The following is a 72,089-nucleotide window of genomic DNA, read 5'->3' as shown; positions in this document are numbered from 1 at the left end:
TGGTTTTGGATGATGGATGATCAGAGATGGTGGTGAACAGCTGTCTTGAAGGGCTGGAGGGAAAAATTATATTGAATGGAATGTCAGAGTTGGTTCCACAGGCAGGAAAAAAATAAAAGAACAATAAATGAGTGGAGGTGAGCAGTGATCCTGGATTTTGGGAGTTTCACCAGAAGAGGGTTGATGATGGACTGTGTGTACCCTGCAGAAACCTGGGGGGGGGGAGGGGGAGGGGCAAAACACAGAAAGAACAGAGGGTGCAAGAACAGAGAGGAGGCGGTAGAAGACAGACGACTGCCTTGTCCACAATGGGAACGTGAAAGATTCTAATAATCTTGAAGACCTTTGTTTCCATGGTGTTAAACTGAGCAAGATGCGAGGCAGGGGCATCAACCCAGAGAGGAGAGCGGTACTCCATAAAGTTGCAGATTAAGAAAGATCTTGAATGTGGAGAGGAGTTCAGGTGTGCCAAGAAAGGACATTGCATGACAAAGGATGCCCAATTGGCAGATGGCTTTGGAGGCAAACTTAGAAATGCAGTTTGTCAAAGAAAGATCGCATCTGATAGTGAGAGAGAGACAGAGACAGAGAGAGAGAGACAGAGAGACAGAGACAGAGAGAGACAGAGACAGACACACAGATAGACAGAGACAGAGGTCAGGATTGAAAGACTTATTCGAAGTGTTTGACCAGTTTGTGATTCTGTCAAGGTCTGAAAGAGGGGGGAGGACTGTAACTGAGCAGGAGCTTGTTCAACTTATTTGTTTTCTGTTATGTTGGCACATTGTTGCTCAAATGGTTTCTGATTTTCTTGCTCACATCTTTTCTGACGTCGTTGTCTCACTAATCTTGAAGAGCGTCACTTTCAGTTACTTACCACACGTTTTTGTTCTCGCCATTATACCAATCGTCTATTGCATTGCTCTTCACTTCCAGAGTTCCTTTGCACAAGTTGTTCTGTTAATTGTGTTGAGCATTGGTCCTCCCCATCAGATATCATTTGTGCACATTGTTGTTCTTCCTGCATCAATTTCCTTAACCGCTTGTTTTCTGTTCTATGAGCACAATGTTGCTCAAATCCTTTCTGACGTTGCTCCCATTTTTTCTGACATCGTTCTCTCTCTTTTACTAATCTTGAAGAACGTTGCTCTTCACTTTCATAGTTCCTTCCCACACGTCGTTGTTGTTCTCGCCGTTTTTGCCAATCGTCTGTTGCGTTTCTCTTCACTTTCAGTGTTCCTTTGCACACGATGTTGTTCTGTTAATTGCGTTGAGCATTGGTCCTCTCCTTGTGTCGAGCATTGGTCCACATTGTTACATCTTTTCTGACGTCTTTCCTGATCTTTTACCAATGTTGAAGAGTGTTTCTCTTCCATTCCAGAGTTCCTTCGCATTCGAAGTTGTTCTCGCCGTTTTGCCAATCGTGCATTTCGTTGCTCTTCACTTTCAGACTTTGCCGACATAGTTGGGCTCTTGAACTCCTAACCTGCGATTAGAAATGCAGACATTATTGTCTTTTCACTAATTATTTAAAGTGCGTACATATACAATAAACAATATCATAGTGTAAAAAAAAACAACTGTGGGTTTCCCACAAAAAATTAAAACAATTAGTCAGGTAATCATAGTGAGGAGAAAGTCCAGATTTGAGGTATGCGAACTAATACTTACTGAGGTACTTCAGCTGAGGTATGCTAATTTGACAGGTGTTTGTGGCCTTCGGTCGAGCCTGCAGATAGCGAGGCTTCATCCACGAGGCTTCGCACTGCAAGTTTGTCATTAAGATGTGGATGCACGCACAGTACGGTCCAGTCGCTCAACTCCACACTCTCAATTGAATAAGAGTGAAAAAGTGGGTGATTAAGCAACTCCATCCTCCCAAAGGTGAGAGGGCAAATAACAACAAACCTTGTACATCAGAGGAGAATGTACAGATAAGAATGAGAGAAGGAATAAGAGGCCGCGTCTAAACTCACGTTAACCCGAAGGAACTTGGTGCCCTATAAGATGGCCGATGGTGTACGTGTGAGTAGTTTACCCACCCTGTGGGTGGTGAGGGGAGTTTGTGCCTTATTTTCTGAAAGAAGTATAACGTGTATATTGCAATAAAACTCTATCGACGCTTGTGCGGTGTGAATCTTGGCATCAATATGTGGCAAGACCTCAGATTAAGACTTAGAACACGACTGGCAAAAATACATTTTAACAGCCACTTTGACAGTTGTGACGGCCCAACTCTGCTAATCAAGAAAATTCCCGATAGAAAGATGCATACCCTCTTTGTTATGCTAATCGGTGCAATACATGCTTTTCAAACTTAACACTGACACATGTAAAACTAGAACGGCACTCGGTAGAGCGCATACCTCCACCAGGCTGAACAGTTTCCCTTTTGTATCCCACTGAGAGGCCAGATCTGGCTCCGAACCTTAACCAAAATCGAATTGGCTTGTTCTTCTGACCTACCCAACTCATCCACCTAATTTTATCACAACTCGTCCACAGCGTTTTGAAGTATCCTGTTCACAGAGAGACAGACAGACAGACAGACAGACATGGCAGGGGTGAAAACATAACCTCCGTCCACCTATGGTGGCGGATGAAACGCTTCGTTAACATCACGGCAGGATAGCTAAGAGGTACGCAAACACACTCCAAGCTGTCTAGCTTAGGTTCGAATCCCGACCCAGCTATAAACTGTCAACCCGGTGTTTCACAGGCAGGGTGATTCATCATTGCATGTGGCGTTAAACTGGCCGTCATATCTGCCGGAATCCCCACCCTCTCTTCCCAACTCTCTCCTCTCCTCTCCCCTCATGTATCTGGATAGTGGTTATGGGTTATGCATGGATGGTGGCTATCTCCACACATAACCGAACGGTGGTTATCTCCATACGTGTCTCGACGGTGGTCATGTCTGGACGGACGGATGGACCCTCCCCTCACAAAAATTGTGTATGCATTTCCAAGAATATGCAGCAGCACTTTGCCCAATGAAGATGGGCCGAGAAGTGCCCGCTAGTATAATTAAACATGCAATATTTAAAACACATCAACAAAGATCAAAGACATATACATAAGAATCACTTGTAATCACTTCCTTTCTACTGTTGAACTATAAAGTCCAGTTTCCTTCGACTGTTTTTAAAGCCCATTGTTCTTGCATTCTGCAAACAGCTAAATAACCCAAGAAAAATCAAGAATTTGCGATTCGAATGAGCTCTTTAGATGTAATTTTAAAGATATAGTAATTAGCACCCCAACGAAGGTCAGACTTGACAAAATCACAAGCTGGTCAAAAACTTGCAACATGTCTTTCAATCCAGACAAATCTCTATCTATATCTCTATCTCTCTGTCTCTCTCTCTCCGAAAGGTTTATATTGATATGAAATGTTGAATGTATATTTTTATGTATATTTTATACATGATGTATTGTATGTACATTTTTAAATTGTCGCACAATTCAGTGGAAGCTGCAAAGTGATAATTAAGGTGGACTGAACTGAACTGAAGGACCGACTGGCAAACTCTCCAGATATACTTTCTTAACAATCCTTTTTCAGAGGAAGTTCAGTCACTAAGATGTGGATGCACGCACAGTACAGTCCAGTAGCTCAACTCCACTCTCTCAATTGAATAAGAGTGAAAAAGTGGGCGTTGAGTCATTTTAGGTCATTGTCGTGTGGACAAATGAAGTAATGGCTGCACAATTTCAATCCAGAAGGGATGGCACATCTTTGAAGGATTGGGTGATCCTTTTCTTTTGTCAGTGTGCAAGTAATTTTGTGGTCATCTCCTATTCCCAAAAAACTTGAATGCTTCCTCCAGCATCCCCAGACTCAAATGCTTCCTCTCATATTCTTTGTCTAAAGGCTTCATTCAATGTTCTTGCAATTTTTCATCACTTCTGAATCTAACATAAGCTCTGCGATGATTCCCAAAAATGGCAAATTTTGACTCATCAGTGAAGAGGATTTTTGTCCAATTTTCCATAGCAAAATCTAGACGTTAAGGTTTTTTTTTGTATACATTGTCGAGTAGGATGAAATGTAGGAGTAGGTGTGTGGAGGGAGCTTTGGAGAAAGGTGAGGGGGAAGCTCGTGAAGTTTGCTTTGAGGGAGGAAGAGGTGGCCAACTTAAGAGGGAGAAGAGTAGGGGGGTTCCAGACGGTCCTTTCGGAGAGACATAGTGAGAGAGATTTGTCAGGATGAAAGACATGTTCCAAGTGTTTGACTGACCAGCTTGTAATTTTATCAAGGTCTGCAGAGAGTGAAGAGGCTGCTGCTTGCCAATCTGAGGGATGAGAGATGTTACAGCAGAGGGTGGTCATCAGCAAAGAGATAAAGAGGATTTTCCAGAGAGTTGGAGAAATCATTGATGAAAACCAGAAAAAGCACAGGGCTCAGAACGCTGCCTTGAAGAACTCCAGCCAAGACAGGAAGAGAAGATGAGAGAGAACCATTAAGAGCCACGCGTTCACTTCGACAGGAGAGGAAGTCCATGAGCCACGAGTGGAGATTGCCTTTTTTTTTTTTTTTGTATACCTTGGTCGAGGCTCGTATGAGAGCAAACACACAAATCACAGCAAGGAGGCACGAGACAAGAGGGGCGGGAGTGGAAGGGACAAAACAGTGGGGAACAGACACATTAGGTGAACTGTGGAAGGGAGAGGGATGGGGATGGGACGGGGAACATGACGAAGAGAAGATGGACATTTCAGGGACTTTCAGGAAGGAAAGCAGGAGAAATGAAGGAAGTGGGCTTGGGTGGATTATCGGGGGTAGAAAAGATCGAGGATTTGGATGGGGGAAGATAAGAGGTGGTGGTGAACAGCTATTTTGAAAGCCTGGAGTGAAGAATGAGAAAGAATAGAGTGAGGAAGTTTATTCCAAAGGCAGGAAAAAAGAGGAATGAAAGAGTGAAGATGAGCAGTGATTCGTGATTTTGGTAGTTTTACCAGAAGGGGGTTGTTGGCGGACCTTGAGCGCCCTGTGGAAATGTGGTGGGGACAAATCGCAGAGAGAGCAGTGGGGGCAAGGCTGGAGAGGAGTCGGTAGAAGACAGAAAGACCACCGACCAACCTGCGGTGATTGAGTGAGAGGCCCAAAGACTCAGCTTCATTGCGGGAGATGCCGATGATCTTAAATGCCCTGGTTTCGACAGCGTGAAGCCGAGAAAGGTGGGAGGCAGGAGCACCAGCCCAGAGGGGAGAGCAGTACTCCATCAGGCTACGGACAAAAGCTTTGTAAGTGGTCAGGAGCTCAAGAGGGCCGAGGAAGGACTTAGCACGACGGAGGATTCCCAGTCGGCGACTGGCTTTTGAGGCGAGGTTGGAAATGTGACTTTCCCAGGAAAGGTCATGGCAGATAGTGAGACCTAGAAGCTTGAAAGAAAAGACTTCTTCCAGAGGATTGTTGAGAAAGTGGATGGGGGGGTTTTGTAAACGGTCCTTTCGAAGAGACATAGTGAGAGTGTGAGATTTGTCTGGATTGAAAGACATGTTCCACGTGTTGGACCAGTTTGTGATTTTATCCAGATCTGCAGTGAGTGAAGAAGCTGCTGCTTGCCGGTCTGAGGGATGACAGATGGTACGGCAGAGGGTGGAGTCGTCGGCAAAGAGAAATAGAGGATTTTCCAGAGAGTCCGAGAGATCATTGATGAAAACCAGAAAAAGAACAGGGCCCAGAACGCTACCTTGAGGAATACCATCAGAAGGAATGCCTTGGATACCATCAGAAGCGAGTTTGGTGAGCAGGGCAGGGTGCCACACCATATCAAAAGCTCACGATATGTCTAGGGAGATGGCTCTGATCTCATGCCTGGCATTGAGGACCTCATCCATTGTTGGGAAAGCAGAAACAGCGTGTCCAGGGTAGAGGGACCGAGTCTGAATCCAAATTTATGATCTGAAATCAAGCCATTGGAGAAGAAGAAGGTTGGAGCAATGATGGATTCCATGACCTTGCTAATTGGGAGAAGGCTGTTTGGTCTGTAGTTGCAGGGATCTGTTTTTGCACCTTTTTTATGCAGGGCAGTGATGTTTGCTGATTTCCAAACAGAAGGCAGATGACCTTGAGCAAATGAGGGTGACTATAACAGAGAGAGGGTGAGCAAGAGCAGCAGAGCAGGTTTTTAGGACACGTGGACTGATGTTGTCTGGTACGGTTGCATAATCAGAGTCGAGGTTTAACAGCAAGCTCACCACATTGTTGGGAGAAAAGGACACAGAGTCCAGGCACAGGTGGGTGCGACTGGGTAAGGTGGGTACAGAAAGCACTGGGTTTGAGACACAAGATTTTTAAGCAAACACAGAGTTTAGGCATTCAGCCTTTTCACAGGCAGTCTCAGCTATGCAGACATTTGAGGTAAGGGAGGGGATGGAGAGGGAAGATACACCAGAAACAGACACTACCAGGAAGAAAGTTTCTGTTAAGCAGATTATGTCTGCTTTGTCAGTCGCAACCTATGTGGAGAGATGTCAGGTTAGAGCGAAGGCCCCGGATGTTTGAGGTCCGCACCGTTAAGTAAAAAAGGGGAGGATGCTTTGGGTGCAGAAGATGGGAGGGGAGGGGAGGATATGACGAGGGAGGAGAGGGGAGGCAGGGAGAGTTGTTGACAGTGTGTAGGAGATTGCAGAAGAGTGAGAGGAGAATGAGGACGATGGCAAAAAGCTAGGTGCTGATTGGATGAGGCACAGCAGTGTGACCACTCCTTGGCATTATTCACAAGATCTTGACTATTCGTTGTTCACCTTGGCGTCTTGGTTTTCCATTATCATCACTTTTCCGAAACCTTGTGAATTCTTGGCTTTTTTAATTGGCTCACCTTGGCATTTATGGAAATGAGGAGTGGTCACCATGAGGCACAGTGGGGAGTAATAAGAGAGGAGAGCAGAGGGAAGTAAAAGATTGGAGGAGGTGGAGGAATGAGTTTGAAGAGAGAGGGTGGGGGGAGACAGCTTTGTGGATGTAAGGGGAGCGAATGAGAGGGGGGAGTAAGTGGGGAGATTTTTAGGGGAGGGGTGAGGGGTGCACTTGAGGGAGAAAGGTGTGTGGAGGGGAGGGGAGCTTTGGAGAAAGGTGAGGGGGAAGCGAGTGAAGCTTGCTTTGAGGGGGGAAGAGGTGGCCAACTTGAGAGGGAGAGGAGACGATGGGAGAAGGCACGGCCATGGGGAGGAGGGAGAGGTTGGGGAAAAGGGAAGGATGAGACTGGTAGTAGTATGGTGAAGATGGGAGAGGGTGGGGGGAGGAATAAGATTTTGGGGATGGCAAGAGGGTGAGGGGTGATGAGAGGAAAGAAAAAGCACGAGGTTGATGTTGGAAGAGTGTACCGATTAAGAGAGTGAGACATCAGAGGTTGGAACGGAGCCAACAGATGTTTGAAAACCACACAGTTTAGGACACCAGAGGAGGAGCTGTTAGGATAGCAGAGGACGGTGGAGAGGTGCCAAGAGAGGTATGATGGGAAGTGTAAGGAGGGGGTATAACAGGGGAGGAGTTTGGAGGAGGTAGATTTGAGGAGGTGGAGTGAATTGGCACTGAAGATGGACAAAGAGAACAATTGATGGAATAGAAACATGCGTTGCAAACTGGGGTTCTTGATATTTTCAAGTCAGCGATACGTTTCAAGACGTTAGGGGACAGGTGGAATAAAGGCGAGTTAAGAGAATGGAGAAAGGAAACGTTGCAACAGTTGGACTTTTTAGATACAGGATCTATGAAAGGTCGATTTGAACTTGGGCTCTTGAAGAACAATCATGGTGTATTATGATAGAACAGCGAAAACCACATGGGAGAAAGAGGGAGTTGAAACATCTTAAAACACCGTTATTTTTTTTGAAAGGTTAGTTAAAAGAGGGGTAGAGAAAAGGAAGAGGTTGAAGACAAGATCGTGAATAACTTTATTTTGTTTCCTCAGTCATGATTTTAATACAGCAACCATCCCAAAAAGGCCTCCACGAGCAAGTCTCCTTTGAACCGCAGTTTTCCTAATCGGTGTACATCTTTCTTCATTGATCTTAGCTTGTATTTGCCCTGCTGTTACAGTTCTACAGGGTGGCCATAAAGTCTGGAAACATAGGCGAATATACATTATAAATGGTCTATTACATTACAATGCTTGATATGTTCAATGTGTTGTCCCTCATGAGACCTTCACCGCTCCTTGTTATTTGGTAGGGGAGATCCAGTGCGGATCGTCTTGTGACCAGTATCGCATGTTTTGCTTGTTCACCTCCCCGTTCCACGACCAAACAACAAGGAGCGTTGAAGGTTTCATGAGGGACAAACCATTGAACATGTCATATAATGTCATTGAACCTTTCAAGTATTGTAATTTAATGTCAATAAACCATTTATAATGTATGCTCACCTATGTTTCCAGACTTTATGGCCACCCTGTATTTTGAAGACTTGTTAATTTCGTGCAATAATCTTCAGATGTCATGGTTACCTTTGGTCTCCCTGACCTTTTACTTGATGAAAAGCTTCCAGTGTCTTTGTATCTTTTCAGTGTTCTCTGAACAGCTCCTTTGGAGACTTCTACTTTCGCAGCAATCTGGCGCTGAGACATCCCCTCTTGACTGAGAGCAACTATTTGCCCACGAAGACCTTCACCAAGTTCACTAGACATGTTTTTTTTTTATTATTTTTAAGGCTATAACAGGAATGCCTTGATCAATCCGAATACTTTTTTTGTAAACTTCATTCTTGATTTTTCATATTATATCTGAAATGTAAAAGAAATGAATGAATTAGCATTGATTCAATAATACAATATGATAAAAACATGAACAAGGTCAAATTTATCTTTAAAATCAGTAATTATGGTGTCTGAATGAAAATTAACTGATATTTTGCATCAGAAAAAAGAGGACATATCAGTAAAATTTATTGACCCTTCATTTATAGCCTTCAAAATTGTGAACTACTTTGGCATCAACTTCAGTGCACTCAAGCTTTTGTACTCCACTGTGCAAGCACGGACGCACGCAGACATGCACATACTCAGGTACAAAAGTATGGGGCATTGCAAGTTGTTCATTCTCAATATTAGTCCGTGGGCGGGGTCACGGTCCACCTCCAAGTTGTTCATTCTGAATATTAGTCCGTGGGCTATCATGGGTCACGGTCCACCTCAAAGTTGTTCATTGTCAATATTAGTCTGTGAGCAATTATGGATCATTATAACTAGAAAGAGCGGTAGACCTCTAAGTTGTTCATTCTCGATATTAGTCCATGGGATACAAGGGGTCACGGTACACCTCCTACCTAAGACCCCATAACGCTACTTATTTGGTATCACAATGTTCATTTGGACCTCCACATATAGGAAAATGATGTCAACATTAATGAGTATACAATAGGAAAGAATATGATATTCCCTTAATTGTGGTATCAAATACAGTATGTGAAAATCATTCACATGTTGTCCACAACGGTCAACTTTAAACCGATCGTTCACTTCCACATTCATTAAAAAATCTCTGACTCTTTCACATGGACAAGTCTCATCTTGGATTACCAGCAAATCATTTTGTTGCAAACTGGATGACATTTTATGTCATTTTGATGTGTGAAAATTGTTGTTTTTTAAAGAATATTGTTTAAAGTGTATACATTTCCTTAATATCGTCATTCACTCAATATGTCATGTATGTTTTTTTCAGCTTGTAACATTTGCAGTGCCACAGCTAAAATTGAGACATGTTTGTTTACATGGTGAGAGTGAAATCATGTACAACTAGAAAGAGCAATGAAAGATTAGAGACCTTCGTCAGGGCTTGTTTTGTGTGCTGCTTTGTTTGTGTGGTTTGCAGACGATGCAGCGACGATGTAATAGTCCAGCGGCTAAGGCCAAAAAAATGAAGTGAATCGTTCACTTCGTGGGAAAAGCATAATTTTTAGCACTAGAAACCTACACTCCCTTTAGGGAGCATTGGCAAGTCGTCTCCCCTCCCCGTCCCTCCATCTGGGGGGGGGGGGGGAGGTGTAGGGGCTACTTTGGTACAACCAATACGTATGCAAAACTTGGAGATTGAGCTAAAATCATAAATAGTCTCCCCTGCAAAATAGTTGGCTCAGTGGTTAGGGTGGCGGCTTGTGATCCAAGGGTCCTGAGTTCAAGCCCCGTTGGCCGCTGAATTAATACACCAGGGCAGACGTATGGGTATAGAAGTCATTTCTGGGGAGAATCAGTGTAAGCCTTTCTCCACTCGAGAGTTTGTGGTTGGTTCTCCCAGGCGCATATGAGGTACTGTTCGTGGAAAGATGACAACCACGTTTGGGAGCTCGAGTCTTCACATTCCACTTACCTGATGCATTCTCAGTGCTCTGTTCCGTTGTTTTCCCCAGACGCAGCGTGATTCACCATAAAGCTGCGCTCGGACCAGCAGACCTCTCAAAGCAACTCCACTCGAACTTCTCTATCCCCTCCACAGAACCCGACTCCACCAGGGATTTTTAATCACCCTCACTTCTGCCACCACTCACATCAGCTTTTCGTGATCCAGCCACACCGATTTGCCAGTGCTCTTTGATCCAGTCATCGTGATTGGTTCCAGAGATGCGATGGACGGGACGGGACGGCTGGTATGACCCGGACAGCGCAGCGATAAGGACACTCTCAGCCCTGGCGGTGGTAATGCTCACAGCGCTGACGGTCTGACTTTGCTGTGTTAAACATGGTCGATGTATGCTATTATATTGAGGTATTACTGAATGGATTTGTGTGGTTTGTGGCATATTTTGTGGAGTGAATGTGGTACGTGGTGGGAATCTGTAAAGGGTTCGAGAAGTGTGTGCGACTCGAGTTTGAGAATGAGGTTAGAGTACAGAGTTGTAAAATGAGGAAGAAAACAATGGGGATAGTTAAAACGACATTCACAACACATCTTTCCCTTCCATCAGGATGAGGGAGAGGGGAAAGTTAGCTAAACAAAATTGCTACAGATAACTCTACGAAGGAACGCTTACAGTGCCTTCAGAACATATTCACACCCCTTGACATTTTCATTTTGTTGTTACAGCCTGAATTTAAAATTGATTAAATAAAAAAAAAACATTTTTGGCACCAATCTCCACAATATAGCCCATAATAACAGTGAAAAAAATGTTTTTTTTTTTTTTACAAATTAAAAAATATATATTGAAAATAAATTACAGAAATATCTACTTACCTTCACCACCCAAGGTGAAGGAAGTTATGTTTTCACCCCTTTCTGTCTGTTTGTCTGTGTTTGTGTTCAGGATATTTCAAAAAGTTGTGGACGGATCTGGATGTTACTTGGTGGACACGTTGAGTGTGTGACAAGGGAGAATTGATTTAATTTTGGTGAAGATCCGGATCTGGATCTGATAAATGTTTGTGATTCTTCACCATTGCGAGATTGGGCCAAAAACAATACATAGCCTGATATTTCAAAAAAATTTGATTGGGCCCGATATGTTCTCGTGGATCAGGCATTACGTGGCGAAGGTATGCGCTCCACTGAGTGCCCTTCTAGTTTCCAAAAGTATTCAGCTCCCCGAGTTAATACTTCATAGAAGTGCCTTTGGCAGCGATTACAGCTTCGAGTCATCTTGGGTATGGCTGTATCAGCTTTGCACATCTGGATTTGGGGATTTTCTCCCATTCCTTACAGATTTGCTCAAGCTCTGTCAGGTTGGATGGGGAGCATCAGTGAACAGCAATCTTCAAGTCTCTCCACAGATTCTCAATGGGATTCAAGTCTGGCCTTTGCCTGGGCCACTTAAAGAATTTCACGTTCTTCTTCTGAAGCCATTCCAGTGTTGCTTTGGCTGTGTGCTTGGTGTCATTGTCCTGTTGGAATGTAAATCATTGCCACAGTCTGAGGTTTCCTGCACTCTGAAGCAGGTTCTCCTCATTGATTTGCCTGTATTTGGCTCCATTCATTCTTCCCTCTATTCGTCCAGGTCTCACAGTGCTTGCCACTAAAAAGCATCCCCATAGCATAATGCTCCCACAACAATGCTTCACGGTAGGGATGGTGTTAGATGGGTGATGAACTATGCTCAGTTTCCGCCAGATGTCGTGCTTTGCACTCAGGCCAAAGAGTTTATTTTTCATCTAATCAGACACATAATCTTTTGCCTCATGCTCTCAGTCTTTCATGTGCCTTTTTGAAAACTCCAATCATGCTGTCATGTGCCATTTTCTCAGGAGAGGCTTCCGTCTGGCCACTCTCCCATAAAGCCGAGTTCAATCAGAGAGGTCTTCACCATTGAGATATTGGGAATCATTGGATTCATGGTCACATCCCTCACCAAGGTCCTTCATGCCTGGTTGCTCAGTTTGGTCAGATGACCAGCTCAAGGAAGAGTCTGGGTAGTTCCATATTCTTTCCATTTCCTGATGATGAAGTTCACTGGACTCTTGGAAACTTTTAACACTCGAGAAATTTTCATACCCTTCCCCAGATCTACGTCTCCTCACAATTCTATCTCAGAGTTCTACGGACAGTTCATTGGACTTCATGGTGGAGTTTCTGATGGGACGTGCACTGTCAACTGTGGGACCTTCTCCAGAAAGGTGCGTTTATAAATCATGTCCAATCAATTTAATTGGCCACAGGTGGACTCCAATCAAGTTGTAGAGACATCTCAAGGATGATCAAAGGAAAGTGGATGCAACTGACTTCAATTTGGAGGTCATAGCAAAAGGGTTGACTATTTTGACTCACAACATTTCAACTTTTAATTTTTTATTAATTTGGAAAAAAATTCTAAAAATATATATTAAAAAACTAACTTTGACATGATGGGGGTATTAAGTGTAGACAAGTGACAAAGAGCGGCCTGGTGTTGACTTAACAGTTAAGGTGGCTGGCTTAAGATCCTAGAGTCTTGAACTCAAGCCCCTGTTGTGCTGTTGAATTACCACCAGGTAGGGTTGACTCAGCCTGTCATCCTTCAGAGGTCGGCAAAATGAACACCAGCGTGCTGGTAACAGGAGGCATTGCATCAGCGGCACAGCCACACCCCTAGAAAACGATGCAGCTAGGCAGTCACAGGCTGCATACAAATAAATAAACAAGTGACCAAAAAATAACCTCAATATAATCCATTTTAAATTCAGGCTGTAACACAACAAAATGTGAAAAATGACAATATTCTTTCTGTGCGATGGACTCTGGACTCCCTTGGCTCTTGCTTGTCTGATTAGCCTTTGCAGCCAACCTCTCAGCTTTATTGGTGTGTTAAATGGTCCTTACCATTTTTTGGGGAGAAAAATAATTATAATTTTGAACTTACAAAGAACGAAATAAAATTTCTCTTGGTGACACGGATGGCCGCTTAGTGTCCGCACAATCGGAGAAACGTAAAATTGTCAAGGATAGCACCGTGATCAATATAGTAATCACTGCTGTCAAAGACGGAAGAATACGAGCCACGAGGTAATAAGAGCATGTGATAAAGATTCCGCTTCACCTTGATCAGTGGTTTTCAAACTTTTTTAGTGGCGACCCAATTTCAGAACCTCTCTACATCGCGCGACCCAAAAGATTCAAAACCCAATTCATAATAAACAAGACAAGATTTCATATGACACAAGAACATTTACTGTTTACTTTATTTACCATAGTCATGTTTTCATAGACGAGTAAACGGAGAATAGCCGAGAGTATCCAAATAGTACAGTTGAATGCTTCAGAAGTTTAGTCCGAATGACATTTAGATATATCAGTGAGAAGGATGAGCCTGTTTTTCAGAAACCAACTTCTCTATTCGTGAAGAAGGAGATGACAATGCCAGGATCATATCATGCTCCATTTCTGGGCGATTTCTGTACTTTGTTTTAATCACCACCATGGTGGAGAACGACTGCTCACAAAAGTATGATGAAGGATATGGCATGAGAACCTTAATGGCACGCCGTGACAGGGTCGGGTATGACAGCAGCATTTTGCACCAGAATGTCGACAACGAATTCGTCCGCGCAAGAGCCTGCGCTCCTGAATCCTGCTGGAGCTGTACAAGCTCTTCCTGTGCAGGATCATCTTCATCAGCAATCGAGTCCAGTGGAGCCGTGAAAGGCTCTCGGACCACAGAAAAGGACTGCACATCCAGCTCGGGGAAATAGTGCTCGAACTGTTCAATGGGCGACCGAAGGTGACGTGCTATCTCCCCAGAAAGAATGTCGAGCTCGGTATCATCATACTGGCAGGTCGTTAGATGATCCACCAGACGGAGGAAAAGGCTGAAGTGCTTAACAGCTGTTTTGTCTGCCAGTAATTTTAGAGTCACCAGAAATCCGCTCATTTTGTCATGAAAAATAATAAGGTTGGCATCTTTGCCTTGGAGGGAGCGGTTGAGGACATTGAGACGTTCAAAGATGTCAACGAGATAGCAGTTCTGACAGCCAAGAGTCCGACTCAAGCAACGCTACCCATGCCGTTTTCCCTTGTGTGCGTAGGAACTCCTTCAGTTCATCTTTGAGCTCGTAAACGCACAGAAGAAGGTTTCCTCGAGATAACCATCTGACTTGAGTGTAGAATAGTAAATTCTTTTGGTCGGAGTCCATCTCCTGGCAGAATAACCTGAATATCCTAGTGTTGAGGGCGCTCGATTTGATGTGATTCACTATTTTTACGACTTCTGAGAAAACGCTCTGCAAGGTTTCTGGCAAAGTATAAGAGGCGAGCGCTTCTCGCTGAATCATGCAGTGTACCATGGAGGTCTAAGGAGCCACCTCAAGCAATTTAGCCTTGAATCCAGAATGCACTCCTAACATTGCTGGCACGCCGTCTGTTGTGGAACCGAGCAACTTTCCGAAGTCCAGATCATGGTCACGATAAAACTGCTCTACTTTCCCAAAAATGTCCTCGCCTTTGGTGGTGGACTCCAATGGTTTGATGAGCAGAGGCTCATCCACAAAGTTATCAGGCTTGATGAAGCGGACCCAGATGATGAGTTGCACGTACGATGCGATATCAGTGGACTCGTCCAACTGTATGGCGTGCCACGGCGATTCCTTGATCTTCTGTACGACCTGAGCCGTTACGTCCAGACTCATATCTTCAATTCTGCGTTGGATGCTGTTGTCAGAGAGGGGTATAACTGCAAGTTTATTCGCTGCTTCCTCCAAAACCATCAGAGATACCATGTCCTTTGCACATGGCAGCACGAGTTCTTCCGCAATGGAGTGATATGAGGCCTTTTAGTCTTGGCAACATGGCGCGACACTCGATACGAGCCTCTAATGCCCGAGAATCGGTCTGATGGCATGTACCCTCTCTGTCAAGACGCATATTCTTGAGTGCAAGAAGTTTCTTCTCAAAGAACACTCTCTCCTTATCCTGATAAGGTGCATGTTTTGTAGTCAAATGCCTCTGCAACTTATTTTGTTTCATAGACTCCGTAGAAAGCACTTCGAAACAAATCACACACTGAGGCCTCTGTGCCCCACTTTTATCCACCAGGTAGTAAAATCCAAGGTCCAGAAATTTATCCTGGTAAGAACGTTCGAGATTTGCTGGTAGTCGGTGCTGCCATCACAAATAAGGTTTTGAGTCGTACGTGGAGACGTGAATAGACGTTAATGATAGAGTCAGAGTCTGAGTCTGAGAGGCCGTGGATCAAACCACTAATTTCCCGCCAAAATGAACCGCCCTTCAGCGAGCCCGTGCATTGGCTGGATCCCATTCCAAGCGTCATGTTGTGCCGGTTCCCATACTTTGAACGAACCGTTTATATTACATCCCGTAAAAGCGAACACCGATCGAAAATGGACAATTTTTTTTCGCTGCAAGCGGACGCCCGCGACCCCACAAAATTTGCTCGGCGACCCCACTTGGGGTTGCGCCCCCGGGTTTGAAAAACCAAGACCGAGATGGACAGTCGTTCACCGACACGGATCGATACGATAACAAGACACGAAGACGCTGGGAAAAATGGTCACACCCAATTGACCAGTACCGCGACCAATCGACGAGTGAATAAAGGCGACAAAGCAACAGCCACACAACCTCTATTTATTAATAATAAGATTTATACATTTTAACCAATATTCTCTTTTTTAACATATTTTTGCACGTAAAAATGGAATAACATGTCATACAATTTATAGCAAAATTATTTATCAGTAATCCAAGATGAGACTTGCCCAAGTGAAAGAGTTGGAGATTTTTCGATGAATGTGGAAGTGAGCGATCTGTTTAAAGTTCATCGTTATGGACAACATGAATGATTTTCATCAACTGCATTTGATACCACAATACAGTGAATCGAATATTCTTTCCTGTTGTGTACTCATTGAGAAAAAAACAACACTGTTGTAAAGTACGCTTGATAATGACTTGACTGTCCATATCCTTCTAAAGTGAAACTCAAAGAAACCGTTCAAAAGCGACACGTGGCTACATGGAGGGGAGGGGAGAGGGTGCACGGTAACCCCGGGTAGCCCATGGACGAGATTTGATCACGAGATGGGGGTGCAATGCACAAAGACCCATGGTAGCCCATAGACTGGAGTTGAGCACGAGAAAGGGGTGCACGATTACCCTTGGTGGTTGTCCATGGAATTGATTTAATGCACGATGACCTCTAGTAGCCCAGGGACTGGATTCGATTACGAGGAGGATTGGGGTGGAGGGGAGGTGCATGATAACCCATGGATTGGATGATTGGGGTGGGGGGGGTACGGTGCACAATGACCCCTTGTAGCCCATGGACTGGATTTAACCACGAAAGGGTGGAGGGGGTGCACAATAACCCCCTGTAGCCCATGGACTGGATTTAACCACGAAAGGGTGGAGGGAGGGGTGCACGATAACCCCTTGTAGCCCATGGACTGGATTTAATCACAAGATGAGGGATGTACATGACTCCTGGTAGCCCTTGGAATGGATTTAATCACGAGTGAAGGTGGTTGCATGGTAAAACCTGGTAACCCACGGACTGGATTTAACCACAAAAGGGTAGTGTGTGTGTATGTGGGGGGGGGGGGTGCCTGATGACCTGTGGTAGCCCACTGATTAACTGATTTAATGATGACATGGGGGGGGGGTGCGGTGCGCGACAACCCCTTGTCGCCCATGGACTGGATTTAACGAGAGGGTGGGGCGGGTGTGCGAGAACCCACGGTAGCCCATGGACTGGACTTACTCGCTTTATAAGAAGCTCGTCCAGAGAGAGCAGTGTTTACCCTTCCTCATGTTGTACCCCTCACACATTTGTGCCTCACTCGTCTGTACGACGGTACTGCTCGCACTTGCACTACGCCGGCCGTCACTGAGGGGCACACGAGGCCCGGCGTTAGTCAGTGTCACATTCACCCGCGCAGTGAGTCTTCGTTCAAATACGATTGGAACAGAATTTTCCTTCAGTAATGTTCGTGTTGTACGATCATTGCAGAAGTTAACATTAACTTGGGTTGCTGGTCAAAACGGTCTTCACCGCAAATGACAGCTTGGTCCGCCGGTCCTTTAAAGTCTGCACGAGTCTGTCTGACTTGCGGAACCCGTTCAGCTGCTCAACATTGGTCTCGAAGAAATTAATTAATTTTTAACAAAAAGGCTTAAACCATCTGCATTTGGATTTGAACAGCTCGTGGAAATACACCGTTTCGCAATGGTTACCTTTAAACGCTGTTAAGCACTTCCAAATTGAACCGGATACGATGACAAGGGGACTTCCAGTCGCACACCCTCACCTCGCTGACGTCACAAAGTCAAAGGTCAGGCACAATGCATCAGTCTGTTCACCAGTTTAAACACACTCACACACACGTAACATTATACCACACTCAATGACGTCATGGTTGGAGCGTCCGCTCTGAATCTTGGAGGTCAGTGGTTCGAACCCCGATTGAGTCGGTCATACCTTAAGACTTTTAAAGTGGTACGTGTCGGTTCATTGCTCGATTGTAGGGATTTAAAATAATAATAATAAAAAAGTATAGAGCACAGACAAACAACTATAGGTTGGTAATGATCGCAGGCTTTGATGGGCCTAATAGCCTCTGTTATCGAAATTTCTTGTAAGTCCTTAGTTATTTGAAAACTTGGTTTACACAGTTCTTCAGCTGAAATGTAGTCAGTCAAAATATAAATATAAATATAATTTCAATTTTTAGAAATTATATTATTTTTATGATTTGTTTTCGGATGTTCCATGGAAAAGACAAGGGTAGGTGGGGGGGGGGAATAAATATAAATCCCGGACCAGGAGGATCTAAGAAAACATTGAAGATGGAAGACCATTCAAATGCAGGATGCCCATGTTCACTGTATCATCTGATGTGAAAAACAATAAAGAAGGATTAAAACATGTTTTTACAATATAGTCTGGCATGTTTTTCTATAGAAACCTGTTGGATCATCAAACAAATGGAAACAATGCTGAGAAAATTACTGTCCAAGTGGTCGATGTGTGCGTGCACACCAGTGCATAGTGCTGGATATAATTTTAAAAAGGTGTCGACGAGGAGTCAACACGCTCAATCAGAGCAATAACAAGCTCTTACTTTTGAGTGGGCATCTGATCGTACCATCTCGCCATCCCCATGAGCACATCAAAGGCTGATTTCTGGTCCGTTGAAGGCTGAATATCAGCATCTCGTAGGGAAACTTTGACGTACTTGGCACCGAAATCTTTCAATACGAACAGCGGTGTACAACTTTCGACGGAAACAAAATTGGCTCGATCGAGAGTAGCCTGCAAATCATCCCTGCTGCTACACTGAATTAATGCAATCGTTCGGCCAGAATATTCGTCGTCAATATGTTGCGTGATTAAATCACCAATAGTCACTCGAATTTATACCGCTGACATACTTCTTAACAATCACTTTCGCCCCAGAAACCACAGTCAATCTGAACCACGTTGGCCACTGCTCAGACGCCATGACCGAAGACTACTGCGCAGCAGTTTGGTTAAAGGTGACTCGGCATCTTGGTGCGCGCGCGCGAAATTATATTTTGAAAATAAATGCCGACGTTTACATTTCGGGTTTTGAAACTTTTGCACCTTCAGCAGAAAATTTATAAATATAAAAGGCTAAAAATGTGTTTTTATATTTATATTTCATTTCGGCAAATTTACCGTCGGCGGATCCATAAACAAAGTTATAAAATAACTAAGGCCTAAGGGATCCGTTATTTTCATTACAAGCACAGTACCCACGCTCTGGGTGAGTCGAGTTTGCACATTACTTGCTCAAATAAAATATAGTCTGTGTTTTTCATGAAGACTGTAGAAGTTTGTGGTGGGGATCTAAAAGGTTCTAGATGGTCTTCGATTCGAAAGGGTCTAAAAAGCATCTAAGGTGATGATCTAAAGTGTGTAAATGGTCATGGGTCAAAGCAGTCGAACATGTCTGCAACGTGCGAGAGGTCTCATAGGGTGAAAGACAGTGATCTTCATGATTGGTTGAAGGGGGTGGAGGGCAGTTTTGACGAGAAGCCATCAGTGTGAGAGCTGCCACACTGCATGGAGGACTTCATAATGACTGCGATTAGGCCCCACCCCACATACTCTTCTTCGCTGTGGTAAACTGGGCTGCAAGCATCATTGTTTGTGTGCTGCCATCCACTCATGAAGTTATGTTACCTTTATGCTTCCCATTGGAACACTGATTTGAAACCATTGTGTCAATTTGATAGCATTTATGGCAGATTATGATGGGGTGTTTTCACATTTGTGTATTATCGACCGCCGCACTTTCGGTAACCATGGGTCACCAATGGCTTATGGGACGTGCAATGAAGAACAGTGGTGTAAGTGTAAGGGGTCTAAAGTGTGTTAAGGTCTAAGGGGTCTAAAGGGAGTCAAGGGACCTGAAGGGTGTCTCAAGTTTGAAAGGATCTTAAAAGGTAAAAGGCATCTGATGGATCTTATGGGTCTGAGGGCTATAAAGGTACTAAATGGCCTAAAGGTATCTTAAAGATATTTAGGTTATTTAGGGGTTAAATAGAGAACACTTAATCACGGACAAATAGTGGATCTGAATGAGGAGACTTGCGGATTCGAACCCCAGGCCCCTGAGACATTAGCTTCAAACAACCTCGAGATGTTTTCCTCCACCACTTTCAGCCAGTCAAAAATGTGAAAAGTGTTTTATCAGATAGGATTTACTGGTAATTCCCCAAGTAAAAAAGGAAACCGCACACACTCGTCCATCCGGACAGGATCCGGAGAGTTTCATTCTGACTGGAGATGACCCACAACCTCCTCCGAGTGGGATTGCTTAGAAATTGATAAAGATGGAGTGATGGAGTTCTCTTGGTTGTTCTATGGTCCGAAGCTGTTTACTTCCATTTATTACACCATTATCAAATACAACCCATCGATTCGCCGACGGGGGTGTGAAGGGAAGGGGGGGTTGGGGGGGAGGAAGAGAGAGGGGGAGAGAGAGAGGAGGCAGAGAGCAGGGAGGGAAGGGGGGGGGAGGACGGAGGGGAAACGAGGAGCGAGTGAAGAAAGGAAACGAGGAGTGAGTGAAGAAGGGGAGCGAGGAAGGGGAGAAGAGCAAGGAAGGGGGAGGTGGGAGAGCGACGCCTGACCACACATTAGCTGGAGGGAGGGGTGCGATAGAGAGAGAGACACAGAGAGAGAGAGAGAGAGAGAGAGAGAGAGAGAGAGAGAGAGAGAGAGAGAGAGAGAGAGAGAGAGAGAGAGAGAGAGAGAGAGAGAGAGACAGAGGTGTGGGAGGAGAGTGCTGCATTTTATTGGGAGGGGTGAGCGAGGAGGAGACAGAGTGAGTGGGGGGGGGGGAGGAAAAAAAAAAGAGAGAGAGGGAGAGAGAAAAAGGTGAGGGCATTTGCAAAGAGTGATATGTGACACCTAATGACTGACACACAAAAAAATGTCAGAACAGCTGGACACACAACAACACAACAGAGTTTGTAAAGTAAACCTCTGGCACATCTGCAAAAACTTTGATATTCCAGTTCCAGAGAATTTGTGGGAAAATGAACCAAAAGCAATCACTGAAAACATGGAAGTGCCGCTGACGTACGACGTAATGATCCCATCGAGCGTGAACATCGAAAACAAAGCATTGTGACAAGACATCATAATGAGGTAACCAAAAAATAAAAATTACCCCCGTGTGGGGGTGACGGTCATCTCTATAATACCACAAGTTCTCAATGTTCAGTTCAGGTAACCGCGAAACAGTCCAAACTAACCGTTTAGATTGAAATAGTTTACAGAGATACATTAGGATAATACAACTGATGACATAATTAATAAATATGTATTGTTCATTTAGTACCCGGATTAACACATCAGAATCACCAGTAAGTGCAATACGTGGTTTTCCAGTCCGTCCACTCTCTGGGGACATTTCACTTCCAGTTGTAGAAAAAAAAAACGAAAAAAATAGGATTAGCTCTCGGAGATTATGATAATCCTGCAGATTATTGTTCACTGATTATAATGCAACTTTCAGAATGAAAATTGGTCAAGTATTTATAGAGATATGGAGGTTTGAAAAATCGTTAGAGCTAGCAAATTAATTAATTATTAATTCCACAGAAGTTTCATGACACTGCACAAAGTAACATGTCAGGAATGAAAAAAACATTTTGTGTGCCAGATTCATTAATTATGGAATGTACTCATTGATATATTAATCAGAAAGCCCGAAGCATGTAGCATAATTTATCACTTATCCCCTCATCCGGGATCCGTGGCCTCGCCCCACAGCCTGCAGCCCTATGTCCGCCGGTGATTATGTTAGATATCGGCACGATCGAGAGGAGCCTGCGAATTATCCCTGCTGATGCACTGAATTGATGCAATCGTTCGGCCAGAATATTCGTTGTCAAGATGTTGCGTGATTAAATCACCAATACAGGCACTCGAATTTATACCGCCGACATACTTCTTAACAATCACCTTCGCCCCAGAAACCACAGTCAATCTGAACCACGCTGGCCACTGCTCAGATGCCATGACCGGACTACTACGCAGTTTGGTTAAAGATGACTCGGCATTTTGGCGCACGCGCACGAAATTATATTTTGAAAATAAATGCCGACGTTTACATTTCGGGTTTTGAAACTTTTGCACCTTCGGCGGAAAATGTATAAATATAAAAGGCTAAAAATGTGTTTTATATTTACATTTCATTTCTCCTTCCTTCCTTCTTTGCGAATCGCATCGGCGTTTTTGGCCATCTTCCAGATCACGTGGCGATCAAACGGGAAGGAAATTCAAAAATCTGTCCAGTTAGATACAAGATAATATTTTTTACTATCATAATCAAAAAACAGTTGCCGAATATCTTGTAGAATGGCAGACCAGATAGGTTTTGAAAATGGCGATTTTTATAACTTACGTGACCTCGTCCCTGACCTTGAACCCGAACAAAAGTTATATCGTTGTGCAACACTCATTGACCTCCACCCACATACTAGGTTTCATCAAGATCGGAAAAAAAATTGTTGACGGACGTACGGACGGACATTTGGTCCGGCTTTATTAGGTCATCTCGGTAGAGATGACCTAAAAAAAGAGAAGAAGGCATTACTAATTGAGGTGTTAATGCCGGTGATTTTGCACTAATGATGCAGAAATCAAGAAAATGACCAAATTCAAGATCTCAAGAACGAGGTGAAAAGATCCTGGAAGCTCAAGAATGCCAAAGTAGGATCTCTGGGAATTATGACAAAGAACCACGCATAGATATTAAACACTATCCCTGGGAATATTATTACAAACGAACTACAGTTGGAAGCTGTCCAGGGTTCAGTAACGATCCTGAAGAGAGCCATCAGCACAAAATTTTGAGAACAGAAAACTTCACAGCTTGGTCCATGAATCGTGACCCCCTTACTGAAATGAAGGTGGATCCTTTGAGCCCACCCTGGGAGGACTCCATTCCACATTCTGAAACCCACATATGTAGATACCAATCAACGACACACACGCACACAGCTAGTAGGTCTCCATTTCACCTCCTGAAACCCACCCACATGTGGAGATAGCAGGCCACAGAAACTGTGCACGCAAGCACGTGCACACACCCTTTTATTAGAAAAGATGTGTGAAGCAGAAAGCTTCAAGTTAAGCAGACAGTTCAGCAATTGGTTCACTCTGTCCTGTCTGTCCACAAACGTCGGCTTATGATCGAGGAACAAATTAATTTCAATTGAATATTACGCTTTGAACACGAATCGGAAAACAAAGCTATAGTTTAGCAGGACTTTGGCTCTGAATTCGTCCCGAGCACACATGCGCAGACAGTAGATAATTTTTATCTTCGACATGTCCCAGATCTACAAGATCTACAACTGGCAAGAATAACCAATGTAATGTGTTAAATAAGGTGGTGTAAAAGACTGTCTCAAGAGCAATAAATTGACGAAAAAATTTTTCTCTACAACCTTTAAAATCTTTTACCTTTTTTTATTTATTTCAATTTCCAGGTGGGGAAAATTTATTTATTTATAAACTTGAACACTAGAACAAAAATACATGAGAGAGGGTGGAACACTAACGTTTTTGGCACTTTCAAAAACTTCCATTTAGCAGTAATTAGACAAAATATTATGGCATTTTACATCATCTCGACCAATTAAATTTACTGCTCGCAGACCCCGCACATGTCCTCGCTTCTCAAGACTGCTCGGTTCTTTGTTCTTTGTTCAAGTGTTCTTTGAACTCTACTTACGAAGTTTAAAGTTTACAATAAACCTTCCCCCCCCCCCAAAAAAGTATCCTTTCTGCCTTTTCAACACTATCCTATTCCCCCTAGTTTCAAAAACAAGGAATTTTAAAATGAAAAAAAATTAACCGAAAAACCTTTTCCACTTGGATATGATCTTATTTTCTGCCTTCCAACTATACTTTGTGGATCTCTCTCCTTTTTCTCAATATCATTACCGGACCCTGGAACGACTGAGCAAGAACTGCCATCAAATAAGAGAAAGTCCAAAGAGACAAGAAAGGTGTCATCGACTATACATGGATGATTTTAAAACTCCGCACTGAACAATGTAAAATTGACAAAACAACTGAAATTGGTGAAAGGTTATACCGATGACATTCAAATAGAATTTGGATGAGATAAGTGTGCCAAGTGCACATTCCCACAGGGCAAATCAGCAAAAACTGGACACCATAAAAATTAACACAAACACAGCTAGAAGGGCACTCGGTAGAGCACATACCTCCGCCCTGTAATGCCTGATCCAAGAGAACATATCTGGCCCAATGCATTTTTGAGATATCGTGCTGTATATCGTTTTTGACCCTATCTCTTAATGGTGAAGAATTACGGAAAAAATTCAAGCAGTCGGATCCGGATTCGGATCTTCACCAAAATCGAATCAGTTAGTCATGGTCACACGCCCAAACTGTCCACAAAATTTCATCAGAATCCGTCAACAACTTTTTGAGATATCCTGCACACAAACAGACAGACAGAAAAACAAATGAAATTGATCGTTGAGCAAGGAATTGCCAGAATAACTTTGTCATATCTCCATGATCTCTGAAAAAACAAAAACCTGGAAATCAATTTGGTTCTTATAAGTCGATAGTGCTACTGCTTATCGAGTTATAGCACTTCGTTTGGTCATGATCATAACTTGGAAGTCAATCGGACTTGAAATGGCGTTTTTAATCGCAATTTTAAAATTTTGACCCGACCCCGCTGACATTCTACCCCCGATCGCTAAGAAGGGTGTTGGTGTGACACCCCCAATGAGACATATGGTTGGATGCAGAATTGGAAGATGCACATTTTGGATTTGGTTTGAAGTCGATACGACCATTTTAACGGACGTTATTGCGAAAATAAGAATTTCGGTTTTTCGGTGACCTTGACCTTTGACCTAGATTCACCAAAACGACAAGTGTCTAAGTTGGCCCATGGCCGACGTCTGTACCCAGTTTGGTCATGATCGCTGAAACGGTGTGGCTGCTACAGGGTGAACAAACACGCAAGCAAACAGACAGACACACAGAATGACACACACAACCGACCAACATAATTGCTGAAATCCGAAGGATTCCGGAAATTAACAAACAAGATGACGTCGTGCAGAGTCCAAAACTTGCAAAATCCTTAAAACAAATTTGACCTCAAAAATAATTGGTGGGTGAATTCAAAGACCAAATATGCAGCTCCTCTTCAAATTTCAAGTGAATCAGGTAAAAATTGACAATTTTATAAATTCAGTCTATGTTGACCTTTTGACTGATGTGGACCTCCAAAATAATTGTTGGTTGAATTCAATGACCTTAAATATAAATCCTCTTCAAATTTCAAGTAAATCAGATGAAAATTGAGGATTTTAGAAATACTACCTTCGTTGTTGACCATTAGCCTATGTTGACCTTTTGGTCGATGTCGCCCTCCAAAATAATTGGTGGTTGAATTCAGTGGCCAAATATGCAACTCCTCTTCAAATTTCAAGTCAAGCAGCTGAAAATTGAGGAATTTAGAAATCCCACCGAAGTTGTTGACCTTTGGTCTAAGTTGGCCTTTTGACCTTGAAAACAATAGGCTTCTTCCTTATGACAAACTCTACCATGTGGTGAAGTTTCATGAGGATCGGTTGAAAATTGTGACCTGTAGGCGACAAAAACAAAATCGACTGACCAATATACTTTTAAAATCTTCGATTTTGCAAGTAACAAACGGACAGAAAGGGGTGAAAACATAACCTCCTTCACCTTCGGTGGCAGAGGTAACAATTAATACAGGAAACAGACAACAAAGCATCCATCATACAAATACCTTGGAGTAGAAGAGAGCCACCAAATAGGTCACAAACACATGCACAAAACAATTACCAAAGAATACCTGTGTTTAATGAGAAACATACCTATCCCCAAGAAACAAAAATCAAAGCCATAAACCAACTAGCAGGAAGAATTCCTGTACAGCTGTGGAATAATAAACTGGCCACAATCGGAAATCAATAAACGAGATAACCAAACAATGAAACTCCTCATTATTCATAAAATGTTCTACAAGAATCAATGCATCCTGAGAATGTACGTGCCGAGATGAGGAAGAGATAGCGGCCTGATGGAGCTCGACCAAGTGCACAGAATGACAACTGTCGGATTGGCTGAGTACGTTAAAAGTTTGACAGACTACCGAATGCTATTTTTATGCAAACATGAAGACAACAAACCAGAAAAGGTATCCCTAACCCACACAGCAAAAAAATTTCCAAAGACAGGTGTGATCAGATGATGTCACACATGAAACTAAAGCAGCAACAAATACAGCCATAATGACTGCAAAAAAGACAAAGTAAAAATTTAGGGAGATACGTTGAGACCAGGGAAAACTCAATTCCACCATCTGAAACCCTATCTATATGTTACTAAAACTCTTATCATGTATGTATGTATGTATCCGAAAGTCAAAACGGTACAAGATAGCGCACACATTTTAGGGCCACCTTACTCACCATTCTCCTGCGGTGTGCAGTATCAAGTTTCGTTCAAATCGGCAACAAAGAAAATTATTAAAAAAATCAATTCCTGATTCAGTCAAGTACTCATCGGGAAAATTTGATCAATGCAAACAACCTCAGCGGTATAGTTCGCTGGAGCTATCCTTTTATTTTCTTGAAGATTTTTTTTTTTTTTCATCAACCGCCGTCACAACGGGTTCACGGGTCGTCTTGTATGGAGAAAAAAAAAGACCAACGACTGTGCATGAGTGCATGCGCAGGTGGTGGTACACACAAACAGCAGGGAGGACACACACGGGGCAGCACACACAGACAGACGGGGGTGGGGGGTCGGCACACACAGACAGACAGGGGTGGGGGGCGGCACAAACAAAAAGACGGGGGGAGGGGGCGGCACACAGACGGACAGTGGGAGGGGAACGGCACACACACAGACGGGGGTGGTGCGGCACAGACCGGGGGCGGCGCGGCACAGACGGGGGGGATGACGCGGCACAAACGGGGGGGGGGGGGAGGTGGCGCGGCACAGACGGGGGGAGGAGGCGCGGCACAGACGGGGGGGGGAGGTGGCGCGGCACAGGCGGGGGGAGGAGGTGCGGCACAGGCGGGGGGAGGAGGTGCGGCACAGACGGGGGGGAGGTGGCGCGGAACAGATAGGGGCGTGGCACAGACGGGGGGGGGGGCGGCACACTGACAGGGGATACTAATTACTATGGGGCACACTGCAGGGATTTTAAATGGAAATTGATGGGAGAGTGGATTCCGATAGGTTTGTGGAGATGAGACAAACCAATTACACTATGAAGCAAAACATGTCCAACATTCACAAAATGCTTAATAACTACTTTTATGTAGTGGAATTTTATTCCTTGTGGAATGGACTGGAGGTGGAAGTCACATATAAAACAGAGGAGGAGAGACAGAGAGACAGAGAGACAGAGAGACAGAGAGACAGAGAGACAGAGAGACACAGAGACACAGAGACACAGAGACAGAGAGACAGAGAGACAGAGAGACAGAGAGACAGAGAGACAGAGAGACAGAGAGACAGAGAGACAGAGAGACACAGAGACACAGAGACACAGAGACACTTCACTCAACCATGTCATGTATATTAATTTTCATTTTCCACCTCGTTTCCTTTCGTGGTTTGGAAGACCCCGTGAGGTCAGAACGATCTCACTCAATGAAGCTTGGATGAAACAGGAAGCGATTCACCTGTGCCAAGTCAGGTCGAAGCTCTCACCTGTTCAGGACACGCCGTCGTGGCTGGAATCGGATCCGGATCCTCCTCGGTCGGACCGTTGCCTCCAACGAAGTGCTTACTGCACAGAAACGTGGATCTCGTGATCTTGTCTCGGTGGAAGGTGTCTCGGGGTCGGCCACAGGCTCGAATCCATCGATCGCATTTCTCGGGCTGCGAAATGGGCTTCGGAAACAGTAGGAACCAAACTCCCTGCATATGCGGCCTGTCGGCATACCTGGTATCGCTATTACAAGTCCCGTAGCAGCAGTGTTTTGTATAAACCATCGGACGATCTGAATCAACACCTATTGACAAAAAAAAAATCCTGTGATTTATTGGCGGTAAAGGTAAACCACATGAGGCCCAACGTTCTGTTGTACGACTTCCGGTCCCGCCTGCGCACTTGGACGGACCGGAAACAGCCGAGGGGGGTTGTCATGGTTACAGCGCCGGTCTGAGTCTGCGAGTTCCAACCTCAGCCCCACGTTTCACCAAGGACTTTAAAACCGGAACGTGCTCAATTGGAAGACTCTGCACTCTATGGAAAGAAGAGCAAATGTCTCCTGTCCTCACTTGACGCTCAGCATTTAAAAAAAAAAAAAAAAGGATAGAGCACAGACAAAGAACCATAGGTTGGTGATAATAGCGCAGGCTTTGTCGAGCCGAATGGTTTCCTCCTGCGTGGAAGTTCCTGATATTAAGGGGACTCGTATGATTGTTACAAACGGCTCTGTGACTGGCTCCTCGTCATGACGTCACATCACCGCCATCACATCCCTGGATGGCGTGCAGTCGCTATTGCTGTCGATCGAGTACAATTGACGGAGTAATTACTAGTATTGGTGTCCGCAACCAACCTTGACCATGTCGAATGTTGGCCAAGGTTCTCCCTATTCGTTTCTTCCCTCAACTTTCTCACCTTTAAATTCATTTTCTCCGCAACCCTTTAAATTCATTTTCTCTTTCAATGTAGGAGCGCCTCCCCATGGAGGATCTTTGAACAAAGTGAGAAAACGAGGAAGGAGAGGGAGTAGTGTTAGACCTCCTTTTAAGTAACGATCCCAATATGGTGGAGGAGGTGGAGGAAGTGGGGGAGCATTTTGGATCAAGTGACCAGAACATTGTGTGTGCAAAGACTTTAAGGGTTAGAGTTCAGGATAGTAGGGTAAGGCTGTTAGATTTCAGGAAGGCAAACTTTGAGGTTACCAGGAGAGAGTTTGGTAATGTAGATTGGGAGACTAACAACAGGACAATCATAATCAGAACAAGCTCAAATGAGCTAAGATCCTCGTCCTCTTAATGATGACGTCATAAAAACGAATATGACGTCATTGTGATGTATCAAGTTTGCGATAAATTATCTGTGCTAAGCCCGGCTTGATTCCTGCAAACAAAATTCAAACAGCTTACCTAATTTCGGAGATAATGGTATAGCCGATATTATGATGTCAACTTTTTTTCTTGGAAGAATTTCCAAAATCAGAGATGGTTACTGCCTGCGCGTGGGCTTTCTGCATATACATGGCAAGTTTCAAGAAGATCCGATGAAAACTCTGGGTTGTGAAACAAAAAAATATCAAAAAATAGGAATGACGTCATAAAAATTGATATGACATCATAGTGATGCATCATATGTGCGGTAATTCATCTCTGCTAATACCCTGTTCAATTTCCGCAAACAGAATTCAAAAAGCTTGCCGAGTTCGAGATAATTTTTTCAGGCGATTTCCATGAGCGGAGATATTTTGACGTCATAACTTTTTTTTCTACGAGGAATTTTCATAATTGGAGATGGTTACTGTCTGCGCAGGGTATTTTTACATGTATACATCAAGTTTCGATGAAAACTGTAGACTATGAAGCAAAAAAAAAATCCACAAGAACAACAACGTGAGTAAGACTTAGAGATCCTCCAAGAGGATCTAAAAAATGGGAAACCTTCAAGGAGCAAATGTGTAGAGTGCAGAGTAAGTACATTCCAATGAGGTGTAAAACTAGAAGTAGAAAGAGACCAGGGTGGTTGAGAAGTGAGGAAAGGAACACTATTAAGGAGAAGCAGAAGGCATTTATTAAGTATCATGGAGTACCGGTCGTACTCCATGTTGGGATGATGCGGGGAAAAAAAAATGGCCACACATTGAGATATGCACAAAATGATAACCTTATGTTATAAACGACTACAAAGTGGTCATAAACATTTTTTTTTTAAACATAAAAAAAAAACATTCCTTATATTAGTGAGCGTTTACGGAACTACCAGGATTTAAAAAGACACCAGAATGCATCACCGAAGTACCACATCGAAAGATCACTAAAACGCCAATTTGTACTTCTTCTACCCCGATCAAAACAATGTAAAACTGTAGCCCAACCTCCCTCAATAACTGGTGAAGCCATGATGGTGATTCCAAGGCAAAGAAGTTACTTTGTCTCTGAGTAGTGCATGCAACCCAAAAAAGAGAAATATGTGGTGGACTCAAGCAAACCAAGACAGGGTCATCATGGGGCGGGGATGGACAGAACCATTCTAAAAGCGATACATATCCAACACATCCCCCAAATCAACTGAAATAAGTATTGTTACGGTTGTGGGGGGTAGATGGAAGAATTTAATAGGGCATTTAGCAATTAATAGAGTAGTTTGGTCTGTTAGGACCTGTTTGGTCTGGTCTGTTATGATGTTGAGGTCGTGGAGAGATTCACTTTCCTTGGCAGTGATATTCATGTCTCTGCTGGCTGCGAGTCAGAGGTCAATAGACGTCTGGGTCGGACCTGGGGAGTCAAGGATTCACTGGATCATGGGGTGTGGCACTGCCGGTACCTGTGCGGGAGGACGAAGGTCCGAGTCTTCAGGTCCTTGGTGCTTCCAGTCTTGCTCTATGGATGATAGACTTGGACTCTGACCAAGGATCTGAGACAGACTTAATTCCTTTGGTACCAGGTCTCTTTGGAGAATCCTTGTCTCTCGCTGGTTGGACTTTGTATTCAACGAGCGGTTGCTGAGAAAGACTCAAATGAGATTTGTTACCTGCATAGTCCGTGAGCGTCAGCTGCGGCTGTATGGACATGTGGCTCGTTTTCCTGATGCTGATCCTGCTCACCAGATTCTCTCAGCGAGGGAGTCTCCTGAGTGGTGGAGGCCAATGGGGCAACCACCACCTCGTGGTTGCAGCAGGTTGATTGGCATCTCAAGGAGATGGGGATGGGCCTGGCATCTGCCTGGGGGATGGCCAGACGGAGGCCCCTGGAGTACCGGCGGAAAGTGGATGCAGCGACGCGCTGCTCTGGCACATGCTCCCATACCTGACCTGGTCTTGGTCTGTGGCAAGCTGTTGTTATCACCTCTGGGCTGTTACTCCCTGCCTCACACCTTTCTCGGCTTCAGGCTGTGGAAACCAAGGCTTTTAGGATCATTGGTATCTCTCGTGAGAAGGCCGAGTCTTTGGGCCTCTCACTCTCACCGCAGACAGGTCAGTGGTCCTTGTCTCCTCTCCAGCCTTTCTCCTCCCTGCTCTGTGTGTGATCTATCTGTCCCCCCTCCCACCCCCATTTTCCTAGGGCACTCAAGGTCCGCCGTCAAACCCCTTTTTGTGAAACTGCCAAAAATCAAGAATCACCACTCACCTTCACTCTTTCATTCCTCTTTTTTTCCCACCTTTGGAACAAACTCCCATACCATCTTCAATCCCACTCTTCCGTCCAGGTCTTCAGAACAGCTGTTTACCACCACCTCTTAGCTTCCCCTATCTAAAACCATGATCTTTTCTACCACTATGAATCCACCCCAAACCCACCTCCTTAAAATTCCCTGCTTTCCTTCCTGAAAGTCCGTGTGGTGTCCATCTTGTATACCCCGCGTTCCATGCCCCATCCCTCTCCCTTCCACATATTTCCTAATGTCTCTGTTCCCCACTGTTTTGTGCTTCCCTCTCCTGTTCCCCTTGTTATATGTTATCTGCATGAGCTCTTATGTAAGCCTTGACAATTTGTACAAAAAAAAAGGGTTGAACAAGGATGAAAGCAACTACTGTAACAGCCCCAATTATTCCCATTTTCTTGTGGGGATACAATGGGGGGATGTTTACGGCCGAGGTCTTTTACGAATATGTTGGCCAGGCCTGACATTCAACTGGAGCCAATTTTGGGTAGGCATTTAGAATTTGTCCAGGGTATTGGTAGGAATGGGTTGCAGGGTGTTTCACTTCTCAGGAACTCACTGACTTCACAATATAACCTCGTGAATCTGAAATGACAACCAACCAGTGCTGGTAAATGGTTCCTCCGGCTTAAAATGTCTAACCTAGGGATGGCGCATACATTGAGGCCTCGCCCTGCCTATGAAACACCAGCATGGTAGTTTATAGCTGGGTTGGGATTCTAACCCAGGCTAGACAGCTCAGACCCAAATGTGCTTACCTCTAAGCTACCTACCACTCCAAGCAACAATAACCAAGTGGCAGGTGCAGTGGTGTTGATTGCAATGAAACCAAATCGTAAATCTGAATACCTGTTTAACCTTGTATCGAGGACACCTTTCTTTCCAATACGGCACTTTCAAAATAACGCATGAATGCTAAACAAGGCCTTTTGCGTATACACTGTGTGTTTTTGTATGCATAGCCAAGGCTCGTGGAAGAGCTACAACAGAACGGATCAGGATGAAACATAACAAAAGGAAGAAGAAAGAGCAATCAGACTTGCCAGAACTTGTTTTGTGTGGTGTATTGTGTGTGGCAAATAAATGGAAGGATGTACTAAATGAATGGTCCTTGATTGCAAATGAAAGGTCTAAATGGTCTAGTTGTAAATGTGTAAGGGTCAAAGGTTTGAAACGTAAAGGTTAAATTGTCTAACGGTCGATAGGTCTGAAAAGGTCAAAGGGGGTCTACCAGTTATCAGAAGGTCTGAACGGTGCGAAAGTCTAAAGGGTAGAAAGGAGTCTAAGGGTCTTCAGGGTTCTAAAATAATCTCACGTCTTCAGGGTTTGAAGGGTCTTATAGGGTGTTCAGCTTCTAATGGATCTTTGGGATCTTAAAGGGTGTTAGTGTGGGTGCTAAAGGGTCTGAAGCAGGGGCTCCCAAACCCAGTGTCGCAACCCGAACTTGGGTAGCGAGGGCTTTCTCATGGGTCGCACATGACGATGCAACGCTTGATCTTACAGCGATATACCGTATTCCAATGTTGGAAGCTTGCCAACTTCTTACAAATCCAAGTTTTTTGAGGTGGCTTTTCACGTCGAAAACGTTTTTTTCTTCTCCAACAATTTTTAAGGTCGGTACAATCATCATTTGGGTCGTGAGGCGAATTAGATTTCAAATTTGGTTAAGCCACATTTTAATAGCTCCATCAATATAATTATTTGGAATGCTTTGGTTATCTCAGGAGTACGAAAGGTACTAGAAAATGTCGAAGTGTCTGAAAAACGGATGGACAACCTCAGCAGCGAAGCTACAGGATTTACCATGCCGGCTCGATGTTGTGCCGGGAGTAGTTTTAATTGGTGGTTAACTTCTTCAGGGCTGGCAGGATAGCCAAGAGGTACGCACACTTGCCTCTAAGCTGCTTAGCCCAGTTATAAACTGTCATCCCAGTGTTTCACAGGCAGGGTGGTTCATAAACGTGTGCCGTCCCTTGGATGGCCGTTAAACTGAGCATCCTGTCTGCCGACATAAATGAGTAGACGTTAACATCCCATGTGTCTTTCGAGAAAAGTATGGGAATTATTGTCCGCATCCTGAAAAAAAATTCCAAGTTTTTGCCCTGACTTCCTGTATTGGAGTGGTGACCCACCCATCATTGTAACCAGAGCCACAGAAACCGCTTCAGTAGCACCGACATTCTGTATAGAGCATGGTTCATGAGTTGATCTGTTTAATTCCCATGAAGTACTGTGTTAAATAACGAAAGAAGTGAAGTCCAAGTCTCAAGCACATTCGGTAAATAACAATTTGCAGCGTTTTTCACAAATATAGATTTTTAAAAAGGACAAACTGAGCTGTGACAAACACTGAGCCTGCACAAAGCTGCAACAAGGTGCCAGAAAGACATTTGTTGGAAGAACATAGAGCTGCTGAAAGAGATGTGGGGAATTATGGTGTTCTTCGAACAATCTTCAAATAAATGGAAGTTTCCTTTGTAGGTTCCCATGGATTAAACACCGGTATCCGATTTGCCAATCATCGATAGTGGATGATGGTGGACGGCGGAAGCAGGCATGGTCAGGGTTATGAACATCAATGGCAACCAAAAGTCCATCTGGCTGTATTATCGGTTTAACAGCATAAAAGATGCTCATGGACAACCAAACTCCTTATAGTATTTTAGTAGTGATATTTTGCCGTAAAACAGACTGCAAGAGGCTTTGTACAAAACAAGTGAGGTATGTGATCGTTTGGTTCCTCTAATGCCGAATGTTACTCACCTTCACATTCTTTACAGTGGTAATAATAGGTTTGACGTGCAATAAAGCACACATCTATCGAGGGGCTTCAAAGATCCAGCCGTTCTTATCCCCAGGTACCAGCCAGTCCCCCAGTACTGAGCAGCGTGCTCATGTACTCTGGTGCAAGTATTGGTGGAGTTAATCAAAATAACACATGTAGTGCAAAACTTTAAATCAGAGCACAGCAAAAATAAAAATAAAATAAAAAGTCTCTTGAAAAGGAAGTCATGGAGTGGTTTGGCCATCTTGCTTTGACCATCACAAATCTGGCAGTTTCGAACCCATTATTTTCAGAACATTAAAGGACAGTCACTTTGATATTGTGCCAATACTTTAATCTTTAGTTGGAGGCAAACACAGAAAGAAGTCTTCTCATCTATGCTTGGCAAACACGTGATGCCATGCCCCAGTCCTGGATTCATACCTTTTAAATTGTACTTCAATGCATGCTACACGACTATTCTAGGCACATTTACAGACAAGAATCAGTAACAAAAGCATGCTTCTCACCTTGACACTAAATTCCAATACCTTGCAAGTTACAACACTCAAAGCCTCAAAAACACTCCTCATTGCAAAGTTTAAAGGTACTGGAATTGAGTGCCATTAAAATTTAAAATGCAGCAGAAGCAACATCAATGATTCCTGTTTGACTCATTTTGCTCAACCTTTATAGACTGGAAAACCAACTTGTATCAAACCAGGATGGGGCCAGGGCAAAATGACAACCAAAGGGCCACCTGCATACACATTGTGTGCATAAATGTCTGACCTTTTGCCTCCATTATTGTGCACAATTTGTGGAAGTCTTCCAATGGAACGGACACGATGTACCCACTAGCATCGAGCAGAAGCAGGACAGCATTGCCTCCATGATCTCCGCAGGAAGAGTGTGCCGATCACAACCAGATTAAAGCGTCGTCGGCGTATGGGTAATGAACACCTAGAAGTGTAAAGGCCTTTTGTCCCTTCAGCCAAGCCAATGAAACAGTGTTTGATTTGTAAAGGTCATTTCATGGAAATTCAGGTGATGCCTCAAATTCTGAGGAAATTAACGTTAAAAAAAATAAATGTCAATCTGTGGCCAGAACATTTATGAGCAAAAAATGAGGTTTAAAATTAAAAAAAAAGTTTTTTTCTGAAATTATTAGCAAGAACAGCAAAGATTACAAAGCAGTCTATCATATAGATAAAAAAAAAGAATGTCCAAGACATCATATGTACAAAGTAATTAGCACCAACATACAAAAAAAAAGAATATTCCCAAAAGATTCAAACAAATGAATTGCAAGCGCCTTGGAGCTCCGACTTCATCGCAGACCTATGGTGCCTGCTGGATCCATCTTGGTTTGAAAGTCAAAGTACATAAGCTATAAGTGCATCCAACCCAAACTCCTTCTTAGTATTGAAGATTTGATCATCATCATCTCTCTGGTGACACCTTTTGACACACCTCAGGTCAGCAAATGACCATTCGGATGGGCTTTGAACTCAAAGAATCAAAACCTTGAGGATTAACTCGACTACACCTATTATCCGGATGGTCATAGAATCAGGCAACCGGAATTCCAAATGACTTCAAGCGTCATTAATACCTCCGCCCCCTCTGCCCCCCAACACCGTTCCTCCTTTTAAACGAGTCTCACAAACAAGAACAGCACATCATCCAGCAAACTATCAGATTAGGAATAATAAATTAAACCAGGTATGCCTGGAGGTCAAAAACTTAGCAAAAGAGCACTTTCTTACCTTCTTCAAACTTGACCATTTCATTAATTGAATTGCGAGAGAAAGGTTGGATATTAGCAAATAGGATAACACTGCACCGACAGCAATGAGAATGTGTTTCGTCAATCTCTAATAAGTGCGTCATTGAAGGACCAGCATACCGCACCTCACACTTTCAAAATAATTCCTTATCCACTTTGAACATACATTTATAACCTTCAAACAACATAGTTCACAATTTAACCAGATTCATGGTACATCGACGGTGCAACACTATTAAAATCCATGGCCAACCTTTCACCGATACACAAATTAATTTAAAGGCCGAGTAACAGGTACAATGAAAATAATAATCTCAAACTGCAACATTAAACCTTCCTTCACCGAAGCAAGTAATTAAAGAACAAAACAAACAAACAAACATTCACAAAACAATTCCCCAAAACTCGATAATTGTCCCATTTCTTCAAGCAGATGGACCATCACAGAAAGCAGCTCCTTTGTTCATTTTGCACACGTCCTTCCATAAATCATATCCAAGCCCCTTCGACCAAAATCAGCTGTGCGGATGGACAGCAGAAAAGTCCAGGGCGTGTTTAAGGAATTGTATAAAACCATTTTCGATATCATAAAACAAAGCAAACAGGTTCTTACCCAGATGGAATGGTAAAGGAGTGCTTCGTTGGGAATGACTGGAATCCTTTTGAGGTCTCAGGCCAGGTTGGGAACAACCACAATCCTTAAAGCTTCCAATCAATAACAACCCTTCATGTCACACTTGTGCTATAGTGGGAGAGGTTTATTCCTAAATATCAGCAGAAAACAGCTAACTTGGGCTGCATGGAATCCAAGGATAATAGGAAAACACTCCATTGTTTCTTATCAATAGTATAACTTACAATAACCACCTCGATCTCAACCTTCCCTCAAGCACTCAACCACAATGACCCTATCCAAAAGACTGCACCAGAAACAAACAATTCAGCAAAGTGCCTTAATATGTGAGTCACAAAATTATTCTTAAATAACCAAAGGAGGGGAAAAGGCCAACTTCTATGGGATCAAATCATAACTGAAATCCCTTGGAATCTCGACATGGCGGCCGTTCATTGCGCTTGGCAGCGAGACCGATACAGCGGCCACCGACGGTGCCCTTTAGCTTGTGAAACCAACCGGAGAAGACCATTTCAGGGCATTTCAGGAAGAGGAATCTCAGATCCGACAAATCGTTTCAGGCGCTCCAGGTACTGGCCGTACAGCTCAACGTCGTTGTGCCCCGCGCCTTCGACCCAAAGGGGCTCGACTGGCCGCTGGCAGCGCTCGTACATGGCGAGGCCGTGTGAGAAGTCGATGACCTCATCTTCAGTGCCATGAATCACCAGGACAGGCGCACGGACACGCGCTATTTTATCAATACTGTGGGTAGGATGTGGAAACAAATAAGATTAGGAAGAGGCAGACTTTCTCTAAAGTACAAAAAATTGCATAAGTAATGACTGTCACAAACATGTGTTTCACATGAGGGCAAGGGATGAGGTGAGGTCAGGTCAGGTCAGGTTATGGGGGCATGCGCCAGAGCAGCGCGTCGCTGCATTTACTTTCCACTGGTACTCCAGGGGCCTTCATCTGGCCATTCCCGAGGCAGATGCCTGGCCCATCCCCATCTCTGAGATGCCGATTAACCTGCTGCAACCACGAGGCACATGGTCGGCTCATTGGCCTCCTCCACTCACAAGGCTCCCTCGCTGAGAGAATCTGGTGTGCAGGATCAACATCATGAAAACAAGCCACATGTCCATGGAGCCACCGTTGATGCTCACAGACTACACAAGTAACAAATCTCATCTGAGTCTCAGCAACTGCTCGTTGGACACACGGTACGACCAGCAATAGCCAAATATTCTCCGAAGAGACGTGGTACAGAAGGAGTCACGTCTGTGTCTCAGATCCCTGGTCAGAGTCCAAGTCTCACATCCGTAAAGCAAGACTGGAAGCACCAAGGACCTGAAGACTCGGACTTCTGTCATCCTGCACAGGTACCGACAGCCACACACCCCATGATCCAGTGAATCCATGACTCCCCAGGCCCGACCCAGACGTCTATTGACCTCTGGCTCACAGCCAGCAGAGAGACTAATATCACTGCTAAGGTAAGTGAATCTCTCCGTGACCTCGGCATCCTCACCACAAACAGGTACAGACAGGATAGCAGCATCCAATATGTCATTGAAAGCCTGGATCTTGGTTTTGACTCAAGAAACCCGTAATTCCAGCAGCTCCGACTCCTCATTCAGCACCTCGAGAGCCCCCAAAAGGATATGCAGAGTCTCCACAAAAACGACTGCATCGTCTGCGAATTCAAGGTCAGAGATCTTGACATTCCCAAACAATGCACCGCAGCTTGATCTCTCTGACATCATCCCCAGAATCCAATCCATACAAGTGCCGAAAAGTGTGGGGGCCAGTACACACCCACGCCTATCAGGCCACGCCTGACAAACTCCAGCAACAACTGGATACAAGCCAGAGATGGAACCACCACATCTCACAGCACTCTCAGTAACAGAGTATAGTTCAGAAATCAGATTGATCCGTTTTGGTAGCACCTCACAAAGATGGAGAATCCTCCAGAGAGCAACCAAATTCACTGAATCGAACACTTTGCAGAGATCAACATAGGATGCAAGCAGCCCCTACCGAAACTATAGTCTGCGTTCGGTGAGGACCAGAAGGGCAAGGATACGGTCAATCATTGCCTTCTTTGGTGTAAAGCCCGACTGCTCTGTGCGTTGGTGCTGAAGCAGATGGTGGCGAATTCAATCAAGAATTATCCGAGCAATGAGCTTGCCCAGCAATGAAAGCAGCCTCACCCCTTGGTAGTTGTCGCAGTCCTAACGACCACCCTTCCCTTTCCAGAGAGGGACAACAAGGCCCCTCTTTCAGTCAGTTCAGATGATGCCTGTGTTCCAAACAGAGCTCAGAACTGCATGCAATGACATGAGTACAGCATTTCCACCAGCCTTGAGAAGTGCTGCATGGACGCCACAGATCCTCCGAGCTTCACCCCATTTCAACCGGTTTACCACAGCCTGTTTCTCTACAAACGAAGGTGGATCACAGTTGATTGGAAGGTCAGCAATAGGAATAGTAACACTTCTGACATCCAACTCAATAGTTGGTGGGTCAGCCGATCAACCTGCTGCAACTACGAGGCACATGGTCGGCCCGTTGGCCTCCTTCACTCACAAGGCTCCCTCGCTAAGAGAATCTGGTGAGCAGGATCAGCGTCAGGAAAACGAGCTGCTGAAAGTAACCAGCCCAGCAGGCCTCCACTACGGACTCCTCTATCAAGAGCCCACCACCCTCCACTCGAACTGCAGTACACCGAAGGATGGGCTTGGAGGAACACAATGCACGAATTCCGCTGGAAGCAAGACGAGCATCACTTAATCACAGGTGATGCTCTAGCCCCTCATAGATTCCTCACACATAGGCCGCCTTCAGCACATGTACAGTTTTACACCTCAACTCTGCCATCAAGCATGGCCCTGCAACTCTGGTCAATGGTATCCAGTGTACCTTGCGAGAGAAAAAAAAAAATATTCTTCACCCTTCGGTGAGTTCCAACACATCCACCAGCAACATCAAGGATGGTGATCTTGAAGGCACTCCACAACTCTTCAGTATTCCTCAAAGCACCCAGACCCCCCCCCAAATCCCCACTCAGCTTGTTCGCAAACTCCTCAGCTACCCTCTCATCCTTGAGCTTGTCAACATCCAGCCAAGGCTGGGATGGTACAATTATCCTGGATTTAAGCTGCAACTTCAGAGTTGCTACAACAAGCCTGGTCCTTATTGAGGAAACTGAGCACTCCGGGAGACCCTGCAGTTCTGGATCATCCTCCAGCGACCATCAACGAGAACATGGTCAATCTCCTTTGCCACATCATCAGCATTGAAATACCAAGTCCAGCGATGAGCCTGAGGGCGCTGAAATCATGAACCAGACACCCTAAGTCCATGACTTCTTGCAAAGTCAGTCAAGGAACTTAATGCTATTCTGGTTCACAGTTACAGACCCGTGGGAACCAACACATTGTCTCATAACCATCCCTATCAGTGCCAGTCGATACATTGAAATCCCCGAAGGCGAGGAGAGTATCTTGCCTGGGGCAGTAATCAACCACAGACTCGAACAAGGCATACAATGTGTCCTTCACGGGAAGATCATTTACCTCAGTCGAAGCATATGCAGAGACTCGGGAAATGACAACCAAGGAGTGACGAATCCTTGGTTTCATAATATGCTTGTTACCTCAATTATCATGTGTGTCAGCTTACTGGACACAGCAACAGCAACTCCTTGGGCATGGTAACCATCAGAGAAACCAGACCAGTAGTACGTGTAACCACTCGCCATGATCTCATCACTATCCGGTCTCCAAACCTCAGAGAGGGCTGCAATATCGATGTTCAAACGCTGAAACTCAGAAGATAAGAGACACAGGTGTTCATCCATTCTTCAGGACAGGAGATTCCACTGCCTCAAGTTAACCCAAGGAGGATGGGCCCAAAGAGGATGGGTTAACCCAAGCCAGGAAGACGCCGCCAGTGGGCAGGAATACATAGGGGCCATGACAACTGGGGGAAATCGACGGGACGGGTGGGAAGAGATGGGACATGGGGGTAGAAAAAGGGGGTGCAAGGGTGGACTGGGGAGGGGGGGACACAAGAGGGCAGGACGAGATGATTTGAGTCTGTAAACATTGCCCTTTTATCCACCACCCGCCCCCCACCACCAATTTATTTTTATTTTAAATGTTTGATTCAATTCCACGTTCATTTTACTTGCTGTTGAAGACAATTTATTTTTTAAGTCTTACTCCGTCTGATGAACTGAATCAATAAATTTACACGCCAAAAAACTGAGCTCATTTTTACAGTGATCATCTCGACATCTGGCGTCTCATTTCTCCCCTAAATCATAAACCTCTCCCAGAGTTATGTTAATTAATGGAAGCCATTTCTGTATGGGGGGGGGAACCCTCGGGGAGGAAGGGGAGCAAGGTTTATTGTTGTTTACATCTCAACTTTTAATTTGGAAGAGCAAAGTTCGAGTCAAATGTTCGACTTGGAGGGAAATGCATCGTGGAGTCGGTGTTGATGGAAGTAGAAGAGGAAGCAATGATAAGTTTGTGTCCTCAAATTGTACTTGAAACTCCACGTTTAGGGTTTATTTGTCTTGCCCCGAGGGGGGGGGGGCGAAACTTTGGCAATGTCCTCATCAGCCTGGGTCTGTCTGTGTCTGCACGTCTACACATTTTCCTTTAAAAAAAGAAAAACATGATTCTCTGCAACTGCATATTTTTTGTTTGTTTGCTTTTGTATACCTTGTCGAGGCTCGTATGAGAGCTAACACACAACGCACAGCAAGGGAGGCATGAGACAAGAGGGGCGAGAGTGGGAAGGACAAAACAGTGGGCAACAGAGACATTAGGAGATCTGTGGAAGGGAGAGGGATGCGGTGCGGAACATGGGGAATACAAGATGGACATTACAGGGACTTTCAGGAAGGAAAGCAGGGAATTTGAAGGAGGGAGGTTTGGGGTGGATTAACAGGGGTAGAAAAGATCGAGGATTTGGATGGGGGATGATAAGAGGTGGTGATGAACAGCTGTTCTGAAGGTCTGGAGGGAAGAATGGGATTGAACAAAGTGAGGGAGTTTATACCAAAGGAGGGAAAAAAGAGGAATGAAAGAGTGAAGGTGGCCAATGAGTCGTGATTTTGGTAGTTTTCCAGAAGGAGGTTGTTGGCAGACCTTGAGCACCCTGCAGACATATGGTGGGGGCCAAATCGCAGAGAGAGCAGGTGGGGGGGGGGTGGCGAGACCAGGGAGAATGCGGTAGAAGATAGAATGACCACCGACCTGCCTGCGGTGAGAGAGTGAGAGGCTCAAAGACTCAGCCTCATCACGGGAGATACCAATGATCCGAAATGCCTTGGTTTCCACAGCGTGAAGTCGAGAAAGGTGAGAGGTAGGAGCACCAGCCCAGAGGAAAGAGCAGTACCCCATCAGGCTGCGGACGAAAGCTTTTTATGTGGTCAGGAGCTCAGGTGGTCCGAGGAAGGACTTTGCACGATGGAGGATTCCCAGTCGGCGACTGACTTTGGAGGGCAGGCTGGAAATGTGGCTTTCCCAGGAAAGATCATCGCAGATAGTAAGACTCAGAAGAAGCTTGAAAGTAAGGACTTCTTCCAGAGGATTGTTGAGAAAGTAGATGGGGGGGCGGGGGGAGGGGGTTTCCAAACAGTCCTTTCGGAGAGACATAGTGAGAGTGAGATTTGTCAGGATTGAAAGACATGTTCCACGTGTTGGACCAGTTTGTGATTTTACCCAGATCTGCAGAGAGCGAAGAAGCTGCTGCTTGCCGGTCTGAGGGACGACAGATGGTACGGCAGAGCGTGGAGTCATCAGCAAAGAGACAAAGAGGATTTTCCCAGAGTCGGAGAGATCATTGATGAAAACCAGAAAAAGAACAGGGCCCAGAACACTGCCTTGAGGAACTCCAGCATGGACAGGAAGAGGGGGATGAGAGAACTCCATTTAGGGCCTCACGGTGACTACGACAGGAGAGGAAATCTGTGAGCCATGAGCGGAGATGGCCTTGGATACCATAGAGAGTTTGGTGAGCAGGGCAGGGTGCCAGACCGTGTCAAAAGCACACAATATGTCTAGGGATACGGCTCTGATTTCATGTCCGGCATTGAGGACCTCCATCCATTGTTGGGAGAGCAGAAGTAGCATATCCAGGGTAGAGTGACCTGGTCTGAAACCAAATTGATGATCGGAAATCAAGCCATTGGAGAAGGAAGGATTTAATGTCTGAAGCGATGATGGATTCCATAACCCTGCTGATGATTGGGAGAAGGCTGATTGGTCTGTATTTGCAGGGATCTGGTTTTGCACCTTTTTATGGAGGGCAGTAATGTTTGCTAATTTCCAAGCAGATGGCAGATGACCTTGAGCAAATGAGAAGGCGAATAGAACAGAGAGAGGGTGAGCAAGAGCAGAGGAGCAGGTTTTTAGGACACGTGGGCTGATGCCGTCTGAACCGGTTGCAGAATCTGAGTCGAGGTTTGACAGAAGAAAAGGACACAGAGTCCAGGGAGAGTTGGGTGCGACTGGGTAAGGTGGGTACAGAAAGCGATGGGTTTCGGACACAAGATTTTGATGCAAACACCGAGTTTGGGCATTCAGCATTTTTACGTGCGGTATCAGCAGTACGGCCATTTGAGGTAGGGGAGGGGATGGAGGGGGAACACACACCAGAAACAGATTTGATTAGATGCCACCAGGAGTTGGAGGAGGGAGAGAGGTTTGAGAGTTCAGACTTGAGCTTTGAAAGATGTTGATTTCTGGCTCTCCTGAGGGTAAATACACACTTGTTCCAAGATTTATGGAAGGAACTGAGATTACCCTCAGTTGGGTTTGCTTTCCATGAGGCAAAGGCAAGTTGTTTCAGGACAACTGCCTCGCCACAAGCTTCAGTGAACCAAGGGTGGGAGGAAGGGTAGGACAACTGAACACGAGAGGGGATAAATCTGTGCATGAGGGAGAGCAAGTTTCTTTGAAAGAATTCCCAGGATGAGTTGATGTTGGAGAAAGTAGCGATGGGAGACCAGTCTAGAAATTTGATGGCTGCTTGAAGACACTGCCAGTCGGCCTGAGTGAAGTGCCAGACTCGACGGCGCTGAGGTTGTTCTCTGATAACAGCCAGAGAGATGTCCACTTTAACAAGTGCATGGTCAGAAGAACCGATTGGAGCGGAGAAAGAACAGCAGATATTTTCAGGGAAATTTGTCAAAATCAGATCCAGAAGAGATCCGGGTCGGGAACTTGACCGATTGAGTCAGTTCCGTTGAGTCGCAGAAGTCTTTTGCTGAAGTGCCATGACAGGTGAGAGAGGTACCCACACCGAGCCAACTGGCATGATGACAATTGAAGTCGCCACATATGAGGAAGAGAGAGTTTGGATGAGAAGATAGAAGTTGGTCCATGTTTTCGGATAGTGAGGTGTAAATGGAGTCATCACTATTTGGTGGACGGGTCATTCTCTGAAAAGTGGCCAATTTCTTGTAACTGCATTATATAATAGATAATCTTCTACCCATTGCCCACAAAATAAGTAAAATATCAATCAAAAACACATCTTGAACAACACCCGAACCCATTTTGTTACTTTATGAGTCACTTCCATGAATTTTGGATATTTCGATCAGACGTATTATATAATGACTAAAAAATCACATGTAACGATTGACAACTCGGGATTTACATCGTCTCTAGAAATATTATTTTTTACTTAATTGAAATAGGGATTACACTGGAAAGTAGCTTGGGTCCCATATTGTATGCAATACCTGAACTTATTAATAAAACACACCATCAGTCGCTCAGATCGCCAATGATTCCCTTGTAACCCCACAGCATAATTTGATTCCACACCGTAACGATCGGATATTTAGACCGGTCTCCAGCCTGCTGATGACGTCACATGTAGATGTCACGTGACGAGAAAGTGAGCTTCGCCGCCATTTTCCACTCGGACTGGGTTTTTTCCTGCCGCACAATATGGCAAATGTATACACAGTCGAGGTGAGTTCGATGATGGCATTGCGTTTTTTTTCATTCTGGTTCCACACCGTTACGGTATTTACGAAGAAACTATCAATGCTGTACTGACAGAAATGTGGTAAATAAGCGTTTAATTGGTTCTATTTTGACGCTTCTTTTTTCATCTCGTTTAGTGTCGCACTCTCGTGTCAGGTCGCCGAAACGTTAATAAATCTTCCACACCGTAACGTTCCACACCGCAACGTACGTCGCGTTACGGTGTGGAAAGCATTCATTACGAGGTGGAAATACGACATTTGAAATGATTTATCTGCGTATCAGTTACATTTTTTTTAAGGTATTTCAATTACAAGTCAATGAGATTCATAATAAAAACGTTTCAACTCGTGAACAAGCAGAGTAGACTTTTAATGTAACCCAGAAAATCCTGAACGAATGAATTTGCCCGTTACGGTGCGGGAACGTGCCAAATTGGTTATGTGCCGTTAGCATTTCTCACCGCGCCTCAGTTTCAGTTAGACAGTAGCAGCAGTTATTATGAGCGCTTCTGACAGTAGAGATGAAATATGTATTCATATTTAGATTAGTTCATATTTTTGTTCCCGTTTCCAGGATGGTACGTCCAATCCACACCGTAACATATAAAAATCTATAATCTACAAAAATGTGGACAAATCAATGATAAAGTGTACGTCTTCATTGATTATATGCTATCAATCACCGGAAACAATGTGTTGAGATGAAAAAATGATAATTTTGGACATTTCATATTATTCATTGCAATTCTATGCTTATTGGCCTCTTTTCAGAGAATGACCCGGACGGTACAGCACACGTATGAACATGAGGTGGGAGTGGAAGGGAAGCCGTAGCCAGAGGTATTCCTGGGGGTGTAGCGGAGTGAGGGCAGTGCATGGAGAGTGAGGAACAGAGTCTTTGATGAAGAGAGAAAGTCCTCCACCAGGCCGAGGCTCAGGTCCGTCATACCGGAGGAGGGAGTAATTGGGGACAGATACTTGGGAGTCGGAGACGTCTTGAGGGAGGAAAGTTTCTGTTCGGCAGATTATGTCTGGTTTGTCAGTGGCAACCTGTATGGAAATATCTGTAAGGTTTGAGCGAAGGCCCTAGATATTTGAGGTCCACATTGTTAATGAAGAGGGAGGGATGAGGCTTTGGGTGCAGGGGATGAGAAGGGAGTGGGAGGATAGGACAAGGGAGGAGGGGGGGGTAGGTAAGGAGAGTTGTTGAAAGTGTGGGAGATTGCAGAATAGCTAGGGGAGGGGGCCGGATGAGGAGGAGAAAAGGCTCTGTGGTGCTGGAGAAGAGAGGGAGCAAAAGGCAGTTGAGGATTTGAGGAGGTGGAGTGATGAGATGGAGGTGAGAGGGCAGGGGAAAGGAGGCAGCTTTGTGGATGTGAGGGGAGCGAATGGTGGGAGAAGGGCGAGTGAGGGGGGTGAATGATGGGAGAAGGGTGAGTGAGGGAGTTTTTGAGAAAGGTGAGAGAGAAGCTTGGAGGGAGAAGAGTGTGATGGTTGCTTTGAGAGGGAGGGGTGAGAGGGGTGAGTTGACACTGAAGTTGGGTAAAAACAGAATGGTTGATGGAAAGCGAAGATTCATCGCAAACTGGGGTTTTAAACATTTTTGAGGTCAGAGATGCGATTAAAGAGATTTCTTGATGGATGTAATAAAGGCAAATTAAGAGAATGGAGAGAAGAAATGCTGTAACAGTTGGATATTTTCAGTAAGGTATGAAGGAAAGGTCAAATTGAGAGCAGTCTGTTAAAATAGAAGAGTGCATTATGATACAGTAAAGAGTACCACACGTGTGAAAGAGGAAGATGAAGCATTATAAGAGATCGTTTTTATTACTATTATTATTTTTTTGAGAGAGAGAGAGTTCATCAGATTAGGTAATGGAAAGGTTGTTGAAAAAATATCGTGACATGAATGATGAATTTGGATAGGTAATCGCAGAGGGTGGAAACGGATCACGTGGTTTCGGGAGGTGTATTGTCAAAAGTGGATTTATTCATTTTAAATCAGGATTGCGTAACATTCGGAAAAGGTAAGGTTGAAGTAAAATCGTGGAGGTGTATGGTGAATTTGGAACAGTAAACGCAGAGTGAAGCTGCTGGGTCGATGAAAAGTCTCAGGAAGAGGGTCGAGAGATACGTGGTTCTGGAGGCGTATAGATAGAAAGGATACAAGGAAAATTATTATTATTTTTTGATGGATTTTTGAAGATTATGTAAGATTCGGGAATGGAAGGTTGTAGGAAGAGATCGTGAAGGTAATGGTGAGAGTGGGTCAACTGAAATTGAAGATGGTGTGCCAGCAGGAGGAAGAAGACAAAGAAGACGAAGAATAGGAAGAATCGTGACTCAGGAGTATGCAAGGAGAAAGATAGTTTATTTTGTTTTGTTTTAAATTTAAGACAAGAAACAGTGTTTAGTTGGGAGGGATAGGGGCGTTGGAAAAGTGGAGAAAATAGGAATTGGAGGTAATAGGGAGAGAACACAAATAAACACAATCGTACACCTCGAGGGGAAGGATGGGTCAGGCCTCAAGGAAACCGGTAAGACAATGTCGACGAAAACTCACAAAATAGCACGATTTTTGAAACAAAACTGAACTAGGAACACAGTCACATGTAGGTGAGAAAATAAACAGTTAAAACGGGACAGATAATGACCGGAAACTTAACTTTGAGAGTCAGCAGAGAGCTCTGAGAGACTCTGCCATCGCTCCAAACCCAGAACCGGAGGGGGGAATTGATGCCAACAGCAGGGCCGAGGGGTGCATGGATGATACGGGAATATGGGCCATAACAGTGGCGTGTTCAGAATGAACGCACGAGGCGAGACTATGCAATATACGAGTGCCGTTTGAGTTACTATTTGGAACATTTAACAAACGTTTATGAGTGGTGGGTTGTAAATTATCAGAAAGATGATTTCACATTTGAAAGGTTTTGCTTTTCCTTTCAACAGAATTCCTAAACTGCCCAATACTCTGCTCTGCTAAAGTGAACATACCTTGTTTGGTCCAAGCTTCAACTTTAAAGAACATTTTGGTGGTGTGGAATTTAATCATGGAGTCAAATATGTAAAGGATTACAGTGATGGGTGATTTTGAACTCTGACCTGATAAAAATAAAATCCACAACTCAAAGTAATCATTGACCAAATCATTTTTGGTACTGACACGTACAGTCTGTGGTCGCCAGTAAAACTTGAAATAGTGGATTAAAGGTTACCTTCTATGTTTACAAAGTCTCGGCGAATTATCATTACCCATCACACAACATTCTTCGTGAAACTTTGAAAAAAAAAAAACGAGAAAAGTCTTTCAAAGAACTCAAACACAAATACAAGCACTGTGTTTAAGTTAATAAATAAGTTAAGTTGGGTTGTTGTTAACCCATGGATCATGATGCTTGGATCACAAGTTCAAAAGATAAATACATGGTGTCAATCTGTCCATTGTCTCTCAATGTCCTTGTCATTAAAAAAAAAAAGTCCACAGACTTCAACTGATGTCCCCATCTTGCATGCTCTTTGCAAATAAAGAAACCCCTTTGATATCTCCTCAAATCAACGTTATAAAAAGGTTTGAGGTTATAAAAGGGGACCCAGACAATATAATGACCAATTATGGTAAGAACTTTTAAGACCAATATTTTGGAATCTGTTTCACAGCGGACGGGAATAGGGTTCGTTTTCGCTTGATATCCAAAACTACGATAAATATGATCAGGTTCAGAACATGCAAATCATCAGAGAGCATCTTAAGTTCATGGACGTGCTTAATAATAACTCTACATTGTTATTAGTTTTAATAATTATTACTTGAAATAATAACAATAATGAGCAGACACGGATGCACATTTGGCAAATGCTCAGCAACCCCTCAGCCAGACACACCTGGGGAAAGCATCAAAACAGTAGGTCCGGCGAGTGTTGGGGAATGCAACTCGCATGCCGGAGGTGAGTGGAGAATGAAGCACGACTGCAGCGCACTCAAAGCGAGATGCCAGATCCACTGTAGGCACCGTGCCGATGCTCTGTCCATACAAGATGATCGACTCGGGTGGGACCGCATATCTATGTGCACAGAAAATGGGCAGATGGGTTGAACATATAAAACAACAAGAAGGGCACTCGGTAGAGCGCGTACCTCCGCCACGCAATGCCTGATCCACGAGAAAACATATCGGGTCCAATAAATTTTTGAAATATCAGACTAAATAATCGTTTTTGGCCCTCTCTCTCAATTGTGAAGAATCACTTTCAAAATTAAATAATTCTCGTTTCCAGATTCGGATTCAGATCTTCACCAAAATCGAATCAATTCTTCCTTGCCACACACACAATGCATCCACCAAGTTTTATCCGAATCCATCCGAAACTTTTTGACATATCGTGTTATATATTGGTTTAGATCCGTCTCTCAATGGTGAAGAATCACTTTAATTATTATCAGATCCAGATCCAGATCTTCATCAAAACTGAAGCAATTCTTCCTTGTCACACACCGAATCTGTCCACCAAGTTTCGTCTCAATCCGTCCACAACTTTTTGAGATATCATGCTACATATCGTTTTTGACCCCATCTCTCAATGGTAAAGAATCACTTAAAAATTCTAGTAGTCAGATCTAGATCCGGATCGTCACCAAAATCTAATCAATTCGTCCTTGTCACACACCCAACCTGTCCACAAAATTTCATCCGAATCCGTCCACAACTTTGAAATATCTTGTGCACAAACAAACAGATAAACAGACAGACAAACACAGGAAAGGGGTGAAAACATAACCTCCTTCACCTTCAGTGGTAGAGGTAATAAAAGGACAGACAGGATGTGAAAACGAAAATAGTACAGTGGATAAGCTCTCATATTTTAACAAATTGCGCATTTTATGAGAAAAGCATGAAATTTCTAGCATAGTTAGGTCATACCGTAATGTTTATTTTCGGATGTGGAGGGAAGTCAGATTTGACCTCTGAGGGAACAGCGAGAGGTCAAATCCAAGATGGCCGCTAGTCACCCGGGTCTAATGTTCAAATGTCCTTAATTTTGGAACTAGACTGCGCAGAAAAACATTTACGGTGTCATTTCCAACTAAATTGGGGGTGCCCATTCATTTGGTGAAACCTTTGAGGATGTCAGAATTCAAGGCAATGAATTTAGGTCAAGGTCAAGGTCAAAATTTATCAAGAAATAAGCAATCAGTTGAAAATCAGGATGGTAGCAGGGCCAGAAATTGCAAGGATCACTACAGACTTTGAGCAACAGGCCACAAAGCAACAGCATGGTGCTGGCAACACTGGACACCATCACCATGATCAGCAACCTGGAGTGCAAGCAGCATTCCTGAAGGAGGTTAAGGCACTTGTGACAGTGCTTGAAGAGATGGGGAATCCATTTCTAAAACACAGTCAAGACCTACTAGTCATTGACACAAGGGACATCGTGGACACCCAAGTGGCTGAAACTGTGAGAAGGATCGAGACTCTTGGTGAAGAGCAGTACACCAAGTTTGTGAGAGAAAGGCTGGAACAGTGTACAACACCGATCACACAAACACTTCCAAAGAACAAGTTGCCACTGTTCAGTCGGCCACCGGTCAAGATCAAGTCAAAACAGAAGGCACAGCTCGCAGCACTGAAGAGTGACTGTGGTCTCTTTTCGAGGCTGTACATCTCCTGTCAAACACGAGACGGAGACATGGACAATTTCTTCTCCCATGAAAACCAGGCAGCCCCGCCAGCTCTGTCAACTGGAGGGAACATTCGGATCTAGGTTAAATCAGATCGTCTTCGCTGCCTGGAATCAGATCTGCTCGAAAAGAATAGCGCCTATGGCTGATGCAACAATTCTTGATGGTGCGGCTGTGGTTCAAATGCTAAATCCGGGAACATCAAGAACATTTCAAGAGTATGGAGAAAGAGTGTTTGCACCATATATCTCTGCTCAACTTGAGAAAAGCAGCCACATTGACCTTGTCTGGGATGTATACCTACCCGCCAGCCTCAAAGCCTCAACAAGACAGAAGAGGGGAAAGGGCACCAGGAAAAGAGTGGCTCCTTCTGCTGTGATGCCAAAGAATTGGAAGGACTTCCTTCGATGCGATGATAACAAAACCGAATTGTTTGCTTTCCTGTCATGCGAAGTTGTTCATCTTCCTCGAGCAGAGGGCAAGGAACTGTATGCAACAGATGGAAGTGGAGTCCTTTGCTCTCTGGCTGAGTCATACTTGGCCTGCCTTTCCCCATGTTTGCAGGAGGAGGCCGACACTCGTCTACTTCTGCATGTGGCAGATGCTGTGCAAAAGGGGTGAAAGAAGGTGACCATACATACCGCTGATACTGATGTGGTAGTACTGGCTGCAGCTTCATTCAGCAAGACAGCTCCTAATGAAAATGTGAAAAAGGGTTCAGACGATCTATAGAGAGCAACTAGAATCATCATCGTGTCAAGTTAGAACTCAATCGGCCGAGACGTCTTGGAGGAGATAGAAAAATAAAAATTGTTGACAGACGGATGGATGGACCTGAGGACATCGAATGGTTATATTGTTGCGAATTTGGAAACTTACTGCACACAACAGCCAGGTCTGAAAGATCAGTTATATCGGTAAGTATGTGTTTCTAGGTAGGGTCCCGTCCTATGTTTAATGGGTGATTAATTGTACGTGTGCTGTGAATTATTTTAGTTAGGATTTTTACATTAGCAACAATGACAACACCCATCTTCGCTTCTTCACCATCGGCCTTTCCCACACGCATACGTATCAAGCACAGCCGTGGGCGGAGTCCAATGTGCCAGGCGGGGTTTCTTTGGACATTGGCGTTTTGGATTTCACTCCAAACATGGGCATGGCGCCCCTCTCAGCCAATCGGAGGGGTACGAGCATGTCTGCCGCCTCTCGGCCAATGGGGAGCCAACGCAAGATATTGCTGCTCGACTTCCTGGTCGAGGGGCGGAGACATGAGCACCTCCCCCCGACCAATCTCGGACGGCCGGGAGATCGCCCGACACGCCGGTCCAATGAGGGGAATGACACGAGACGGATCCCTCCCACCTGGGAAGATAAAGATATAATCGTGTGGGGGCGACCCGGTGAGAGGGTCGGAGGGTTCGTTGGTCGAGGCTGAGAGAGAGTCTTCCCGCCGTGAATCACCTGCCTGCGGGTCGGAGGAGAATCACTCGCCTGCCTGTCGAGCTAACTTGCTTTGCTTGCCTAGTCACCTGTTTTTGCCAGTGGAGCGTGCCAACGCCTGACGCTATCCTCCGTACCTGGTGCTTGGAGCGGTATCGTGTTGCAGGTTTGAGTCCCGCCGGGCACGAGCGTCAAGAACCGCACAAAGCGGGAAGGTCCAAGCCAGGCTCTTACCTCCAGCTCACTTTCCCTCCGAGCTGGGGGTATCAATAAAGGCCACGGCCACCATTTCTTTTGGGGGGGGTGTGTCTGTGTGTGGGCCCGTCTTTCAAGTAGAATTGTGTTAGTGCTTTACTTTGCTTGTAAATTGCATTCCTTTTATTCGGTTAACTCTGCCTTGTTGCGTGCTTCCCTGCCCCATTATAAATAAATTTCCCTTTTGTTAAATGTTCCAGCTCGTTTCTGCGTTTCTTTCATTTGCTTAGCATGATGCAGGTTTGAGAAATAGCGAGGCTGTAAATTGTTCATTTTAACTGACAGGCCTTGATGACCTCCGCTCGGGTTACACACGGTAACGGCTCGTTCTGCTCGAGGTCCGTCGAGGGTGTGAATTCCCCGGTAGCTTTGCCCGCGTGGGTAATTAGGTATATTGAAGTTTGGCAATTGACCCTACCCCACGCAGTAGAATTATTGGCGATTCATGGTCCATTAAGAGACCCGTGCCTTTCAGACTTATCCGAGAGTCACGACCTAAATTCCGGTGTGCTCGGTGGAGCCGACTCTACTGCTCCCTCGAGCGGTCGTGCTCGCCACCGATATCCGGCCCCGTAACAATATTAGGTCAGCGAGCTAACCTAAAAATGATAGTTTACATTAACTCAATATCTGTATTCAAGAATAAGTCTTTAGAATTTTCCACTTTTGAGATTATCCTCTGGAAGACGGCAGCCAAGAAAGTTCTTCATCCTCACCGTCGGACATGGCCTATCGCGGGCCAATCAAATGTCAAAGCTGGCTTGCAAACCAGGTTATGAAGCACAAAAGACATCTGAAAATAGTAAGACCTCCAGTGACTGGCAAGCTGAACAATCAGACGAGCAAGTGGAAAATAAATGAAATAAATAAACAAATAAACTAGTAAAGCACTGGAATCATACATATCAGGGGTAGAGTGAGAAAGCGCCGCTCGAATGGGATCTAGGGTTGAGCCTAGACGAATTGTTGCACAGTATAAATGGATATTTAATTTTAAATTAACACAATAATTTCCATGAGGCGAAAGCATTCTTGAATCACAGTACTACTGTCATATATGTTCTACAACTCTGCATCCCTGGATTTTTCGACAAAGACATTTCAGACTAGACACTGCACCAAGCACACACTCCTTGCCCATCTTGCGGAACGCATCAGATTATTTTGTGATCACAGTTTCATTGGAGTGGGAACATACCGATTACAAAGGACGTGCCACGCGGCCTCCACGTCTGCATAGAGGTTCTTTTCCGAGGGCTTCCCTGAGCTTGCGCCATAGCCAGAGTAATCGTAAGAAAACACATCACAGCCGAGCCGTGTACCCAAGCCCAGGTAGAAGCTGCTCATTTGGCCGAGATCCACTGCATTGCCGTGTGAGAAGAGAAGCGTGAAGCGAGATTCGGGGGTGCAGCGTACAAACATGCATGCCAGCCGAGACCCACGATGCGTCCTGAAAGCCAAAAGGCAGGTACGGATGGAAAACAAAACAAAAAAAGCATTTTTGATGTTCAATTTAAAGTGTCCATAGGCAGACAGACCGATATACTTTTCACAATTCACTCCATGAATTTAACACCTTCAGACAGACCTGTGCTAACAGGTTTCAAGTCGATCTAAGATCACCACCAAAGCTGTTTCAATGAGCAGGTATGCATTCAGCGGCAAGGCATGTGAGGCAGTTTTGGAATGGACATTTGTAGGCACATTCAAGTTTCGGAATCTTCAAACAATTTTACAAAATAAAACTAAAACGGCACTCAGTGGAGCACATACAATCCCCCCCCCCCCGGGTATCCCACTGATAGGCCGGATCTGCAACCAGACCTGAACCAAAATTGAATTGCCTTGTTCTTGTCGCACACCCAACCTGCCCACCAAGTTTCGTCCAAATCAGTCCATAACCCTTTGAGATATCCTCCTCACAGTGGTGGAGGTAATGACCATGATGAAAGTCATAAAGTTACACCATTCCCAGATTCAAAATGCTCCAAGAACCACAACTGCAAGCTCCCCAGACTTCAAGAATGTGCCTGGATGGACAAGTGACACAAACATTGAGAGTTTTTGAACAGGGAGATCTCATGCCATCAGGTCAAAGGTCACAAAAACATGGAATGCTTTTGCCATTTTGGAAATCTGCTAACATCACTGCCCTGCATAAAAAAGGTGCAAAAACAGATCCCTGTAACTACAGACCAATCAGCCTTCTCCCAATCATCAGCAAGGTTATGGAATCCATCATTGCTTCAGACATGAAATCCTTCCTCTTCTCCAATGGCTTGATTTCCAATCATCAATTTGGTTTCAGACCAGGTCACTCTACCCTGGATATGCTGCTACTGCTCTCCCATCAATGGATGGAGGTCCTCAATGCCAGACAGGAAATCCGAGCCATATCCCTGGACATATCACGTGCTTTTGACACAGTCTGGCACCCTGCCCTACTCACCAAACTCTCTTCCCATGGTATTCAAGGCCATCTCCACTCATGGCTCGCAGACTTCCTCTCCTGTCGCAGTCAACGTGTGGCCCTAAATGGAGTTCTTTCATCCCCTCTTCCTGTGCAGGCTGGAGTTCCTCAAGGTAGCGTTCTGGGCCCTGTTCTTTTTCTGGTTTTCATCAATGATCTCTCGGACTCTCTGGAAAATCCTCTATTTCTCTTTGCCGATGACTCCACCCTCTGCCGTACCATCTGTCATCCCTCAGACCGGCAAGCAGCAGCTTCTTCGCTCACTGCAGATCTGGATAAAATCACAAACTGGTCCAACACGTGGAACATGTCTTTCAATCCACACAAATCTCACACTCTCACTATGTCTCTTCGAAAGGACCGTTTACAAAACCCCCCATCCACTTTCTCAACAATCCTCTGGAAGAAGTCTTTTCTTTCAAGCTTCTGGGTCTCACTATCTGCCATGACCTTTCCTGGGAAAGTCACATTTCCAACCTCGCCTCAAAATCCAGTCGCCGACTGGGAATCCTCCGTCGTGCAAAGTCCTTCCTCGGCCCTCTTGAGCTCCTGACTACTTACAAAGCTTTTGTCCGTAGCCTGATGGAGTACTGCTCTCCCCTCTGGGCTGGTGCTCCTGCCTCCCACCTTTCTCGACTTCACGCTGTCGAAACCAGGGCTTTTAAGATCATTGGCATCTCCCGCAATGAAGCTGAGTCTTTGGGCCTCTCACTCAATCACCGCAGGTTGGTCGGTGGTCTTTCTGTCTTCTACCGACTCCTCTCCAGCCTTGCCCCCCCTGCTCTCTCTGCGATTTGTCCCAACCACATTTCCACAGGGCGCTCAAGGTCCGCCAACAACCCCCTTCTGGTAAAACTACCAAAATCACGAATCACTGCTCATCTTCACTCTTTCATTCCTCTTTTTCCCGCCTTTGGAATAAACTTCCTCACTCTATTCTTTCCCATTCTTCCCTCCAGGCTTTCAAAACAGCTGTTCACCACCACCTCTTATCTTCCCCCATCCAAATCCTCGATCTTTTCTACCCCGATAATCCACCCAAGCCCACTTCCTTCAATTCTCCTGCTTTCCTTCCTGAAAGTCCCTGTAATGTCCATCTTCTCCTCGCCATGTTCCCCGTCCCATCCCCATCCCTCTCCCTTCCACAGTTCACCTGTGTCTGTTCCCCAATGTTTTGTCCCTTCCACTCCCACCCCTCTTGTCTCATGCCTCCTTGCTGTGAGTTGTGTGTTAGCTTGCTCGACCAAGGTATACAAAAAAAAAAAAAAAAAAAAAAAAAAAAAAAATTCCAGAAAAATAAAGAATTCAAAATTGTGTGATAGTCGAAATGGTGAAGAAAGTAAATATGAATTAATAATCAACATGCAACTAGAACGGGCACTCGTAGAGAGCATATACCTTCGCCGCCGCAACTGTTTTGTTCTTGGCATAAGTGTGGGGAACAGAACAAGGAGCATTTTGGTGCTGATTTCATACGAATCGGATAAGAATTGACTGTGTTATGATAAAAACACGCACATCTGCAAGGTCGTGACCCCCCTGATCTTTGACCCCCAACCGCGAGTAAGGGCAATTACGTCATTGTGTCAAGTTGCATATCACAAGATTGGGCATTAAATTCTGAACATTTTGGCATTAGTTTCATGCAAATTGGATAAAAATTGACCGCGATATGGTAAAAAGACGATTTTGACCTTTTCATGACCTTGACCTTTGACCCGATTGCTCCCAAAATCTAATCAAATGGTCCTTGGCTAATAACCAATCATCCCACCAAATTTCATGCAATTCGGTTTAATACTTTTTTAAGTTATGCGAATAACAAACAAATAAATAATCATTGGCATCTCCCACAAACATATATTTTGGTACTGATTATAATGCCAGGATTTGGGACATTTTCTTTAAAAAAACAAGGGTAATGACGGAATTGTGTCATGTCACCCATCACAAGATTGGGCAATGAATTCTGAACATTTTGGCATCGGTTGCATGCCAATTAGATCAAAATTGACCTCGCTATGGTAAAAATATGAATTTGACCTTTCCGTGACCTTGACCTTTGACCCGATCGCTCTCAAAATCTAATCAAATGTTCCTTGGATAATAACCCATCACCCCACCAAATTTCAAGCGATTTGGTTTAATACTTTCTGAGTTATGCGAATAACAAACAAACACACACACATATTCACAAATAAATAAATAAATAAATACACAGCGACCAATACATTACCTTTCGCAGAATGCGAAGGTAATTATCTGCCAGATCCCACTGTGATTGATGTGATTTTGCAGTCCAAGGTCTGTCTATGGGCCTATTACTATCCCATCACAGATAAGTCGGTGGTCTCTGTCTTCTACAGACTCCTTTCTGGTCTTGTAACCTCTGCTCTTTCCGGTGCTTTGCCTCCCCCCCCCCCAAGGTTTTTCCACGTGGTCCACGATAAAACCTTTCTGATGAAACTCCCAAAATCTAGAATCACTGCTCACCCCCACTCATTCGTTCCTCTTTTCTTCCCCACCTGTGGAACCAACTTCCACATTCTCTTTAATCTCATCCATCCCTTCAAGTCTTCATGAATGCTGTTCACCACCATCTCAGATCATCCCCAATCTAAAACCATGATCTTTTCTACACTGGTTAGTCGATCACTCTTATTTATAGAGCCACGGTTTTCCACTTACAGCATCTCTGTGAATGAGAAGGGCATTACAACAAACAATATTTTATGCAACAACACAATACACTCACAGAAATACATCAGAGAGGATGTCAACAAATTACCATTCAAAATTCAAACCATAATAACAGAAACAAGAGCGCAAGTAAGCACAACATACGCCCGAACAAGAAGGTACTGTATATACAGAATTGTGCTACGACATGGAAAACAGCATCCTGGTTGCCATGGCAACCACTTTAGATGACGAACGCATGTCGCGACACACTGTCTGCAGTCTGTACCTATGTACCAAATACGAAACGTGAAAGTTGAAAATTTTGGGAGTTAGAGTACGGACGGACGGACGACCGGTATCACATAATGCAATATATATATATATATATATATATATATATATATATATATATATATATATATATATATATATATATATATATACATACATACACACATATATATCGGGCGTATAATAAAAAAAATTATGAAATGGAATACATCAATGCTATTTGTTGCATGTGAAAGAATATTTCTCAAAGTTTTCTTGACCATTTGTCATTTTCAGGTCTCTCCTGAAATACACCTGTCCGTTCCATATATCGTTTTAGCACGATCTCTCAATAGTGAAGAATCACTTAAAAATTATAGTCGTCAGATCCGGATCCGGATGTTCACCAAAATTTAATCATTTCGTCCTCGTCACACAGGCAATCTCTTCACCAAATTTCTTCCAGATCCGTCCACAATTTTTTGATTATATCCTGTACACAGACAAACAGACAGAAAGGGGTGAAAACAACTTCCTTCACCTTCGGTGGCGGAGGTAACAAGAATCTGAACCCTGTCCAGATCGTCCGTGAAAACAGAATGGAAGCCTGAGCGGTGGCTTCGGTGATCTGGCAGTCGTGTTTTTTTTTTTAAGTCTCCTGTGACGCAATGACACAAATCTCCCACGATCGTCCTTTTTAACTACGCTGGGGTTAACAACAGCCAAATGATAAACCACAAACCAGCCGACACAAGTTCCTTAAAGTAATCATATTTATTAAATGGGGAAGGGGAGATTTGGGGAGAGAAAAGTATACATCAACAGCAATTACAGAATCAATGTACAGTGCAGTACTACAACAAACAGATACAGATCATTGCTATTATTCCCCCGCACCTACGATAAAACTCGTTTGGCTTAACCGGTTACCTAATCCATCCACTCGCCAAACATCATGACACACTGGGGATATTTACAAACAAAGACAATCGGCAAACCTAGAGGTAGAGTATAAAGAAGAAAAAGTCTAACAATAGCTATAGCATATATATATATATATATATATATATATATATATATATATATATATATATATATATATATATATATATATATATATATATATATATATATATATATATGAAGTTGACAAATAAAAATGAGTTAAACAGCTTTTCAGAACATATAGTGCAATAAATGAAGCCCTGTGTCTTAATTATTTGATAGCTTGGACTCCAAGGTTTGGAAGTAAAACTACCGTGACTTGAGACTTGCCTTGACACTTGGCTCAAGTGACTCATTGACATGTCTACCCTCTTCTGAGTCCGACGTCTGTCGGGCTGCTGTGTTGGTACATCGAGACTGACTTAGCTGGCATTGCTCCGACCTGTTTTTGTTTACGTTCTATTCTCTCGTACCTGCATGAACCATGAATGGGGTTCGTTTCACATTAAAAACACCGGACAGCTATATATTGGAGGAAAATACAAATACAATTAAATTAAATTAATGCATCTCGAATCAATCAAGCCCATTGTCACGTTTCCTCACATTAGTGACCATGCATTTCTTGGAACGCATCACAATGGATAACCTTGGTAAACAGTGCACTTTACGATTACGTCAATAAGAATGGAATGGAATGCAACATTAGCGCCCACGAGCATTCTCAGTCCTCTCCACCATCACCCTGATAAAAGGATTTACCCATTTACCAGAATAAATCTCACAAGGTCAATTTTTTTTTTCCCCCTCCCAAGAAAAACAAACAATCTGGATAAATTTCAACAAATGAGTCACAGCAATTTGGGGAATATTTTAACTTAATGGACAGTCGGCGTTTCAAACGTGAACGACGCACAATGCACAAGAGCACTCTCAATGCCAAACCGACACACACGCGCTCTGTTACTTGCGCCATCCTGATGTCATTGTGAAGAGTAATATGGCACACTCTTGCAGGTGAAGGGACAATTAGTGACAAAACGTACATTTACCCATTTCACTTTATCTTCTCTAATCACTAACAAGCGGCAACAAGTACATCAAGAAGCAAGTTCCACATCCACGGTGCACACATCAATTGCCACACCTCAGAGGCAAATTAATCATTCATCGAGACAATCGCTCGAGTCAAAATATTGGTGGATTGCAAAACGAATACAAACAAAGGTATAGAGAAACCGCACACACTCATTAGGAATAGCCAGGACAGATTATCAAAGGCCGAAGCAAAACACCAAGTCCTACAACCGCATCGCATCATAAGTACCTCGTCATGGAGACCTCGACGGCATCCAACTCTCGGCGAGAATACTGCCACTCGGCACGGTCACTGAGGCGCAATGCCCATCGCCCGCCTGCCTCATCTCCAACTAGGCTGTACGTAGGCTCCGGGGGTAGAAAAGCGAGCTTGGCGGCGATGCGGCCAGGACACGGAGGGCAGCAAAACAGACAGCAAAGCTCTCCGAAAGACACTCCAGGACTTGCCATGCCTTCCACGGGGAATAATAAAAACATAGGGGGGGGGAGGTTTGCTCGAGTCCTGCACGCAATCAAAATCAATACTTCTGACAACAATATGGTCAAAACGATTCATTTCAACTCAGTGTTCCAAGGGTGCTCAGTGTCGACATGGAATTTTGTTTCCAAAATGCAGAAATTATCTATCCAGGGAATACTTTTTTTTTTAAATGCAATACATCTTTACAATGTTGGAATCTAGTACTTGCACTCACAATTTACTGCTTTATAATGCACATGAAGAAAGAAAAAAATATCTAACAAAAATGATTACATTCGAGTTTAATGAAAAGATCAAATCTGCTTATTTCGGAATATTATGTAGATGCATAATAAATTATGAAATGGAATACATCAATGCTATTTGTTGCATGTGAAAGAATATTTCTCAAAGTTTTCTTGACCATTTGTCGTTTTCAGGTCTCTCCTGAAATACACCTGTCCGTTCCATATATCGATAAATAAGGACAATTGGCTGCATGGTATGATGATGTGAACCAAGTCGACATCCCAAATAATTCCACCCGAAAAGAGTCTGAAAGCTTTACTCTGGTGGCGTGTGTGTGCGTGTGCGTGCGCGCATCGTTGGTCATCTCCACAATTCAGGTTTCAAAAGGTGGAACAAAGCATTCCCAGGACTCGAAGTATCCACCTCCGTTTCGGTGAAGGACAGCGATTCATGGCCTAAGTTGTGAAGGTGTTTTGTTCTCAAGTTATGTTCCAGAGGGCTCGTTTCAGAATCGTCACTGAGCTCCGGACAGCCTCCAACTGTTGTTTATTTGTGATCATGTTCCCAGGGATGATTTGTAGGATCTTTGTGAGGTTATTTTTTTATCATGTGAGGGAGTGAGAGTGTTAAATCCATTCGTTATTTTGTTTGTTTTTTTTTTTTATACCTTTTTGGGACTGTTACACCTTGAGCTATCCAATAAAACCATAATTACCCCTCCAGCAGAAAAAACCAAAACTAAAATTTCTTTTTATTATTTTATCATCATTTTTCCAAGATATTTCACCATAAAAATATACCAAACATGACAAACACACAAGTACAGTATCAGTGTGAAAGGTGAAGTGGCTTCTTCATCAGCTTTGAGATGAGAGGTTTGATCACAGCCTGAGCATATCGAAAGTCATTAGGAAGATCCAATCAATTTCTTGCCTTGATTTTAATGTTGATAATGTAAAAATAAAAAGCCAGTCTCACAGCAATAGGTTGTGGCAAATGGGATGACAACTTCGAAAGCTCTGCAGGAGAGAATTGGGTATTCACCACCAGCTTTTCCCCAAGAAGGTCGCTTGGTCAGAATAGAACCTTTCGTCTGCTTTCAGCGTGTTATTCTCTCACAGACCAAGGAACTCAACTTTTGGCGGGACATAGTCTGATGACTCCTTCCTTGCTTCCTCCACAAAAAAAAATGTAGAGTTACCCCCGTGGTGGAGGGGGGAGTGTAATTATTCCCATGTTCAACACCCCTGCTGTAAAGTAATGCAAGTAGATATCTTGTAATAGGCAAGGGTAGTTCAGATTCGTACAGGACTCGAGGCAGGGTAATCCATGTCAAAGAGTCCAAGTAAGATTTGAACCACCCTCGAATACAGAAACATGTATATTCACGGGTGCACACCCAAGCACCCCGACACTACACAGAGTACTCATACTGTGTATATATATATATATATATATATATATATATATATATATATATATATATATATATATACACATATCATGGAGTACAGTAGTAATCCAAAGGAGGGATGATAAGGGGGGAAAAAATGGCCGTCCATTCAAATGTGTACACGATGATACGCTTATAAACTACGATAGTGAAGTTATAAGCATTTTTTTATTCTCACGCATTTTCTGAACGACCAAGACTTAAAAAGACACCAGAATACATTGCTGAAGTACGAGAGATCGTTAAATGGCAATGTGTTCTTCTTTTTCTTCTTCCCCCTCTCAAAACAATGTAAAACTGTAGCCCTACCTACCTCAATAACTGCTGAAGCTATGATGGCGATTCCAACGTGAGGAAGTTACTTTGTCTCTGGGCGAGTGCACGCAACCCAAAATTTTATAAAAATACATAAAACATTAATCGTTTTATTCAGAAAAGAAATCAAACATAAATGTGGACTTAAACCAGAATTGTGGGATGGGGTAGGGGGGGAGGATGGACAGTACCATTACAAAAATGATACAAATCCAAACCATTCCCTAAATCAACTGAAACAAGTATTAAAACAATTTAATAATATAAATTGATTTAATTCATACCAAAACAACAAAATATATTTTAAAAATTAAAAAAAAAAAAAAAAATTGCATCCTTTCACAAATGTGGTCATCCAGAGTGGACTGAATCAAAAGCCGGGGGGGGTAAGAATGTAACACAAGCGAAATTTAATAATATAGATGGATTTAATCTATAACAAAGTAACAAAATATATAAAACATAAAGCATTTTATACTTAAAAAAAGTAAAAACAGAGGGATGAAATCTCAAAAAAAATAAAAAAAAATTCCAAATTTAGACAGGAATTGGCTCGAATGTTTCCAAGACAAAGAAATCAGATCTTCCAGGGTCCTAAACAGTCCGTCATCCTCGGCTTATTAGTGAACATGTCACTACGCTCGGCAGGGAGTATTTCAATTAAAATTCCTGGATCTAACCCCGTTTACTCTTCCAATCACATAAATAAATTCACAACCAGAATCTCACCCCCAATGCGGTCCTCCACATTCAGGACCGGGGGGGGGCAAGGCCGAGAGGGTGCTGGGCAGGACCGGAGGGGGGAGCCAAGGCCGAGACACATTACAATGCCACAATACGACACCACAATCCTCATGGATTACATTGACATCATCTTTTGACATTTTACATTTGTTGTGGGATTGTGATGGAACAAGGTTGGGAGGCTGAGCCCGACTACAGTCACCGCGGTGCCGGCAGCTGTCGTGTACCCTCCCCATTCTAGTACCATACCCCTCACACCGTATGATATTAAAAGTGACCTGGGGGCATTACTAGCGCAATTTTACTGTGTAGCCCATGGAAACGGATGGTTTAAACATGAGAGTGGAATTCACCTGTGGCTGCCTTGCACGGCATAACCTTGGAGGTGCTTGTGGGTTTGCCAGGGGAGGCCATCCGAGTGGAGACTTCAATTATGGCCCAAAATAACCGATTCAGTGTCCATCAGCGGCGTGAGCTTGATAAAAAAAAAAAAACCTCAGATGGCTAGAGAGAAATGAATACCTCGACTTATTAGGCAAACTGGCTTACGCTATTCTGTGCACCGTGCACATCGGATATTACGATCTGAATACCTCGACACAAGAGATTTGCGTTGGACGTTTGTTGGGGGGGGAGGGTTTCATAGCGGCAAACTGCTTCGTGTCAGTCCCGTGGCTACCCCCACGATGGAAGGGGAGCATACTCCAGAGATGGACTTGACAAGGCACCACCAGGTTTTAGAGGAGGAAGACAAGTGTGAAATTGCAATCTTGAGGTTATAGACATGTTTTCTGACTCTCCTGAGAGTTGACAGGCACTTCTTGTGGACTTTATGAAATGATCTGTGGTTGCCTTCTATCAGATTTGCTTTCCAGGAAGAGAAGGCTCGTTGGTTCAAGGCAACTGCCTCACCACAGGATTCAGTATACCATGGGTGGGAAAAGGGCAACGACAGCTGTAGACTTGATGGGACAAATCTGTGCAGAATTATCTCCACCACAGAGGGTGAAGGAGGTGATGTTTTCACCCGTCTGTTTGTTTATTTGTGTACAGGATATCTCAAAAAAGTTGTGGACGGATCCTGATGAAATTTGGTGGACAGGTTCGGTGTGTGACAAGGACAAACTGAATACATTTTGGTGAAGATCCGAATAAGGATCTGGACACGAGGATTATATAATATGAAAGTGATTCTTTACCATTGAGAGATTGGGCCAAAAACTATATAATACTGTGTGGAGCATGATATTTCAAAAATGTATTGGGCCCGATATGTTCTCATGGATCAGGCATTGTGTGGCAGAGGAATTGCGCTCTTCCGAGTGACCTTCCAGTTGAGAGCATGTTTCTGTGGAAGAATTCCCAGGCCGAGTCAGGGGCAGTCGATAAAGGAGATCAGTCCTGAAGTGCAATGCCTGCTTGAACGATTGGACTTGCCAGCACTGAGAATAGCTCAAGAGATGTTGACCTTCACAGGCACCGATAAGATGAACCCATTGAAACAAAGGAAGAGGAGAAATTTGTGGTGAAGTTTGTCATCACTCAGCCGAGGTCGAGAGGGTGTGGAACGGGACCGGGGGGAAGCCGAGGCCGAGAGGGTGCTGGGTGGGACCGGGGGGAAACCGAGGCCGATAGGGTGCTGGGTGGGACCGGGGGGAAGCAGAGGCCGAGAGGGTGCTGGGTGGGACCGGGGGGAAGCCGAGGCCGATAGGGTGCTGGGGGGGACCGGGGGGAAGCAGAGGCCGAGAGGGTGCTGGGTGTGACCGGGGGGAAACTGAGGCCGATAGGGTGCTGGGTGGGACCGGGGGGAAGCAGAGGCCGAGAGGGTGCTGGGTGTGACCAAGGGGAAGCCGAGGCCGAGAGCGTGCAGGACAGGACTGGGGGGAAGCCGAGGCCGAGAGGGTGCTGGGTGGGACCGGGGGGAAGCCGAGGCCGAGAGGGTGCGGGATGAGACCGGGGGGGTGGAAGCCGAGGCCGAGAGGGTGCGGGACGAGACCGGGGGTGGAAGCCGAGAGGGTTCTGGGCGGGACCAGGGGGGGGGGAAGCAGAGGCCGAGAGGGTGCTGGGCAGGATCGGGGGGAAGCCGAGGCTGAGAGGGTGCTGGGCGGGACCGGGAGGGGGGAGCCGAGGCCGAGAGGGTGGGGGGAAGCTGAGGCTGAGAGGGTGCTGGGCGGGACCGGAGGGGGAGCAGAGGCCGAGAGGGTGCGGGACGAGACCGGGGGGGTGGAAGCCGAGGCCGAGAGGGTGCGGGACGAGACCGGGGGTGGAAGCCGAGAGGGTTCTGGGCGGGACCAGGGGGGGGAAGCCGAGGCCGAGAGGGTGCGGGACGAGACCGGGGGGGTGGAAGCCGAGGCCGAGAGGGTGCGGGACGAGACCGGGGGGTGGAAGCCGAGAGGGTTCTGGGCGGGACCAGGGGGGAAGCAGAGGCCGAGAGGGTGCTGGGCAGGATCAGGGGGAAGCCGAGGCTGAGAGGGTGCTGGGCGGGACCGGGAGGGGGAGCCGAGGCCGAGAGGGTGGGGGGAAGCTGAGGCTGAGAGGGTGCTGGGCGGGACCGGGGGGGAGCAGAGGCCGAGAGGGTGCTGGGCGGGACCGGGGGGGGGGAAGCCGAGGACGAGAGGGTGCTGGGCGGGGCTGGGGAAGCCAAGGCTGAGAGGGTGCTGGGCGGGACTGGGGGGGGAAGCCGAGGCCGAGAGGGTGCTGGGCGGGACCGCGGGGAAGCCGAGGCTGAGAGGGTGCTGGGCGGGACCGGGAGGGGGAGCCGAGGCTGAGAGGGTGGGGGGAAGCTGAGGCTGAGAGGGTGCTGGGCGGGACCGGGGAGGGGAAGCCGAGGCCGAGAGGGTGGGGGGAAGCTGAGGCTGAGAGGGTGCTGGGCGGGACCGGGGGGGGGGAAGCCGAGGACGAGAGGGTGCTGGGCGGGGCCGGGGAAGCCAAGGCTGAGAGGGTGCTGGGCGGGACTGGGGGGGAAGCCGAGGCCGAGAGGGTGCTGGGCGGGACCGCGGGGAAGCCGAGGCTGAGAGGGTGCTGGGCGGGACCGGGAGGGGGGAGCCGAGGCTGAGAGGGTGGGGGGAAGCTGAGGCTGAGAGGGTGCTGGGCGGGACCGGGGGAGGGGGAGCCGAGGCCGAGAGGGTGGGGGGGGAAGCCAAGGCTGAGAGGGTGCTGGGCGGGACTGGGGGGGGAAGCCGAGGCCGAGAGGGTGCTGGGCGGGACCGCGGGGAAGCCGAGGCTGAGAGGGTGCTGGGCGGGACCGGGAGGGGGGGAGCCGAGGCTGAGACGAAGCAGTTTGCCGCAATTAATAATAATAATAATAATAATAAAAAAGTTAAAAGAAAAGAGGGGGTTTGATTTCGGTCGAAGTTTGAAGAAAATAAAAAAGAAGTGAAAAGTTTACGACTTGTAGATATCTTTATAGAAGTTTTTTTTAGACAGAAATTGGCTCGAACGTTTCCAAGACCAAGAAATCAGATCTTCCAGGGTCCGAAACAGTCCGTCATCCTCGGCTGATTAGTGAACATGTCACTACGCTCGGCAGCGAGAATTTCAATTAAAATTCCTGGATCTAACCCCGTTTACTCTTCCAATCACATAAATAAATTCACAACCAGTCTCACCCCCCCCCCCTTCACAGGTTAATGTCACAACCCTCACCCCCCACTACCCTCTTACCAACTACTCCAACCCACCCCCAACTCCCCCACCCCCAGGAAATCGAACATCCCTCCCTCAAGTCATCAAACATCCCAACCCCACTTCCAGCCATCAATCGCGCCCCGTTCAAGCACCAACTCGATCAAATGTCCCTCCCACGACAATGCGTCTCACAACCTACCTCTCCCTCTCCTTCTTCCTTCCCTCTCCTCTTCCTTTTCCGCACCTCCTCCACGCCGGTTGTCGTCCTTCCCTGAGGATGAGAACGTTTTGACCAGCCGCGCCGGGTCCCTTCGTCAAATGCTGCACGACATACCTCCGCGAGCTCCGCACCTCCTCGTCCGAATGCTACTGCGACCCGTAATCAGCCATGATCGGCACAAACCGACATCGGCCTCACAAAGAGAACGCGCCGCTTCCGCCTTCAGCGCACAACTTGCGATGTGCGCATGCGCGAATACTTATTTTAGCTCAAGCTACCTTGAGGGCGACAAACACGTGATATTACGCCTCAGATTTGTTACATCTTCTGCCCTGAAGGTAATTACTTTCAATATAATTTTCTCGACGGCAACCAATCCAAAGAGGCGGCGGCCACGTGACCTGCTCGCGAGTTGATTGGCCGATTCCAAATTGTATAAGAGGAACGCATCACGGCCTCCTGGTGAACCTCAGTCCCGGCGAAGTGTACACGAGGTCATCAAACTTGGTTATATTCACGGTAAATGTTCACAATGTTTATATCAAAAACTTCCGAGTTCATTTACCACCACAAGAACACCAACCGGTTGGGTAAATAATGTCATGTAATTGATTAATAAACACAAGGTAATGTTATCTCCTCAAAATTTTGAAAGCGAATAATTTCTGTCATTTGACGTCACATTTTCATGAAACCTGGTTAACAATGAGCTGATATAACAATGGGTTAACAGTGAGCTGATATAACAAAGGGTTAACAATGAGCTGATATAACAATGGGTTAACAATGAGCTGATATAACAATGGGTTAATAATGAGCTGATATAACAATGGGTTAACAATGAGCTGATATAACAATGGGTTAACAATGAGCTGATATAACAATGGGTTAACAATGAGCTGATATAACAATGGGTTAACAATGAGCTGATATAACAATGGGTTAACAATGAGCTGATATAACAATGGGTTAACATTGAGCTGATATAACAATGGGTTAACAATGATCTGATATAACAATGAGTCATCAATGAGCTGATATAACAATGGGTTAACAATGAGCTGATATAACAATGGGTTAACAATGAGCTGATATAACAATGGGTTAACAATGAGCTGATATAACAATGGGTTAACATTGAGCTGATATAACAATGGGTCAACAATGATCTGATATAACAATGAGTCAACAATGAGCTGATATAACAATGGGTTAACAATGATCTGATATAACAATGGGTTAACATTGAGCTGATATAACAATGGGTCAACAATGAGCTGATATAACAATGAGTCAACAATGAGCTGATATAACAATGGGTTAATAATGAGCTGATATAACAATGGGTTAATAATGATCTGATATAACAATGAGTCAACAATGAGCTGATATAACAATGGGTTAACAATGATCTGATATAACAATGGGTTAATAATGAGCTGATATAACAATGGGTCAACAATGAGCTGATATAACAATGAGTCAACAATGAGCTGATATAACAATGGGTTAATAATGAGCTGATATAACAATGGGTTAATAATGAGCTGATATAACAATGGGTCAACAATGATCTGATATAACAATGAGTCAACAATGAGCTGATATAACAATGGGTTAACAATGATCTGATATAACAATGGGTTAACATTGAGCTGATATAACAATGGGTCAACAATGAGCTGATATAACAATGAGTCAACAATGAGCTGATATAACAATGGGTTAATAATGAGCTGATATAACAATGGGTTAATAATGAGCTGATATAACAATGAGTCAACAATGAGCTGATATAACAATGGGTTAACAATGAGCTGATATAACAATGGGTTAATAATGAGCTGATATAACAATGGGTTAACAATGAGCTGATATAACAATGGGTTAACAATGAGCTGATATAACAATGGGTTAACAATGAGCTGATATAACAATGGGTTAACAATGAGCTGATATAACAATGGGTTAATAATGAGCTGATATAACAATGGGTTAACAATGAGCTGATATAACAATGGGTTAACAATGAGCTGATATAACAATGGGTTAACAATGAGCTGATATAACAATGGGTTAACAATGAGCTGATATAACAATGGGTTAACAATGAGCTGATATAACAATGGGTTAACATTGAGCTGATATAACAATGGGTTAACAATGATCTGATATAACAATGAGTCATCAATGAGCTGATATAACAATGGGTTAACAATGAGCTGATATAACAATGGGTTAACAATGAGCTGATATAACAATGGGTTAACAATGAGCTGATATAACAATGGGTTAACATTGAGCTGATATAACAATGGGTCAACAATGATCTGATATAACAATGAGTCAACAATGAGCTGATATAACAATGGGTTAACAATGATCTGATATAACAATGGGTTAACATTGAGCTGATATAACAATGGGTCAACAATGAGCTGATATAACAATGAGTCAACAATGAGCTGATATAACAATGGGTTAATAATGAGCTGATATAACAATGGGTTAATAATGAGCTGATATAACAATGAGTCAACAATGAGCTGATATAACAATGGGTTAACAATGAGCTGATATAACAATGGGTTAATAATGAGCTGATATAACAATGGGTTAACAATGAGCTGATATAACAATGGGTTAACAATGAGCTGATATAACAATGGGTTAACAATGAGCTGATATAACAATGAGTCATCAATGAGCTGATATAACAATGGGTTAACAATGAGCTGATATAACAATGAGTCATCAATGAGCTGATATAACAATGGGTTAACAATGAGCTGATATAACAATGAAATCCTTCAATGGGAACTGATATAACGACTCCTCGCGTTTCGATTCACATTCACCAATCTATTCATTGATTGCACAGAATAGGACGTGCATCCCATCACTGACACCATTTTCTTCCACGCACACACGGCGCGTGCACTGGTGAATGGGTTTCGGCAGATGTCATCAGGACACATGCGTGCACCTGTGCACTTTTACCGCTTGGGTCTGCAGGTACATGTTGAAGTTGCACAGTTTTTATATTTACGGGACAGAGCGTCCATTTTGATCGTATGCCAAATCCCAAATCTGACTGGTGGTCGGCACGTTTGGGGTGCTGGGTGAGACCTATCGGGGTTTCAGGAAACTTTTCTCGATATTTGGTGTTTTTCTTTTTTTTTCTGAAACAGCATTGAGCGCACATCATCGATTGCTGTTGCGTTCGTGTTTGGCGAATATACTCGGCCAACGAACTCTTGCACGTGTTTCTCTGTGGCCTCACAATGACCTCCACGTCCAGCATTGTTCAATCGAGCAATCGAGCCACCTGTTTGCGCAATGTTTTCTATGTGGACGTTTTGCCATGTCCACTCAGTTGCCTGCTGTCACTTCCTGCTCGGGCATGACACGCTGGGATGTTCCTTCGGAGAGTTTCAGTTAACTGGATGCCATGGGCAGCGATAAAGCACCGCTGTTGTGCAGTGCCTGTTCTCATCCATATCTCATGACTCAGTTTGTGCTGCAAAGTGGACCAAGAACACCAACGCATGTATGTCTCCACATGAGATGATGAGATGCTCGAACACTGCTTGACAAGCTGCCTCGGCACGTGTAATGCTTGTATCGGCCTCCTCTTGAGTTGATTCAAGTAGTTGGACATCTGATCCCTGGGGTGTCTCTGCAGTAGTTTCATCAGCAAAGCCTCCAGATGTGATTAACTCCCAATTTTGCAAAATGTCCTTTGCTTTGATCAGAATTTGCACACTCAGAAATTTACTCAGATTTCATTTGTTGTCTGGGAGGTCAATGAACCATTTCTAGCTGACGGGTAAAGGAACGTTGTTGTTGTTGTTGTTGTTGTTGTTCGTCTTTCGGCTGCTCCCGTTAGGGGTCGCCACAGCGGATCATCCGTTATGATCCGCATACTGATTTGGCACAGGTTTTACGTCGGATGCCCTTCCTGACGCAACCCTGGTCGCCTCTTACGACACAGGGATCAGGATTTGAGTTTCGCCATGATTCCGGGCTGCTCTACACCCTGCCCAGTGCAGAGCCCCCATCCTCAAGCGATCCTCCAACCCAAGCCTCCGAGTAGCCGGATTACAGGCGCACGCCACTACGCCCGGTCTGACGGATAAAGGAACGTCTCTGCCCTCAAGCTTATGGCGTATCGATCTCTTTGGACCTGCTCATTTTGCTCGAGTACCACATTTGATTGACCCTTTCCTGTGTCTATCAAAAATAACATTTACCCTTGAGAACATCTTATCTGTCTCGATTGATCCTTGAAGCGTCATTATCCTTGTTGGCAGAAGGTGCATATTCTGCACCTTCTACGGTTAAGCCGAACATGACGGATGTCTCATCACCAAGACGGCTACGCTCATTGTATGTTGAGCACCATTTGTCCCTAGCACTGTCTGATCAGGTAATCCATGCTAGACCACGTTCTACCTTGCCAACCTCGTTCACACGTCCCAATGCCAAGTCAGTACTGTTCTGATTGAATGGTTTGTGTGTAGTTTTCGCAGCAAAATTTCCATCCTTGAACTGCTGGTGCACATATGGATTGGGCATTTCCAGCTAGTGCACATGTGCTGCATCCACTGTTCCCCATCTCATGAAGGTAGTATGGCCATCGTGGACAAACCATGGTAACATGGAAAGAAAGGCAGATTTATGCATCAGGAAATCCACCTGTGTTTTCCACACTTATGAGCCGTCGCAATATCAGAACCGTTTTCATGTAATGTCTCCAGTAGAGGTTTGTTGGTGACTGTTTCATCAAAGTGCTCCAGGAATTGCAGCAGATGCACATTTCCCACTTCATCTGCCAGCTGTTGCATAACTTCAGATGGGGGTATCCTGCTCCTCGCTCTCACCCAAGGACTTTGTTAGTTGCTCAGATGGCCTTAGATATCTGGATTCATCAAGCCTTTGGTCTTTATCCCACCATAAGAATTGAGGCCATATGATTAGCCAAAGAGCCTCCAGTGTAAGCTTGTGTTGCTCGGATCGTTCGGTTGTACGATTTGGCCGACATGTTGTTACCAGCTGTGTTTTCCCCAAAGACTGCACTTTCTTGCCCACACTTCTTGAAGACCAGAGTCTGTGCGGTGCGGTCCGATAGATTCCATGAAATTTTTCACAACATTGAAAACTCCCAAACCTCTGGATTGGATACTTTACGCTGTTATTGTGCTTGGAAATCAACTTGAAAGGTTTTGATGTCAACATTGTGAGCATTTAGCATGAATGTAACAAAGGTTTCTAAACTATAGTGCACTTTCAGTCATGAAACCAAAACAAGATTTTGCTATATTTTGGCCTATTTTTTATTTTCTCGTCAACCACAGCTACAGTTTTGATATATGTATTGATTACTCACATCGGCCTCATTGATCCAGTCATTTTGCTGACCTTAGAAGGATGACAGGCTGAGTCAACCCACCTGGTATCACATAACAGCATGACAGGAGCTCAAATTCAAGACCCTAAGATCTTAAACCAGCCACCTTAATCGTTAAGCCAACACCAGGCTCATTTTCCTGTTTGAAGAACATTAGGCCAAGTTAAATAAATTATTAGTTTCTCGTCCCCACCCGCTTCCTTTTTGACAGCCGCCTCCCTTTTTATTATTTTTTAATTTTTTGATATTTACCAGTTTTTCTCTCCAGATCT

The 72,089-nt window shown here is 44.6% G+C and overlaps 2 protein-coding genes across 10 annotated transcripts in view; both read right to left on the bottom strand.

The window, feature by feature from the left end:
* Nucleotides 1-28,062, bottom strand: part of LOC147015115 (uncharacterized) — an 82,316-nt gene extending 54,254 nt beyond the window's left edge. For 2 of the 8 annotated variants that reach the window (XM_085849549.1, XM_085849550.1), the window contains exon 1: nt 27,650-28,062. In XM_085849549.1, the coding sequence (XP_085705675.1) occupies nt 27,650-27,934 (285 nt within the window). In that variant the 5' untranslated portion in view covers nt 27,935-28,062. Of the gene's footprint in view, nt 1-8,453; nt 8,730-17,598; nt 17,740-27,649 lie in introns of those variants that run through there. The other 6 variants (XM_085849552.1, XM_085849551.1, XM_085849555.1 and 3 more) reach the window with 6 other exon arrangements.
* A 6,972-nt stretch (nt 28,063-35,034) lies between these two features.
* On the bottom strand, nt 35,035-66,649 carry LOC147015114 (alpha/beta hydrolase domain-containing protein 17B-like). 2 transcript variants are annotated; one of them, XM_085849559.1, is made up of 5 exons: nt 66,387-66,649; nt 59,569-59,791; nt 53,073-53,324; nt 48,379-48,558; nt 35,035-37,235 (listed from the first exon to the last, which is right to left on the bottom strand). In XM_085849559.1, the coding sequence occupies exons 2-5, from the start codon at nt 59,787-59,789 to the stop codon at nt 37,007-37,009; spliced, it is 882 nt and encodes a 293-aa protein (XP_085705685.1). In that variant the 5' UTR covers nt 59,790-59,791; nt 66,387-66,649; the 3' UTR covers nt 35,035-37,006. The 2 variants fall into 2 exon arrangements, with proteins under 2 accessions (XP_085705685.1, XP_085705686.1); XM_085849560.1 differs by lacking the exon at nt 66,387-66,649 and adding an exon at nt 61,027-61,049.
* Between the last annotated feature and the right edge of the window lie 5,440 nt (nt 66,650-72,089).

The sequence above is a fragment of the Eptatretus burgeri genome, chromosome 12 (assembly GCF_056783735.1).
Source record: "Eptatretus burgeri isolate ZD-2024b chromosome 12, Ebu_testis_v1, whole genome shotgun sequence".
Classification (NCBI taxonomy): domain Eukaryota; kingdom Metazoa; phylum Chordata; class Myxini; order Myxiniformes; family Myxinidae; genus Eptatretus; species Eptatretus burgeri.
This window is presented reverse-complemented; position numbering and strand designations above follow the sequence as displayed.

Excerpts from the sequence above, each read along its gene's own strand:
- LOC147015114 (XM_085849559.1), bottom strand. The coding sequence starts at position 59,789 with ATGGCAAGTCCTGGAGTGTCTTTCGGAGAGCTTTGCTGTCTGTTTTGC. Across the intron at positions 53,325-59,568 it reads GTCGAGGTCTCCATGACGAG|GACGCATCGTGGGTCTCGGC; the intron begins GTACTTATGATG and ends TTTGGCTTTCAG. Across the intron at positions 48,559-53,072 it reads TGGCACGTCCTTTGTAATCG|ATATGCGGTCCCACCCGAGT; the intron begins GTATGTTCCCAC and ends CTGTGCACATAG.